The sequence below is a fragment of the Chenopodium quinoa genome, unplaced genomic scaffold, assembly GCF_001683475.1.
Source record: "Chenopodium quinoa cultivar QQ74 unplaced genomic scaffold, ASM168347v1, whole genome shotgun sequence".
Classification (NCBI taxonomy): domain Eukaryota; kingdom Viridiplantae; phylum Streptophyta; class Magnoliopsida; order Caryophyllales; family Amaranthaceae; genus Chenopodium; species Chenopodium quinoa.
In genome coordinates, this window is record NW_018742763.1 from 4,456,524 (window position 1) to 4,528,612 (window position 72,089).

Consider the following 72,089-nt stretch of genomic DNA (forward strand, 5'->3'; position numbering starts at 1 on the left):
ATGCTACGCGTAGGCTTGAGCTAGAGCTTCCGATTGTGAGCTGTGCAAAGCTGCGGTGGTGCGATAGCCCTAGGCATACGCACAGGCACACACACGCAAGTGCCTAGCATTGCAATGGTGCTGTGCTTGTGCGATGAGCTGCGATAGCACATGGTGCAGCTAGGCTTGCAATGAGCTAGCCTAGCACTTCATATGGCTAGGCCAATGTGATGCTACGGCTATGCTAGTACTTGTTCCTTGTGATTTTTCGACGCTCTGTCTCGACGCCCTAGGCTCGATATCCGACGTCTGTGTTCGTAAAACTCCGACGAATCATTAAATCCTTCGGATTGATTCGTCGTCTCGGATCAGTTGTTCGATTGGGTTCGACCCGAAGGCTTCAGTTAAGATTAAGCCATAATATTAATTATACCTTAATATTACTGATCGGAAGCGGCCTCCACCTAGGCATTCCGATCACTTGACCTTACTAAAGAATTATCTCTGTAATAATTCTGAACCCTCTATCAGAATAATACACATGTTGGAAGGACATGCGCTACAAACCGCGGCACTAACACTGAACCGCGCTCCGTCAAAAGCTGTTGAAAAGACTCCATATGAATTATGGACTAAGAAACCTCCTAGGTTGTCTTTTCTCAATATTTGGGGATGCAAAGCATATGTCAAGCGATTAATTTCGGAAAAACTTCACCCCAAATCGGACAAGTGTTTCTTATTGGGATATCCAAAAGAAACCAATAGGTATTACTTCTACAATAAATCCGAGAAGGAAGTGTTTGTTGCTCGTGATGGTGTCTTTTTGGAGAAGGAACACCTTTCCAAAATTACAAGTGGGAGGAAAATCGAAATCGATGAAATTCGAGAGGACGAGCAACAATGTCAACCTAATAAAACTGACAATCTAAGTGCTTTGGAAGAAGCTGGGAAGATTAGTCAGAATCAAATAGACAATGTAAATGCTCAACCTATTACCCTTCGTAGGTCGCAACGGCAAAGATCTCAACCACACTGATACCTTGGTATTGTTTTAACCGATGATCAAGACATCCTAGTTATGGATAGAGATGAGCCAGCGACATACAAGCAAGCTATGACAAGCCCTGACTCTGCTGAATGGATACTCGAGAAGGCTAGATGACAAATGTTTTTTGAATACGTACAGTTAAGAACAACATACCCTATCTACCTCTATCTTCCTATTATGGGCGTACGATTTCAATTTTTATTTTATCAATATCCTAAACAAATTTTTTTAATTAAATTTTGTATTTGATTAACTTTATTAATGTTTAGATGTTTTTTTTGTTTGGTAGGGATGTGACGCGTCAATCCTAATAGCCGGGTTTTCAAGTGAGATAAAAGCAGGTCCAAATCTTAGTGTAAGAGGATATGATTTGATAGATACTCTAAAAGATATTGCGAAAGCCGCATTTCCCGATGTTGTCTCTTGTCAGATAGAGTATGTTGTTCTTAACTATACGTATTCAAAGAACGTATGTCATCTAGCCTTCTCGAGTATCCATTTTAGCGAAAATTTGGCCCGCTCAACTTCTCCTTGTCGAGAATTGAGTGTTAAGAGAATTGGTTGTTGTTTGAGTTACTTGCAGACATTGTTCTACAATTGAAAGAATTTGAAATGAAAAACCATTCATATAACCAATAAGTTTGAAATTTAAAAGCTTTCATGCAAATTTTCAATCTTATTGAGCATTTTATCCACGCATTGATTAATTGTCCCTTTTAGACGAGAATAAAATAATTCCGAGATCCTAAAGATCAAGAAATGGTTAAGCATGCTTTGGATTGTCTTAACATTAAATATTTTAAGGTAAGCAATCCAATTGCTAATAGCTCCAAGCAACTCTCGGTTTGATAAAATGTCGCATCTAATGCACTCTTGACATTTTATCTCTTTTACCACGACATCTAAGGAATCCTTACTGATATCGTTGAGCTTAACCAAGACAACTTGTATACCTAGTATACCTTACGTTCCTAGGGAAGTAGTGATGCCTCTAACGCAGTCCGTATTTTCTATCCTACACTAGTAGAAAATAGTAAATGGGAAGCGGTTCAAAACCATAATTGGAAGCAGTTTTTGAACCTCTTCCCATTAGGGGGCTTCCCATTATTGCATTAAATGGGAAGCGGTTCAAACAACTTCCAATTTGAAGGGAATTGGAAGCAGTTTAATGCTGAACCGCTTCTAATTATGACTTTAAAAAATAAAAAATAAAAAAATTAATTTTTTATTTAACAAAAATTAATACACAAATAAAAACATAAGTATAAAAATTATATTTTCATTAATAATTAATTGTAACATTACATTATAAATATTCGACACCAAAAAAAAAATACAACGAATATAAAAAGCACCCTGATCCGCCACTACCGCTATCGAAGCCACCAGCCCGCCACCAGCTGACGCTAGCAGCCCACCCCCGAAATAGACGTCAGGATCCCACCACCGCAACCGACACCACCTCGCATCCAACCTTCAAAAAGAAAAATTAATTTGAAATACACATAAAATTTACGAACCCAAAACCGTAAAAATTAAAATACCCAAAAAAATAAAATAGCCATACATATTGAAATACCCATAAAATCAACATCTTTATCTATAATTAACAAAAAAAATAGCCTAGAAAAAATTTGAACCCAAAAAACATTAATAAGAAGAATACGAACCCAGAAAAAATTAATACGAACCCAGAAAAATTAATTAGTACGAAGATTACGAACCCAGCAAAAATTAAAAAAAACCCAAAAAAATTACGAACCCAGATCCAAATTAATACGAACATTACGAACCCAGAAAAAAATTAAAAAAAACCATAACAAATTTGAACCTAGAAAACATTAATACGAACTTAATTACGAACCTAGAAAACATTAATACCGAACCCAGAAAACCCCAAAAATTACGAACCTAGATCTGAATTAATACGGAAATTACGAACCCTGAAAAAAATTAAAAAAAACCATAACAAATTTGAACCTAGAAAAGATTAATTACGGACCCAGAAAAAATTAAAGAAAAAACCCAAAAAAATTAAAAAAACCAAATTTAAAAATATAAAAATATTAACTAGATTAAAAAAAACCCAGGAAACATTAAAAAAAATCTCAATAAAAATTTATACGAATCTAGAAAAAAACAAAAGATTTAGATCTAAATTCTTACCTAAAAAGCTCGGTGGTTGCTCGATGGTGTTGTGGGCTGCTCGGTGAAATCGGAGAGACCTGGGTAATGGGAGGATGAAGAAGAAGAAGATGAAGAAAGGAGAAGAGAGAGCAGACGTGAGAATGGAGGTGAGAGAGGAGAAAGAAATGAGGCATGAATGAGAAAGAAGATGGAGATAGAAAAATGAGAGGAGAGAGAAGAAGGCTGTGAGAAATGAGAGGAGAGAGAAGAAGAGCGTGAGAAATGAGGGGAGGGAGGAATTCAATAACTGCTTCCCATTTGTGGCTTCCCATATACTTTAATCTACTAGTGCTAGTCGGGTCCCACTAGTTGCCATTTTCTAAAATCATGTTTTGAAAACAATCTTTCATTCACCCATTCACTATTTGTGAATGGCCCATGCACATTTTGAGATACATAATTAAACACGCAAAACTAGTAACTAACTTAGGTGGTCAATCCGATTAACGCGCCTAATTAAAACTAGTCAAAGTTGTTTAATCCATTATTTCTAAGGTGCAAAATTGCTCACGAAATTAACTAAGCTACCACTAAATTTCGCATCCATACTTAATAAATCCGATTAATTAAGTCGGCTTAACCCATAATTTGTCAAAATTTTGGAAAAACCTCATTAATATAATTACATAAATATTTTAAAACCGGCAAAATTTTCGCAAAATACATAGATCAAAATTAAGCAAAAAGAGCCCACACAATTCCTAGTGGGTTGCGCACCATGGATGCTAGGCAGCCCATGGCCTGTGCTTTGGTGCGTGGTGCTAGCACGCAGCGCCTAGCATACCAAGCGTAGCATGCCACGCTACTAGCACTAGCAGCTTGCCTGGCATGCTGCGCATGCTGGCTAGCATGCTGGTGCCTGCCAGCAAGTGGGGCGCTGGGCTAGCGCTTGCTGCCATGCTGCCCAGCAGCATCCCCTCGCAAGCCAGCTCCCAGCCACTGCCCTACGCACATCAGCCCCAAGCTTCCCTCGCCGCACAACATCAGCCCCTGTGCGCACCATAGGCAGCCCGGCTTGCCTTGGTGACGCTTGGGGTTTTGCTTAGATTTACGTGCATTTTTCACGGGATTTTAATCCCGATTTACGTGCGACGTAAAATTAATCTAAATTTATTTTAGATTTAATTTAGGGAAAAATTGAGATGAAATAAGTCCAAATTAATTAAATTCAATTTTAATGGTGCACAAGCCTAAATCATCCAAAATTTTCTTTTGAAATAATTTAGGGCTTCCTTTATGCTTAAAACTGAAAAGAGCTATCTCTGTAATTAATTTAACCAATATGCAAATTAATAATGGATTTGGCAAATGGGAGTTGGAAAAATAAATTAATCATCTAATGATAAAATTTTCCAACTTTCATACTTGTGTAAAATAACAAGATTACATCTTCCAATATGAAGATTAATCAATTTTTACTCACAAGCATTTGAACTTCAAGGATTTTAATCAACCAAAAATGAAAAAATCCAAACTTAGTTCAATCATGGAATTTAGGGTTAACGTTCTAATCATTTAAAGATTTAAAGATTAGGTCTTTAACATACTTAGGAACTTGAAATTACACATTCACATCAAACATTCACACATTGATGCAATTTATTTGCATTATTGTGAAGAAACAAGTTTGTGTGAAAAGGAGCATATCAACTCAAGCACTAATTACAACTCCATAATTATGCTTAAGGATATTTAAAAAAAAAAAGAATGGCAGTAGATTAGGGATGCAATAATGCATTTAATCTATCCTTGAAATGCTTGCATTAATTAAGGCTTAAAAGATTTAAAACTTTTGTTGAAAACGAAAAAACCCCAAAAAAATGGGTTTTTGTTTCGAATTTGGCTTCTGGACAGTCCTTGAAAGGGTTGACTCTGATTCAGAATGTCAATTCTACCCAAAAAACACTATTTTTGAGCAAAATTCTAGGTTCGACAGCGACAACAAGAAAAATACGAGTTTTAAAATTAATTAAAACGAGCTTCTAATCAAATTAGAAAGGCAAAACCAGAAAATAAATCTTCTTTAAAACACCTTAATTAATAAATAACTGCAAAAAATTAAAAGGAGCATGGCTCCGATACCGCTGTAAGGTTTCGTAGTGACCCTCACTAAGCGGAATGACACCCCTCAAGACCTGCTCCCATAATTAAAGCAACTAATACAAGCAAAACATAATTAAAACACAATTAATAGTAAGGATCAGAAATATACCCTCGACGTGTGCTTCGCTCTTACAACGAGCTCTTACTTCAACCTCGACAATTCGAGGCCTCCAATCGGATCGTACCCTCGAACCCGACCTGATCGTCCTAAGCCTCAAAGGTTAGTTGTGGCCCAGACAAAATATAAACTCGGAGTTTTACGAATTTCAAGATATGCTCAACACACATGGTACGCCTAGGCTTGCGATGAGCTAGCCTAGGCTAGCACTTCACATGGCTAGGCCAATGTGATGCTACGGCTATGCTCGTACTTGTTGCTTGTGATTTTGCAATAGGCTCGATATCCGACGTCTGTTTTCGTAAAACTCCGACGACTCATTAAATCCTTCGGATTGATTCGTCGTCTCGGATCGGTTGTTTGATTGGGTTTGACCCGAAGGGTTCAGTTAAGATTAAGTCGTAATATTAATTATACCTTAATATTACTGATCGGAATCGGCCTCCACTTAGGCATTCCGATCACTTGACCTTACTGAAGAATTAGCTCTGTAATAATTCTGAACCCTCTATCAGAATAATACACTTGTTGAGAGGACACGATTCCTTTCAATTTCATTACCTTCACCGACGACTATAGTAGATATGGTTATTTCTAACTTATGTCGAACAAATTGGAATATATTGAAGTTGAAAATTAACTTGGCAAGAAAAGAAAAGCACTTCGATTGGATCGAGGTGGCGAGTTTTTGAGCCATGAATTCGACGATCACTTGAAAGAAAATGGTATTCTTTCAGAGTTGATACCTCCCGGAACTCCACAATGGAATGGAGTATCCAAACGGAGGAATCGAACCTTGTTAGACATGGTTTGATCAATGTGTAGGGTTTCTTAGTGACCCGACACTACGCGGAAGGAAACCCACCAAGACCTGCCCCTTAATTAAAACAATTAACAAGCATATTAAACTTAATCAAACAAGATTAAGAACAAGAATTATACCTTTGACGCGTGCTTCGCTCCTAAAGAGCTCTTACTTCAAAATCCCGAAAACACGAGATCTCCGACGGATCGTACCCTCGACCCGACCCGAGCGTCCTAAGTCTTGAACGTTAGTCAAGACCCGAAAAAAATAATGAGTTTTACGAATCAAAGGTTTACTCTTTCTTGGAGTTGCCTTTTTAATTCCACTCAAGGTTGTATTCTCAAAATCCCAACCAAGTGGGTATTTATAGAGAATGGGGACTTGAAACCCCTTTTCATGATCAATGTGGGATCATGTGCAATTGCAATAATATAATTAATTCTAAAATAAATAATTAGACAAAAGCAATCACAGGGAAACAAGTGGCAAGAGTAGAGAATGGGTTAGGTGAGGACCATATCCCATTTAGGGACCATTGCTTTGCTCCCCAATGGAAGCTTGGAGGCTTTGGTCCCCACCTCTCCTAAACCGCCACTCACAAGTCAGCTGGGCTGGCTGCCACCTGGTGCTGCCAGCACGCACAACCACCTAGCATGCCTGGCTGGCACAACACGCATCTCCCAGCCCAGCACTTGCGTGATGCTAGCGAGCCACGCCTTGTGCTGGGCGTTGTTGCCTTGCTAACGCAGACATACGCACATGCATGTGTGGTGCTGCTGCCTTGCTATCGCTGGCACACGCACATGCATGGCTCTCGCATAGCCAGCATCACACGCATCATTGCTGCACCCTTCGCATATGCTCGCACACCCAGCCAGCCAGCACCACTCGCCCATGCTCGCACATCTACGCGCATCCAGACCAACATGCACTAGCGCTAAGCTTGGTGCGTGGCCTGCGATGGTGCCTAGCACACACGCAAGGCCGGTGCTACCTGCCAGCTTGCTATGCTATGGTGCACACGCACACGCACACACGCAAGTGCCTAGCACTACGATGGTGATGTGCGTGGTGCTAGGGCGCTGCGATAGTGCCCACGCTTATGCACACACACATGGGTGTTGTGCTTGGTACGATAAGGCTGCGATGGTGCCTAGCATCATGTTAGGGCTGCGATAGCGCCTAGGCATGATGCTAGGGCTGCGATAGTGCCTAGCACACCATGGTGCGCCTAGGCTTGCGACGAGAGCTAGCCTAGCCTAGCTACGAATATGCTCATACTTGTTGCTTGTGATTTTTCAACGCTCGGTCTCGACGCCCTAGGCTCGATATCCGACGTCTGTATTCGTAAAACTCTGCTGACTCATTTAATCCTTTTGGATTAATTCGTCGTCTCGGATCAGTGATTCGATTGGGTTTGACCCGAAGGGTTCAGTTAAGATTAAGCTGTAACATCAATTATACATTGATATTACTGATCGGAAGCGGCCTCCACCTAGGCATTCCCATCTTTTGAACTTACTAAAGAATTAACTCCGTAATAATTCTGAACCCTCTATCGGAAGAATACACTTGTTGGAAGGACACCATTCCTTTCACAATGATGGGTCTTAGTGAACTTCCTATCTCTTTTTGGGGACATGCACTTCTAACTGCGGCTCTAACAATGAACCGTGCTCCGTCATAAGCTGTCAAAAAGACTCCATATGAATTATGGACGAAGAAACCTTCGAGGTTGTGTTTTCTTAAGATTTGGGGTTGCGAACCATATGTCAGGAAATTAATTTCTGACAAACTTCACCCAAAATGAAACAAGTGTTTCTCTGTGGGCTACCCAAAAGAAGCAGTTGTTGACATTGGTCAGAGTCAAACCGATAATACAAATGCTCAACCTATTACCCTGCGTAGGTCGCAACGGCCAAGATCTCAACAAACATATACCTTTGTATTGTCTTAACTAAAGATCAAGACATCCTAGTTATGGATGGAGATGAGCCAGCAACATATAAACAAGCTATGACAAGCCCCGACTCTGCTAAATGTCAAGAGGCCATGAAATTCGAGATGGACTCCATGTCTAAAAATCAAGTCTGGGACTTGGTTAATTTGCTCGAAGGTTATTCACCTATTAAGTGCAAATGGATTTTCAAATTGAAAACAGACAAAGATGGAAATGTATCTATATATACAAAGCTAGATTGGTAGCAAAAGGTTACAGCCAAATTCACGGAATTAATTATGATGAAACCTTTTCACGGAGTTGCAATGCTTAAGTCCATCCGGATCATCCTAGCGATTGCTGCGTATTACGATTATGAAATATAAGAAGGTCAATGGGAGTTACATCACATTCTTAGTCTTATATGTCGATGACATATTACTCATTAGAAATAGCACTAAACTGTTAGAGTCCGTAAAGGGCTGGTTGGGAAAGTGTTTTTCAATGAAAGACTTGGGAGAGGCACACTACATATTAGGAATCAAGATCTATAGGGTTAGATCTAAGAGGATGATTGGTACTGGCATGATTTAACATCAAAGGATCTAAGAGAGAGCACCTACCGATGTCCTATGGCATAACTCTCAGCAAAAAACAGTGTCCATAGCCACCTGATAAGTGAGAGAGAATGAGTCATATTTCATATGCTTCGCTTATTGGATGGATCATGTATGCCATGATATGTACTAGGCCGGATGTATCGTATGCCTTGAGTGCTACGAGCCGATACCAATCAGACCCAAGAGAGGCTCATTGGACTGCGCCCAAGAATATCCTAAAGTACCTGAAAAGGAACAAGGATAAATTCCAGGTTTATGGTGGCTGTAATGAGTTGGATGTTGAAGGTTATACTAACGCGAGCTTCTTGACTGAATGAGACGACTCTAAGTCGCTGTTCGGGTACAACTGAAGCCGAATACTTGGCAACTTCTGAAGCAGCTAAAGAGGCAGTTTGGATTCGTAAGTTCATTGGTGAACTTGGCGTTGTACCCTTAATTAAGGGTCCAATAGACCTCTATTGTGATAACAATGGAGCTATTGCTCAGGCTAGGGAGCCAAGGGAACACTAGAAGGTCAAACATGTCAAGCGGCGGTTTCATATGATAAGGGAATGTAAATCCGAGGGTGAAATCAGAATTTGTAAGATTGGAACGGACAACAATGTAGCCGATCCTCTGACTAAACCTTTGTCTCAAGTGAAGCACAACAAGCACGTTGAGGCAATGGGAATCTAGCATATTGGAGATTGGCTTTGATTTCCCTGTATTGTTGTTTTAATTAAACTGGATGTCTTAATGTAAAACACTATGTTGATCCATTCAAATTTGGTGCAATTAAATTTTCTGCAAATTTATGATTACTCCATATCTATTTAACTGTGGTTTAGAACTATATAATGAGCCCATTCGATTTTTGAGAATATTCAAAACAGGGTATCAAGACAATGTCTTGGATACAGAAACACCTATTAAGTGAAAAGTGAATATTTCAATCGAAAATTACCCCTAATAAAGGTTATTTACATGATGGATGATTAACTTCCACTTGAGATTAGTGTGTAGTATGATTTATACCACCGTTTCTTGTGCTACGAGGACATGATTGTCATAAAATTTACACAGGTCTTGGTTTAGAACTATATCGGATAGACCTATGAGAATACTTTAAGAGATATCAAATCGTCATAAGTATATTTCTCATTATAGCTATGGGAACCTTTTTCCTCGACCATGAGTATTGCAAGTTCTATTGTTTGAGTACTAGTCGTTTTGATGTTGTCAAACGTTTGCCGTAAATGGGGATTATAAGGGCAACATTGAGGCGACTAGTTCCTCTTAGTAAGGGAAACTTACAGTACAAGACTGGGAATGTCCCTCTATTAACAATAGGAAATATGTCTTTGTTGTTTACAATGCCTCTCAAAGAGCGAGACTGTGAAAATGCATGGCCATGCTCAGATGGATTTCAGAAATCATCTGTTTATTGACAGTCGAACTCGGGATTCGAGAAACACTTCTGGACGTAATAAGGATGGCGAAGAATCTTACCTTATAGTTCATGAAGAGTCATTAAGTGACATATGAAAAGGGTTATACACAAATTGCACACTTGTCCGGAAGGACAAGTGGGTGATTGAAAGGAATGATGTCCTTCTAACATGTGTATTATTCCGATAGAGGGTTCATAATTATTAGAAAGCTAGTTCTTCAGTAAGGTCAAGTGATCGGAAAGCCTAGGTGGAGGTCGCTTCCGGTCAGTAATATTAATGTACAATTAATATTACATCTTAATCTTGACTGAACCCTTCGGTTCGAACCCAATCGAAAACCGATCCGAGACAACGAATCAATCTGAAGGATTAGATGAGTCATCAGAGTTTTACAAACAAAGACGTCGGATATCGAGCTTAGAGCGTCGAGAACGAGCGTCGCAAGTCGAGTCGAATTTAGAATACGACAAGACGTAAAATCAATCAAGTTACAAGTTCGAGTTAGGTCGTAGCCTCGCATTGGCCTAGCCATGCGATGGCTAGGCTATCTCGAGCTAGCATGTCCATCGCAATGTCAGCCGCCAGCCTAGCATGCTAGGCGTGCTAGGCCTAAGCATGCTGGCTATCCACCGTAAGCATTGCAACCTTGCGTGTGTGCTAGCATACCATGCGCTCAACCATCGCAAATCTAGGCCTTGCTAGCATGCTAGGCGCTAGCGCAATGCATGGCCTAGCACTACTCGCAAGCATCGCAACCATTTCATGCTCGCTGGCGTGCTGGTCCCTAGCTACCGCAGTCACGCACCATGTGTGCTAGCTGTGTTTGGCATCGCTACGCACTATGCGTGCTGTGCCTCGCATAACAAAGCCCAGCACTACGCACCAAGTAGTAGTGAGGCATTGCGTACTGGCTGGCCTTGTGCTGGCTGGCTGCGCATGCATGTTGGTAGTGTGCGTGTGTGTGCATGTGCCTCGCATAGTAGTGCCCAGCAGTAAGCACCAAGCACCAAGCAGCAGCGAAGCATTGCGTGCTGGCTGGGCTTGTGCTTGCTGGCTGCGCATGCATGCGAGCTATGTGCGTGTGTGCTAGTTGGCTAGCCAAGCATCCTAGCCATGGTGCTAGGCACCAGCTAGCTGCCTTGGCAGCCAAGGCAGGTTGCCAGCCAGCCACTTTGATGGGTAGAGCCGGTTTTGCTTGTAGGGTCCAAGGGTTGAAGCTTTGCGTTGAGGAGCAAGGCTATGGTCCCCCCCCCCCCCCTGGAAATGGTCCTCACCTAATCTCTCATCCTCCTTGTGCCACTTGTAACTTATTGATTGAATTGCAATTTTAATTTTGTTTTAATTAAAAAAAAATGGGAAAATTGCAAATCTCCCACATTGATTGTGAATGGGAAATCAAGGTTCATTTCCCTAAAAATTCCAAGGTTTTGGGATTTGGGAAGAACACTTGAGTGGAACTAAAAAGGCATCTCAAAGTGAGAAAACCTTAAGTTCATAAAACTCTAGTTTTTATTGGTCGGGTCCCGACTAACCTTCGGGACTTGGACCGTTCAGGTTGGGTTCGTGGGTACGAGTCGTCGAAGACCTTCGCATTTGTGGGGTTCAAGTTTTGAAGTAAGAGCTTGAGATTCGAGTGAAGCATGCGCTAAGGGTATGAATGTCTTTTCCTTCTCTCTTTATTGTTGTTAAATTTGTGATTGCATGCTTAGTCGCTTTAATTAGTGTGCGAGTCTCGGGCGGGTTTCTCTTCCGTGTAGAGTCGGACTCTACGAAACCCAACATCTTCTTCATCTTTTCCCCCACCTATTACTTCACACCCATTAACCTCTTCAATGGGAACAATGCCACCTATGGGAGTAGAGGTTGGAGTCAGTTCGCCAACTATGGTTTTGGAAACATGCAAGAGCCATACACAAGTTGATGCATTTGCTTAATGGGCGCCCTTTAAGCCTATTAGTGTACATGGTCCTTAACCTTCCACACAACCAAGAAATTATAATAAACATTAATATGGATATCAAAACTCTATTCATTCCACACAAGGTTCTTCATGGAACCAGTGTCAGTCTAGTGGTTAATTTAGTGAGAGTTGTTCAACGATGTCTCAACTAAATCCTAATGGTTTGGAAGGAGTGATTGATGGATATTGAGGTTTCCATAATAGTCAAAGAAATCAAAAAAATCCCTTTCATGTGCATAAAGCATCATTTCAGCCCAATGGCTCAATGCATGGTCAACCTCTACAAACTGGACATGAACCATTGCTTAGACAAGTTGAAGAGGTGATCTAGCGAACCATTGTCAAGAATGGTGGATAGGCTAGGAGAGAACTTTTAGTCCATATCCAAAATGTATTAAAAGGATGTATCAATTTCCATGAGTATTTAAAGTTCTTGAATTTTCCCCTCTCTTCTCCGGCAATAACACTATGTCTGTTGAGGAACACTTAGTTAGATTTAATTGTCAGTGCAAAGAGGCTGCAACTAATGAATTCCTTAAGCTTAGATTTTTTTCCAATTCTCTTACTAGTACTGCATTCTCTTGGTTCACTCACTTACAACCTAATTCAATCCAGAATTGGCTGGATATGCAAACACAATTCCTTCGCCATTTTACCAGGGTTGAAATAGGGGTCACTATAGGTGATTTGGCTAAGATTGTGAACGAAAAGGGAGAGCTGGTAGGAGGTTACATTATTAGGTTCAAAAATGCTAAAATTAGATATCACTTAAACATACCTGAATCAGAGTTTGTGTTTGTCCTCCAAAAGGGTTTGTCCATTCTTTTTGTAAAGAAGTTTGAAGGGAAATTCTTTCCCAACTTTGTTGCATTGTATAGCACTATTATGGCATATGAAAGGTGTTTAGAAGAGGAACTAGGTGTTAACAAAATATTAAGCTAGTATAGCCGAGGAATGTGACAAGGAAGTTGATGTGTATGAAGCAGCGATAGCTGAGTTTCTACAAGGTTCTTCATTTATGTGTCCACCTTAAACTAACAAGAATTTTTCATACAAGAAATATTTGATGACATTTTTGACAGGTTGCTAAGTCACAAGAAAATTAAGTTAGAAAGGAGATACTGATTAGTGCCGCTTATGACACTCATAGGATAGTGTTTTAGGTTGTTTTTCCATTCTTTTTATAGCTTTCTTTCTTAATAATTGCTTAATTTTATACATTTTTTCTTTTGTTTCTTAATTCTTTCTTATTTTATGCTTTCTTGCATTTTAGGATTATTTTCGTCTTTTCTCCTTCACTCGCTTGCTTTCCTTGATGTAGGTCTCGTTCAGGGCTCAAGATTTATTTTAGAAGATTCTCTAATTCTTTTGAATTCTCGGGACACGACCTCACACCATTTGGATGCCTAAGGATCAAGTTGTGAAGCATACTCCTACTCAAGGCCTTGCGCCCTCGTGCACGCTCTCACCGCACATATTGGTCATTAACACGCTAAAATGAAGATTTGAAGGTTGCCGCCCTCGTGAGCATCATGTGAGAGCGTCGGTGATGGGCATGCATGTGCGCGCAAGGATCGAAGCATGCGAGAGGGAGCTTCTGCAGCCACAGGCCCGCCGCGCCATAGCAAACATCGCCGCACCATGGCAAAAATCGTCGTGCCATGTCAGGCAGCGCCGCACCACGATAATAATATTTGTGCTGAACGATTCGTGTTGCGCTTGTTTATGAGGGAGACATGCCTTGTGGTGTGTGTGTCTGATATTTATTCTTTTATAAATAAGCCGTGTCTTTTCTATTTTTTGACAATTAGGACGAAATTTAGAATAGAATATTATATCTCATTTTTTAGCTTAGTTAAGACCTTCTTTCTCTAGATTAGGTTCGCTTAGGAGTAGTTTTAGAGAGAGAAAGTGAGGGATTTCATTATTGATTTGAGAGATTGAATATTTAAGAGTGACTATTGTATTGAAGATCTTCTCTATTATCAATGAGCATTTCTTATTCTATCTCACCTTATTGCGTTCTTTATTTCATGTTTGTTGGATTTGGTTTCGTTGCTTGAATCTTGTTTAGTGTAGTTGTTCTTTATTTCATGTTTGTTGGATTTGGTTTCGTTGATTGATTCTTGATCTCATTTACTTACTTTGATTAGATAATGATTATTAGTGAGTAGTTACTCTGCTAGGGTTTGGGTAAAACTTGAATGATTGATTGATTAAGATCAATTTGGGAATTATGTTGATTAATTGTTGAGATTAAATTGATTAATGGAAGTTTGCATGTGCTTAGTTTGATTAGGCCTTGAGAACTATGCTAGATTGTATTGTTAATCCTAATGACATGACCACTTGATTTAGGATTTGCAATTGTTGATTGGTTTGAATTTGGATTCTCTTAGTTTGTTATTCATAGAGGCAACCTAGCATAACGATTAGGAGATAGCTTTTTTATTCCAATTAATAGCTCTTATCATTAGTATTCACAACCATTGATTAGCTTGACCTTCCCAAGTGGTTGTAATTGTCATGATTACTTTTTGATCCCCATACCCTAGTATTTCATTTGTTTGATTCCTTATATTGGTAGTTGAATAGTGTTACCTCTTCACCCTTCAATTTCGACCTATCTTAGGCATTAATTGAAAGCACATGAGCATAACCGTTCCTAGTGGTTCGACCCTTGACTTACCTGTATACTTGTATTTAGGTTTTGTTATTATAAATATTGATTGACCTTAGGGAGAATTAGGCAACCCGACCTAGTTTTCCCTACGACAGCCACAAAACTAGGAATCTTAAAGATATTAAAAAAAAAGAACTACTATAAATGGTGTAGACATCTAATTTTGGTCCCCTGTCCTGACCGGAAGTGCTATGACGATAAATAATTCCATCATTGTGCGAGATTGGAGTAAAGAATGCTTATGGACTACCGATTAAGACATAAACACATAAACTAACTAGCTTGACCAAAACGAAATGAACCAAAGCTCGTTAATACTAAGCTCGATAAGAAATTAGGCCTAATCCCGAGATTAAACCTAATTTTGTCGGATTTGAAAGCCCCTAGGCTAAAATCTAGGGTTGCCGCGGGAAAAACTGCGCGCAACTCAAGGAGTCGCGATGGTCTAGCGCGCGCAACTCACAAGGCTATGCGCGAAACTCAGCGTAACCCCCAGAGATGCACCTACAGAAGATTTAGAATTTCAAAAACATACTGAATCGAATCATACCATAAAGCCACGCGCAAGAACAGAGGTTGCGCTGCTGAATCACTTGTGCGAAGGAGCCGCGCGGAACCTCAAGAGTTGCGTATGCCACCTGCTGCGCCTGAATGTCCAAAATCATAAACTCAGTGATTCCCTATAAATAGAGGTTTAATACGAGTTTTGAACACACATAAATTAGCCTAAAAAAGTTTACAGTAACATCTTGTGAACTTATGCTATAATCAACCCTGTTGTCCTAAGTACTTACCCTTTAATTGTTTTATTCTTACGGTAGAGGTTCCCGAACAAGAAGGAGTCTACAAGTGTTCTAAACGAAGATCTAGCAAAGAAAAGTGGTAAATTCCCAAGCACTTAGATAAATCACATTACTTTTCTTATCCTAAATAGCCATAATCAATTAATTAGTGTTGTTCGATTACTTTAAATACACTTTGATTAATTAATTTCACATAGTATTTTTGTGTTATTCAAAGACTAGAATTTAGTAAATTAATTAATTGTTTTATCACCTACGCCAAGGCGAATCTTATTTATTTATTGTTCTTTTCATGAATTTGGAATAAATAAGAATAACGACAATCGTTGCAATGCAAAATCAACTAACTTAGCTTTTGATATCACGTTGCATACATTGTTTGTTGATGAAATTGTGAAAAAGGAAGAGCTAATAGAGGCCGCACTTGGGCTAGGATAGTGATTCCCCCTTAAAGGGAACGTTATTTTACTACCCTTGCCCCCGAACTCTTTTCTGGTACAAGTAGACCAATTTGGGCATGTAAACTTATGATCATGCTAAATGTCCCTTAAACTCTACTTGGGAAAAAGGCATGAACGAGGTTTATGAGTTTTCCTAAAACTCATTGGAGACTCCTTATTAGTTTCTTACAAAGCAGCGTAATGATAAAATCAATTCTAAATCAAGGTCCCCCAAACAGTCAGGAATTCAAATCATAACACACCTTAAAAAAGTGTAAAGTCCTAGTCTTTAAAGGGCCACGGGCATAGAGGAAAAAGATCCCCAACGATGGGCACACCCTCCTCACAATGGCGACTCCATTGGGGACTTAAAGGTTACAAGATTAGTTCTTAATTATGGTTCAAAGTTTCCAACTTAGGTTACCTATGAGTTGTAACGAGGGCTAACTTGGATAATCTCTAGTTAGAGTGCTAGACTTGAACGCATAACATTTTACTTTTTCACAAATGTAAAAGCCAAACAAGTAACCTTGCATCATGAATAATCATAAGCACCTTATAAACATTGAGGATTAGCTCATTGACTAGGGGTCGCCAACACCAGGCTTTTGTCCCAAAATCAATAACAATCATCCCACCCATATCGCTAGAAAAATATTGGGAAAGCTATGTCATGGGTCAAAACGTTGGGTGATTGATTCATGCATCGTTTCTTAAGATATGGTACCTTTTGACATCCAAGCCTTGACCTTAAGATGGCATTGTATGCTTTAACGGTTTTTCTCGTATGCTTATATGATTCGTGATTATTTGTGACGTGTCTATGATAGCTTTTCTTCCTTTTTTAGTCTAAACTTAGGTTCACAACTACAAAGTTATCCCTTCGTAGTTTTGAGTCACGCTCAAGGGATACCATGTGAAAAAAATGTAAATAAGCTTGGGGGTGTTGGTGTTTTTGTTTGGTAATAACTTGATTATGGTGTTCAAGATTGATCACCCTTTTCTTTACAAATTAGGTATACCACCAAATTTCAAAATTTAGCCTTTCTTTACCCTTTTTGCCCATACGTTACAATCCTTGAAAGACCTTTTGACCCTTGTGGTTGAGTCACAAGTCGGTGGTGGGAGATAGGAGCCAAGCTTATGGAGCAGTTTGCATAGTCAAGATGTCGAGTAGCCAAAAAATCTCTTCTTTTCCAGTTCCTTAGAGGAATCATTGAGATGCTCACTAGAGGTGGATTTGAAACTAGTAGGGAGAACGCGGTAAGATTGTTTGGGATGAAGGTGAATTGCATCTCACTAGCTATGTATGCTAAACGTATTTTATGTTTCAATCAATCTTGGATTTCTTAAAACTTGCATCCACTTTCTTGTTTAGAAAGACTTGTATACATTTGTGCTTGTTCATTTGCAAAAGTCCATACAAGAGCATTTGTTCTTCTTTTGATTTCTTTTTCATTCTTTTCCTTGTTTGTTTGGTTTGTGAGAGTTGTGGGTTAACCTCTTGGGAAACCCTCACGAGAGCATCACTCGTCCTGTAGGGCTATCTAGGGGTTTAAGTGGCTTGTCTTTAGTTGTTAAATTGATCGTGATTCCTAAGAAAAGTGAGTTAGTGTATATTCTCATCCTCTCTAGTCTTTTTGTTTATTTCTTTGTTTGAATATGTCATCATTTTCCCTTAGGTTTGATGTTGTTTTGCTCAAGGACGAGCAAAAGTTTAGCTTGGGGGAATTTGATGAGTGTCATTTATGACACTCATACATCCCTTGGCCTGCAACAAATCAAAGTTGCTGGTAACCATATATCAACAAGCAACACACAATCCTCTATCTCAGTCAACAATAAAACCAGAACAACATCAATAATCCAGCCCGCCAGCAACATATCACAATCGTAGAATAGGGAGTAAATCAACATGATCTCATCACAATATAATCCAGACAAAACATGATCTCATTGTAGTAATAAAAGTCACGTAAAACTCAAAAAATCAAGCAACAAGAGAACTCTAAAAATCAGAAGCAGAAATTAAATTAGGGTGAAGAAAATTATACACTGCCCATTCACTCAGAGGGGGTGATATTTTTTATTTATCATTGTATAACTAGCGACTTCTTACCTAAATACACAAGAAGAAGAGAAAATGAATTGAATCCAATAACAAGTCAAAAACAAATTACATTAAATTGAAACGTACTGGATTCTGTTTTTCATAAATTACATAAATCCTAAAATTTTATTTTTTATCTTCCAATTCTGTTAAATTCATACAAAATTTTGGCATGAATTGCATATAATATAAATTAAATTAACTTAATTAAACAATTCATCACTCAGTAAAGCAACTAATTCAACAATTCAACATAATCTAAGTATTCTAACAATCACTAAAGCAACTAATTCAACTATTGAAATTGAAAAATAAAAACTAATTCACTTATTCAACAAATTAACAAACCAAAATTATTAAACAAGTAAACAGAATAACATAAAAAATATTAAATTAGAAGTAGGATTGTAGGAAGCTTGGAACATTTAAAAATTAAAATGAAAACTGAAAAATCAAAAAACTGAAAGCACTTACGTGAGTTTGTTGCCGCAATGAAGTCGCCACTGACGAAGAAGTGGGTTAATAAACTAACCAAAAATCTTAATCCAAGCAGCACACACCCACCACAAATACAATCAAAATTTGAGTTCCGCATCACCTAGTAAGGCCTTGCTAAACGCATACCCACCCAAAAACAATGAATGAAACAATTAGAAATCCTAAACGGTAAACTATTTATTATAGATAAAAAAAAATCAAACTACACTTAGGTCAGCCTAAATTGCAAACACTCTCTGGTTAATTAGCAATAATAACTAAACTTTTACCCCAAAAACAATGCATGAAACAATTAGAAATACTCAACAGCAACCTAATTGTAAATCAAAATTGATAATTACAAATTCAAACTACAATTATCTCAGACTAAATTGCGAACACTTTGTGATTAATTACCAACAATAACTAATCATAAGCAAAACAAGAATACCCTAATCAAGCTACAATTAGACCATAGCAAACTGCAACCACTAACTCAAATTGCTTACCTCTGCTTATCCGAGTTTATAGTTGTTGTCAATTGAAAACCCACACCTCAAAACGCCATTGGAGCTATCAATTAACGCAAAGGTGCCGCTGAGCAATCGGAGGTGACGGATTGAGAGAGGAATTCTAGATCTCAACCAGAGGAAGAATATGAAAGGTTCAACAAAATCCCTATTTAATAAACTAACTAACCATAGATTTAGATCCAAAATCTTCTTAACATAACAAAATCGCAAACCCTAGACGATGAACAACAACAACAATAGCGAGGAACCACAAATCTCATTGAATTTCAAATATCAACACAACAAGTAAACTTGATTCACAACCATTAAAATCCCCAAAATCAGAAGCAAGAGAAGAACGAGAGATGAACGAGAGATCAGAAGGAAGAGAAGAACGAGAGATCAGAAGGAAGAGAGGAGAGATCTCAGAGATGAGAGAGAAGAGAAAAACAGAGAATCAGAGATGAGAGAGAAGGAGAGAGGAGAGCATGAAAGAAAGAGGCGGATGAGAGAAAGGAAGGGTTTATTATACGTATACCTCGATTTTTTTATTATTTGTCACCGGTTTGAACCGGTGCTAAAACAACATTTGCTACCAGTTTGGTTTAAACCGGTGCCAAAAGCCTTTTTTTCAATCCCGACCATTTCTTTTGCGACCGATTTTCAAGAACCGGTGCCAAAGGTACGGTGCCTAACTCATTTTTTCTACTAGTGTTCGCTCAACCTCAAGCTCGGACTTAAAAGCTTCAAGTTCCGCAAGTGTGAGAACCTCCGACGGCTCACACCCTCGCTACCATACCGCAACGGTCCTTACCCCGAAGCTTAGTCGAGGGTAGAACAAAAATAACTTAGAGTTATTAGAACAAAGGTTTTCTCTTCTTGGAGATCCCTTAAAGCTTACAAACTCAAGCGTCTTTCCCAATGCAAAATGATTGGTATTTATAGGAAATAGAGTCCTTAAAATCCCTTCATCTTTCAATGCAGGATAGTTAGTAAAAAGACATGTGTAATCACACAAATAGGGAGTAGGAGGGAGGACCACCTTGGCCTTGGAGAGCAAGGAAAGGCTTGCCCCCACCTACTCAGTCATCTCGCGCAGATGCCCGGTCTTGGGTAACAAGGCCAGCCTTGCCCCACAAGGCTAGGCATGCTAGCCTATGGCCGCAAGTTCACGGATGTCACCGCAAGCCCACGCACACATGCAGGCTAGCACCACCACCTACAAGCGAGCAGCAGTAGTATAGCAAGCCCAAGAGCGCACTCGCAAACACAGCTTGCTTGCTGGCTTTGCTGGGAAGCCCGGAATAGGGTCTTGTGACCCCTAGCCACGGCGCTCGGTTTTGACGCTCTAAGCTCGTATTCCGACGATTTTGTTCTTAAATCTCTATTAACTAATCTAATCCTTCTGATTAATTCGTTGCTTCGATTTGGTTACACGATTGGGTGTAACCCGAAGGGTTTAGTCAAGATTAAGCTGTAATATTAATTATTCATTAATATTATTGATCAGAAGCGGCCTCTTGCCAGGCATTCCGATCACTTTACCTAACTAAATAAATATCTTTTTAATTAGCTCTGAAGCCTTTATCGGAATAATACACTTGTTCGAAGGACACCATTCCTTTCAATCTCCCACTTATCCTTCCGGACAAGTGTGCTAATTGTGTATAGACTATTTCCTATGTAACTTAATGTCTTTTCATGAACTATAAGGTAAGATTCTTTGTCATTCTTGTTACGTCTAGAAGTGTTTCTCGATTTTAGAGTTCGAGTGTCAATAAGCAGATCATATCTAAAATCCATCTTAGCACAACCATGCATTTTCAAAGTCTTGCTATTCGAGAGGCCTTGTTAACAACAAAGACATGTTCCCTACTGTTAATAGGGGGACATTCCTAGTTTTGCATTACTAGCTTCCCTTACTAAGAGTCCCTAGCCGCCCAACTATTGCCTTTATAATCCCCTTATACGGCTAACATTTGTAACATCAAAGAGAACTAGTACTCAAACAAGAGAAATAACGATACTCATGGTCGAGGAAAGAGGTTCCGATAGCTATAACGAGTAATATACTTATGACGATTGTTAAATATCTTAAAATATCCTCATAGGAAGATCCGGTACAGTTTTAAACTAACACCTTAATATATAACGTCGATTGAATGTACAGAACAAGTACATCATATGTTGATGCGAGACTCTCAAACTATCAAGTAGTGCATTCAACCATTTCAAATTAGAAGTAATTGCCGACATTGAACAATACTCTGCCTTTGTAGAAGACTTAGAGACAATATGTTGTTTCCTTGACTTCCAAAAAAATCGGAGAACCACCAAACAACTAGTTAAAGGAATGGTGTCCTTTCAACAAGTGTATTATTCTGATAGAGGGTTCAGAATTATTAGAAAGCTAATTCTTCAGTAAGGTCAAGTGATCGGAATGCCTAGGAGGAGGCTGCTTCCGATCAGTAATATTAATGTATAATTAATATTACGGCTTAATCATTACTGAACCCTTCGGGTCGCACCCTAATCGATTAACCGATCCGAGATGACGAATTAATCTTAAGGATTAGATGAGTCATTAGCGTATTACGAACGAAGACGTTGGATGTTGAGATTAGAGCGTCAAAATTGAGCGTCGCAAGTCGAGTCAAATTTAGAATTTGATGAGACGTAGATTCAACAAGTGACAAGTACAAGCCAAGCCGTAGGCTCGCATTAGACTAGCCATGAGAGTAATAGGCTAGGAGAGGGCACAACCCGCATGCATGTTATACGTGCTTGCTAGCGTGCTAGGGCCTAGCGCCAGCTCTTCGTAGCCTCGCACCGAGCAGCACACTCACAAAGCACACTCGCACCGAGCAGCACACTCGCAAAGCACACTCGCAAAGTACACGCATCGCAGCACCAAGGAACAACATCGCGTAGCAGCACCAAGCAGCAGCAAAATCGCATTCGTGCTGGCTGGATGCGCATGTGTTGCATGCTAACTGGCTGCGCGTGTGATGCGTGCTGGCTGGTTGGTAGCTAAGGCAGGCTGCCAACCAGCCATGTGACACTTGGAACTTGTTGATTATCTTGCATTTTTATTTTGTTTTTTTATTATAATAAAATACAGGAAAATGCAACCCTCCCACATTGATGGGAGAAGGGAGATCAAGGCTCCTTTCAATACGAATACCCAAGTTTAGGGTTTGGGAAAAATCACCTAAGTTGAACTCAATAAGGCATCTCATCATTAGTGAGAAAACCTTTAAGTTCGTAATACTCTAGTTTTATTTGATCAACTCCCGACTAACCTTCGGGATTAAGACCGCTCGGGTTAGGTCAAGGGCGTAAGCCGTAGGAGGTCGTCGCACTTACTTGGCTCAAGCGTTGAAGTAAGAGCTCAAGAATCGAGCGAAGCATGCATCCAGACTAAGATAGTCTTTGCTCTTTCTCTTTCTTATGTGTTTAATTTTGTGATTGCATGTTTAGTTGCTTTAATTAGTTGGCGGGTATTGGCCAGGTTTCTTTTCCGCGTAGCGTTGGACGCTTCGAAACCCAACATCGGTATCGGAGCCGCGCTCATTTTAATTAATTTATGTGATTTAAAATGGATATAAATTCTGGTTTTGCTTTCTTATTAGAATATATGCTCGTATTAATTAGTTTTAATCTCGTATTTTACTAATTTTGGCCAATGAACCCAGAGTTCGACTTCAAAATAGTGATTTTTGGGTGGAATCGATGTTCTAAATCGTTTTTGACCCAATAACATGTTTTTCGAGGTGTTTTTCGCTTTTGACCAAAATTTTTAAATCTTTAAACTTTGATTAATTATGACATGTGAAAGGTAGATTAAATGTATGGTTGCATCGCTAATCTACTGCAATTATAAACCTTATTTGGCATGTTTATAAGGTTATAATTGGTGCTGAATTTGGTGAGTTCATTTTTCACATAAACAAGATATTTTCACATTTTTGCAAATAAATTGCTTCAAGTGTAAATGTTTATGGTGAACCTGTAATTTTTAAGTCCCTAATATGTTAAAGATACAATCTTTAATATTTTATTTGGTTAGACCTTTGATTGCTAAATTCCAAGTTGAACTAATTTTAGGATTTAATCATTTTAGAGTTGATTAAATTCCTAAAAGTTCAAAACTTGTTATTGAAATTTAATTATTGGAAGATGAAATTTTTTCAATTTTACACAAGTTAGTGTGGAAAATTTTTCATTGGATGAAAGGGTTTAATTTTCCATTATTAATTTATGTATGGTTAAATTAATAATGAGTATAGCCCTTCAATTTTGTAGCATCAAGATAGACCAAAATTGATTTAACGGATGGTTCTTGAATAATTTAGGCTTGTGAACTTCTTAAGTTGAATTGAAATAAGTTGGACTTGATTTATTTTCATTTTTGCTCTAATTTGGTTCTAAAATAAATTTAGAATTAATTTTTTGTCACAAATAAATCGGGAATAAAATTTCCAAGACTAGTGCACGCAATTCGAGGCAAGGACCATTCAAAATCACACCCTTGGGCTAGTCGGGCTGCTCACGCAGCCCACATAAGGCTGCCAAGGTGCGTGTGTGAGCTGCATAGCCTCGTTGATGCGCTAGTGTGTGGATGTGTGGTGCACTCTTGGTGCTACGATGTGTGTGCAAGGCTGCGTATGGTGCGACACTAGGGGCAACAAGCCAGCCATGCTAGCATGCCACCCGCAAGCTGCCAATCCCATGCAAGCATGCATATCATGCTGCGAGGCTGCTGGTGCCAACGCTAGTGGGGTGCGCTGCTGGCTCACCCTAGGCATGCCAGCCACGGCCCCAGGTGCCTAGCAAGCTTAGCCTCGTGGCTTTGATGCTAGGCACTTGGGCGTGTTGTGGGCTATCATTTTGCGTAATTGGGCTGTTTAAATTATTTATTTAATTATTTTAATGAGGCTAGGCCTCAGTTCCTCCTGCACTTGCTGAACAATTTGGCAAAATATGGGTTACCGGCTTAATTAATTGGATTAATTAAGTTAGATGCGGAATTTAGTGGGAGCTTCATTAATTACTTGAACTAATTGTGTCTTAATCACATAAAGTGTTAAACAACTTTTACTAGTTTTAATTAGGCATGTTAATTGGATTAGTTACTAGTTCGCGCGTGCTAATGCATTGTTACATGTTTATCGTTGTAAAATGCATAGGCCATTCACATAATGTGAATGGAAGAATGGAATGTATATTGTTTCATAGGTTTTGTGAAATTGGCAACTAGTAGGGCCCGACTAGGATAGTAAATACGAACTTTGATTCGTTATGTATTTTTGTAAATCTAATTATGGTCTGCGTACCGTTGCGTATTTTTGTACCTTAATATATATATTATTCCTAGTCGTAGTAGCTAGTAGTTGCATAGATAGGCGAAGATGTCACGAAGAAGACGTTTCTAAGAAGACAAGCCAAGAAGTTGCATCGAATACCCTTGAAGATTTGAAGACTCAAGGGGTCATGGTAGTTGCCAAATGCATCTTATACTTATGATTTATATATATTGTGTTTATATATGATTGAATTGTATGATATATGCATGTTTAGGATTTCAAATGTTGAGATGATTAATTAAGTTCACTTAAATCAACCAACATATAAACCCTAGGTCCCTATAATATTGAGCGAAACTTGCCATTCCAAGAACGACAATTACCGAAGTAATTAATGCGCGTGGTGATGGGCTAAGCTAAAGTGAGGCATCATCGCTTCCCTAAGAACGTAAGGTATACTTGGTATACAAGTTGTCTTGGTTAAGCTCAACGATATCAGTAAGGAGTCCTTGGATGTCGTGGCAATGGAGATAAAATGTCAAGCAAGCATAAGATGCGACATTTTATCAAACCAAGAGTAGCTTAGAGCTAATAGCAATTGGATTGCTTACCTTAAAATATTAAGAGTTAAGACAAGCTAAAGCATGCTTAATAATTTTCTAATTTTTGGGATCTTAGAATCATTTTAGTCTCGCCTAAAAAGGACAAATGTTAATGCGTGGATAAAATGCTCAATAAGATTGAAAATTTGCATGTATGCTTTAAATTTCAAACTTATTGGTTTATGAATGGTTTTTCATTTCAAATTCTTACAATTGTAGAAACATGTCCTCAAGTAACTCAAACAACAACTCTATGTGCTCGGAACTCCCCGACAAGTTGGCTTTTAGCCTTAACTTGGTTAACTTCAAGGAATGCGAAGAGGAACTCAGGAAAACTCTTCGGAATTGTTCCTTGGAGTACACTCTTAACACTCCAATTCCAAGCTTCTTCTCGAAGGGAATCATGAGTGATGAGGATCATGATAAATGGTCTTCCGATTGCAAACAAGTCTTCATTAACACTTGTGTATAAAGCTATTCATAGGTATTGGAGGGTGTAACTCACTTTATGATTCCTTTTCAGGAACCAAGTGAGAGGGCTTCACAAGTGGATGTGCAACTACATACGAGCGGACGACAAAGGTGGTCTTTCGATTGTGCTTGTAGGCACATTTATTTTCATATGGCTTGTAACTAACTAATCTTAGTTTCTCATGCTTTTGAACATACTTTTGATCTATGGTGTTGGATACCGGGTTACTTTGATCACAAGACTTAAACAATGGTTGTTTTTGAAATGTCTTGCTTATATGTTCTATAAAATTGCATGTTTTACATATGATTAAACAAATTGGAGATACCGCCAAAAGAGCTAAGACCATCGATTCGAATCAACCCTTCTTGTGGCATTGTCGTCTTGACAACATTAACAACAAACGCATCAAGAAACTTCTTCATGAAGGTATCCTTGACTCATTAGACTTAGAGTCGTTTGAAAATTGCGAAGGACGTTTATTAGGCAAGATGATAAAGCAGCCATTCTCCAAGTTGGAAGAAAGGGCTAGTGACTTATTAGGTCTAATACATACGGACGTATGTGGACCAATGAGTATACCTGCAAGGAATGGTTATCGATATTTCATTACCTTCACGGACGACTATAGTAGATATGGCTATGTTTACCTTATGTCAAAAAAATCTGAACCTTTTGATAAATTCAAAGAGTTTCAGAGTGAAGTTGAAAATCAGCTTGGTGAGAAAATGAAAGCAATTCGATCGGATCGAGGTGACGAGTATTTGAGCCACGAATTCGACGATCACTTGAAAGATAATGGTATTCTTTCAGAGTTGACACCTCCCGGAACACCACAATGGAACGGAGTGTCCGAATGGAGGAATCGAACCTTTTATGATGAGCCCCGACTCTATAAAATGGCAAGAGGCCATGAAATCCGAGATAGACTCCATGTCTGAAAATCAAGTCTGGGAATTGGTTGATTTGCCTGAAGGTTACAAACCTATCGGTTGCAAATAGATTTTCAAGTTGATAACGGACAAAGATGGAAATTTATCTATATACAAAGCTAGACTGGTGGCAAAAGGTTACAGGCAAATTCACGGCGTTGATTATGATGAAACCTTTTCGCCAGTCGCAATGCTTAAGTCCCTCTGGATTATCCTAGCGACTACTGCATATTACGATTATGAAATATGGCAAATGGATATTAAAACTACCTTCCTGAAGGGGATTTTGGATGAAAATGTGTATATGATACGACGGAAGGTTTTGTTGATCCAAGCAATGTTGGGAAGGTATGAAAGCTTAAGAAGTCCATTATGGACTAAAGAAGGCAAGCATAAGTTGGAATTTGCGATTCGATGAAGCCATTAGTAAGTTTGGTTTTATCAAGAATCCAAATGAGTCTTGTGTTTACAAGAAGGTCAGTGGGAGTGACATCGCATTCCTCGTCTTATATGTCGATGACATATTACTCATTGGAAATAACACTAAACTGTTAGTGCCCGTAAAGGGCTGGCTTGGTAAGTGCTTTTCAATGAAGGATTTGGGAGAGGCACAATACATATTAGGCATCAAGTTCCATAGGGATAGATCTAAAAGGATGATTAGATTGAGCCAAAGTACTTATATTGATAAGGTACTGGCAGGATTCAACATGGAAGGGGCTAAAAGAGGAAACCTACCCATGTCACATGGCATAACTCTTAGCAAGAAGTAGTGTCCACATACACCTTATGAGCGAGAGAGGATGAGACAGATTCCATATGCTTTACTTATTGGATCGGTTATGTATGCCATGATATGTACTTGGCCGGATGTATCGTATGCCTTGAGTGTTTCAAGCTGATACCAATCAAACCCAGTAGAGGCGCATTGGACTACGGCCAAGAATATCCTAAAGTACCTGAAAAGGAACAAGGATAAGTTCTTAGTCTATGGTGGTAGTAATGATTTGGTTGTTGAAGGTTATACTGATGCGAGCTTCAAGACTGACAGAGACGACTCCAAGTAGCATTCAGGGTACATATTCTGCCTAAATGGAGGAGCGTTTATTTTGAAGAGTGCTAAGCAAAGCACCACTTCAGATTCTACAACTTAAGCCGAATACTTGACAGCTTCGGAAGCAGCTAATGAGGTAGTTTGTATTCGTAAGTTCATTAGTGAACTTGGTGTTGTACCCTCCATCAAGGGTCCGATAGACCTCTATTATGATAACAATGGAGCTATTGCTCAGGCCAGGGAGCCAAAGGAACACCAGAAGGTCAAACACGTTAAGCGGCGATTTCACATTATAAAGGAATGGAAGTCCGAGGGTGATATCAGAATTTGTAAAATTGCAACGGACGACAATGTAGCCAATCCATTGACTAAACCTTTGCCTCAAGTGAAGCAAAACAAGCACGTTGAGGCAATGGGAATCAAGCATGTTGGAGAGTGGCTTTGATTTCCTTGTATATGTGTTTTAATTAAACCTGATGTCTTAATGTAAAACACTATGTTGAACCATTCGTTTTTGGAGCAATTAAATTTTCTAGAAATTTATTATCATTCCATTTCTATTAAATTGTTGTTTAGAATTCAGTAATGAGTCCATTCAATTTTTGAGAATATTCAAAACAGGGTATCAAGACAAGGTCTTGGATAAATAAACACCTATTAAGTGAACATTGAATATGTAAATCGAAAATTATCCCTAATCAAGGTCATTTTAATGATGGACGATTAATGACCGCCTTAGATTAGTGTGTAGTATGATTTACATCACCGTTTCTTGTGCTGCAAGGACATGATAGTCATAAATCATTTACACAGTTACTAGTTTGGAGCTGTATATATAGGATCGATCTATCAGAGTACTTTAAGAAATTTATAACCGTCATAAGTACATTTCTCATTATAGCTATCGAAACCTCTTTCCTCGAACATGAGTATTATTAGTTCTCTTGTTTGAGTACTAGTCGTTTTGATGTTGTCAAACGTCTACCGTAAAAGGGGATTATAACGGCAACACTCGGGTGGCTAGGTTTTCTTAGTAAGGGAAGCTTACAGTACAAGCCTGGGAATGTCCCCCTATTAAAAATAGGGAATATGTCTTTGTTGTTTACAAGGCCTCTCGAAGACTGTCGAACTTAGATGGATTTTAGAAATCATCTGCTTATTGACTGTCGAACTCAAAAATCGAGAAACACTTCTATACGTAATAAGGATGACGAAGAGTCTTACCTTATAGTTCATGAAGAGACATTAAGCGACATACGAAATGAGCTATACACTAACTACACACTTGTCTGGAAGGACAAGTGAGAGATTGAAAGGAACGGCTTCCTTCCAACAAGTGTATTATTCCTATAGAGAGTTCAGAATTATTAGAAAGCTAATTCTTGAATAAGGTCAAGTGATCAGAATGCCTAGGTGGAGGCTGCTTTCGATCAGTAATATTAAAGTATAATTAATATTACAGCTTAATCTTGACTGAACCCTTCGGGTCGCACCCTAATCGATTAACTGATCCAAGTAGACAAATTAATTTGAAGGATTAGAAAAGTCATTAGAGTAATACGAACGAAGATGTCGGATGTCGAGCTTAGAGCGTCGAAACCGAGCGTCGCAAATCAAGCCGAATTTAGAATTCGACGAGACGTAGATTCAACAAGCGACAAGTACGAGCCAAGCCGTAGCCTCGCATTGGCCTAGCCATGCAAGTGCTAGGTGAGGCAAGGGCACCAACTGCATGCATGTTAGCGTGGTAGGCCTCGCACCCAACCACACGCATAGCCACAGCTAGGCTGCGCTTAGCATGCAAGCATCGCAAACATGGTGCCTTGCGTATGCATGCTATGCGTGCTTGCTAGCATGGTAAGGCCTAGCACCAGCTCTTCGCAGCCTCGCACCAAGAAGCGCACTCGCACAACATATACATCGCAGCAGCGTGCTATGTGTGCGTGTGCGTAGCTGTGCTTGCTAACGAGCAGCACCAAGCAGCAGCAGCAGCATCGCAAGCGTGCTAGCTGGCTGCGCATGTGCTGCGTGCTGGCTGGCTGCGCGTGTGATGCAGGCTGGCTGGTTGGGCTGCCCAGCCTTGGTGCTAGGCGCCAGTTGGCAACCTTGGCAGCCAAGGCAAGCTGCCAGCCAGCCATATGGCATGGTCAGCCGGTCAAGGGAGTGGACCAAGGGGTTGGTGTTTGGCTTGGGGAGCAAGGTGATTTGTCCTTGCCTTTGGTGGTCCTCACCTACTCTCTCCCTCCATGTGACACTTGGAGCTTGTTGATTATCTTGCATTATTATTTTGTTTTTGATTAAATTAAAATAAAGGAAAATGCAAATCTCCCACATTGATGGGAAAAGGGAGATCAAAGCTCCCTTCCCTATATATACCCAAGTTTTGGGTTTGGGAAAAATTACGTGAGTTGAACTCATTAAGGCATCTCATGATTAGTGAGAAAACCTTTAAGTTCGTAATACTCTAATTTTATTTGGTCAAGTCCCGACTAACCCTTCGGGATTAAGACCACTCGGGTCAAGTCGAGGGTGCGAGCCGTAGAGGCCGTCCCACTTGCGTGGCTCAAGCTTTGAAGTAAGAGCTCGTGAATCTAGCGAAGCACGCATCGAGGGTAAGAATGTCTTTTCTTTTTCTCTCTCTGATGTTGTTAAATATGTGATTGCATGTTTAGTTTCTTTAATTAGTGGGCGGGTCTTGGGAAGGTTTCTCTTCCACGTAGCGTTGGACGCTACGAAACCCAATAACCATAAATTGACCGTCTCCTCAAAGGACAACTAGCCCAATCCGTGTCACACCAACTTGTCAAATGTAGATCGTAATCTGAACTAATAAGGATCCCTTGTCCTGAACAACATTTCAAGTAGCGTACCGTACGAAGTGCTGTCTCCCTATGATCCTTATGAGGTTGTTGCATAAATTGATACAAGATATGAACTGTATAAGGCAAGTCAAATCTAGTGAAAGACAAAAAAATCAAACAACCCACAAGACGACGATACATTTTGTGGTCATCAAAAGAGGTGTCTCCGATATCGCTAGAATATGATTTTGCTCAATCGCAGTACCAACCGGCCGTGCCCTCAACAAATCCGACTCTGTAATAATATCAAGGGTGTATTTCCGTTGACATAAAAATATGCCTTCCGGACTTCGTCCAACCTCAATACCAAGAAAATACATCAAAATACCCAAATCTTTCATATGAAAACAATCACTCAAGTATTATTCCCTGAAATAATCAAATCATCAACATACACAAGGACACTGAGATGAATAGCCCAATGATTCCGAGTGAATAGTGAATCATTAGAGTACGAATGTACGAAACCGTACCTTTTTAGAGAGCTAGACAATTCGGCAAACCAACAACGGGGTGCTTGTCGAAGGCTATACAAAGACTTTTGTAGGCGACATACCATGCCAAGTTGAGAACCATGGAAACTGGGAGGAGGCTTCATATAGACTTCCTCATTAAGATCACCATGAAGAAAGGAATTATGAACATCCGTTTGATGCAATTCCTAATTCTTCACAGCAACAACAGCTAAGAAAGCACGAACAGTGACCATTTTAGCTACGGGAGCAAATGTCTCATTATAATCAATACCCTCAACCTAATGGTTGCCAAATATAACAAGGCAAGCTTTCAATAATTCAATTGTGCCATCTGAATTACGTTTCACCTTGCAAACTCATCTGCACTCGAGAGCCTTTTTCCCCGGAGGTAATTCTCCCACTAACCAAGTTTCATGATCTTCCAAGGCAGAAACTTATTTATGTTAGCTTCTCTACACCTGTCATCTTTCATTGCCTCTTTGAAATTACATGCCTCAATTGTCGTATCTATAGCTACAATAAATATAAGGTGTCACATAGAAAATTTATCACAAACCACAAAGTGTGCTAAAGGGAAAGGAGTACTTGAGGAGCTTTGAGTAGATGGTGAACATGTATAGATAGACCGACTTGGAAAAAAAATGGTATGTGCGACATAATCATGATGCCAACCTGGAGGATGTCGTTGGCGTTGACCACAACCCATATTAAGAGAAGAGGAAGAAGAGAAGCTCAGATCAAGTACATGGCTGTTGTTTGAGGTGCTTGAAAAAGCAGATGACTTAGCAGTAGTAGAGGTAGATGCAGCTGCAGTAGTAGTAATAGGTGAAGAAGTGGCAACAGTAGTGGTAGCAGCAGTAGCAGGAATAGGTGAAACGAAGATACTGCCACCATGGTTATCCGGTGAACGGGGCTCAAGAGAGGCCTCACCAACCTCTAAAACAAGCTACAAATCATCCAAAAAATCAGTATCAACCCGATTATTATCAAGAGACACTTCGTCGTTACCCACAGAGAATTATCCTAACAACCATTAATCTCAAACGGAAATTCATTCTCATAAAACTGACATCACGTGAGACAAATATTTCACCCATTTATAAATCATAGAACTTCCAACCTTTCTTGCCATGAGGGTATCCCACAAACACACACTTCCTACTCCTAGGTGAAAACTTATCAACCTTATCCTTTTAATTATGACCAAAATAAAGACAACCAAAATCTCGCATTTTATCAAAAGTAAGATTTTTTCCAAATAAGACCTCAAACGGTGTTTTATCGTCTAGTAAACAAGAAGGGGTACGATTAATCAAATATGCCGCCCCAAGAACACATTCACCCCACAAATTTGGCAAATTGCCTTGAAACATTAATGCACAACTCACATTCAATATTGTTGGTGCTTACGCTCAACCCGGCCAATTTGTTGTGGAGTACCAACACAAGAAGTTTGAAATAAAATGCCATGTTCATTAAAGTAGGGAAGCATGTTTTTAGATTTCGTACAATTGTCACTCCGAATACATTTCACAGACACACCAAATTGAGTTTTAATCATAGAAAAGAATGAGCAAAAAGAAGAATAGACCTCTGTTTTTTCATTCAACAAATATACCCAAACAATCCTTGAAAAATCATCAATAAGAGCTGGAAAATAGTGTGCACCACATGTAGAAGGAGTTTTATACGAGCCCCACATATCACAATGTATCATTTCAAAAATGCGACTATCAGTTATAGGAAAGCTATCTCGGGTTTGTTTAGCTTAAGGACAAATTTGACATGCCTTATATAAATATTTACTACTAGAACTACCTCTAATAGCAGGGAGTAACTTGACAATTCTTTCCGACGGATGTCCCAAACGTTGATGCCACAAATTAAATGTAGAGACCTCCGGACATACTTTTGGGATAAGCCAGAAATAGTAGAGTCCATCTATTCATTCACCGCCTCCAACTAGGCTCCCTGAATTTTGATCGTGTATAGCACATAAAGAATTAGTGTATCATACATAACAATGAGAGTCGTCAATTAATTTAGACACCAATCTCAAATTGCAACATTCCCCAAGAAAATACGACCCTTTTTTTTAGCAATGGCTTGAGCACCATCGAGAAGACTAACATGGCATGGTAGAATGGATTGAATATCCAATAGAGAGGACTCATCGCTCGTTACATGATGAGAGGCACCTGTGTCGATTTCCGAGACAAAGTGATACCAGGAAGTAACATGTGTAATATCCGGTGTCTGTTTTGGTACTATGTTATTGATGATTATTATACCTGTGTGTCAAATATTTCAAAAATACTGACCCAAAAATAGCTAAGCATAACAATTTTTATTTGTGAAATAGAGGACTTGTAGTTTTGAAACTGCTTTGGCTAATTTAGCTGTAGGGACTGCTTAATCATCTTGTATTACTGCATGGTATATTAAAAATGAAGGAGACATATCTCTCCCACAATAATGTCTTTTACTATATTACAATATTTCCATGGTTAAACGGATCAAATACATCAGATCATATGACCGAAATACATACATATATATATATATATCCTTTTCTTTGAAACAGGATAATAAAAATCAAAATTGATGAGATATAATATGCTTCAACATTGTGCCATTTCATTTACAGAAATCCGATTAAGTACTACATAAATTAATTTACATACTTGCAAATGAAACAAAAGAATTGTCTATTAATTTTTAATATCACCTTCTTCCTTTTTTGAATTTTTTTTTTGGTTATTTATTTTCTCATTTTCACCTACCATATATTTGACCTTTTATCTATTACCAAAATAGTATAAAAAATTGAATGTATAGAAGATTCAATGGCCAAGAAAAGGAGGCATCCTTCCATAAGCTCCAACGTCGAGTCCATTGTAGGCGAGGGGGGCATACATCCATAAATCATCGGAGCTCAGCAGCTGCACAAATTAAGAAGTGTTAGTCGATCATTGTTTGACAAACTAGATACTTGTAACACGCTTGTATATATCAAGAAGTATATAATTAATAACAAATGTATTCACATACCCGGATTTGTAGCTGCAAAAACTTTATATAATGAAATGCCTCTTCTAGCATTGTACTAATATCCACCTGCCAACAATGTACATGAATAATATCATCAGCACTATCTCTTGAAAAATTTAGTTATTTAATCATGTTAGTGATATCAGATAGGTGCATTAACACAAACCTTGGTTCCATTAGGCACGAGGTTCTGCAAGATTCTTAATCTCTCGTTGATTCTAATTCTCCTTTTCTGTAACATTATATCAAGATTAACATTAGCGAAACAGGATGTTCAGAGAAAAAGATAATATTGTTTAAGGACGCCGGTTTTATGAAATTTACCCGTGCATAGAGGCTCTGTGGATCAGTTGCAGCACCCCTGCTGGCTCTCTTCTTACCAGTCGAGGTAGTAGACTCGGTTATATTGAAAGTTGAATCTTCTGTTTCATTGATCTCTTCTGACACACAGGGGTTAGAGTCAACTGAGTTTGAATCTGCTATTTCATTGTTCTTCCTTGTATTTACTGTTGGAGTCGGGTGCTCATCAGTTTTTTTGGTTGTTTTTCTCATGGCCTTCTGAGTCTGAACAATTAATAATCATAAGGAAACCGTCTCAATAACATTGCATAAACTATTATCAACAATACCATTTTCTAAACTTTATACGAGTAGTACTTACAGTTTTGGAAATTCGGGCGTTCTTTTTGGGTGTTTCCATTAAGCTCGACCTTTTATCTTTATCATCGTCTGGAGCCACTGGCACCTCACGCTTTCTCTTAAGGGTCAGCTCAGTGTTGGGTGATGACATATCAACAGAAGTATTAATATTGACAACGTTGTCAAACGTTGAGGTGTCAGTTAGAGTATCATTAGGAAACAATAAGCCTAACGAGGCATCAAATTCCCCGTTCAGCATTGAGAAATCAATGCAGGATAAAATGTCAACATGAGGAACAGCTTTTTTTTCAGCATGAGAAATACTTGATTGTACATCATAAGCCAGAGTATCAATGTCGTGCTTACTTTCAGGTGAAAAGTAATCAAGAAAATTAGCAGCGAGATCAGGGAACTCATCTACTGTAAAAAGTTTGCAAATCGATTCCCACTCTCCATCAAGGAACATCCCCATAGATTATAGATTTCACGCCTTTTCCTTATGCAGGAGAAAACGAAAAGGCCGAAGATCAAGGATAGAAAAGTTGAAAGAAAGCAAGGGAGAGAAGAGGAGAGGATTATTCAATTGGAGTAGAAGAATGTAAAGATTGAACTCATTGTATAACGACTAAAGATGACTTTATGGACATATTTATATTAAATGATGCATGTATAATAGAATGTTATAGAGATTGAGTTCATTACTTTAATTGATCTTGAAATTCCAATGATTGATCTGAACAGGGTCTTTGTTCTTTGTAACTAATCTCTTGTACTACAAATGTGGGGCCAAACAACTGGCATATTACAACTCAGATATCATGCAACATTTTACAGGCCAGTAAAGATAGACGACTAATTTAAGCCTTCTAAGGTTGTAGAATCATGAACCAAGTATAATTAATTAATTAATTAATCATGGATTAAACTACATAATATAATGTTATTGTTGTATAGTTTAGGTAGTCTTACTGTGATGAATTTAACGAAGTTAGTAATATAAAATTTTGTATTATTGTACAATTGAGGGAACGTGGGAAGTCTACTTGCATATATTTAAGATTCAGAAAATTCTGTTAACTGGATTAGAGCTAAACAAAGTAAAGGACAACCAAGTGAAGAGAACTAAATTAGGCAAAGTACCAATGGATTTAACTGATTTAAGACAAAACCGAATCATATAATTTGATCTGCTCTTTGGTTGGACAACATTCTAAATATATTTATATATTTTTCTCGTTACTCTTGAATTGTCTTATACTATTTACAACTTGGCTGACCTTTTTGTTCATGGGTGAGCAATTTGAGCATGGTCTTAACGTTACATGCGTTGATCCACTACCCAAATTGTACATTAGAAATATGAGAAGTTATTATTTAGAATATTGATTAGAAGTTGAGGATTAAGTATCGTATTGAAAAGAATTAAGCACATTTATTTTGGGATTCGATGTAAATTACATTCCACATTGATAATGTCTTGTTTTTCTTTTTCCTTTTGGAAAATTTGAAGTGAATAATACAACCTTTCAGTCATCTTCCATAAGTAGAACAACCTTTCATTTATTCCAAATAATACTACCTTTCACACGATTCTTCTATAAATGGAACGTGACCTGTTAGTAACCTCTTTAACAGGTTACCAATGACATGTGTCATAATATCATTTGCTATTTTATTTTTTTTAATAATTTTGATTTAAAAAATATAAATAATAATAATAATAATAATAATAATAATAATAATAATAATAATAATAATAATAATAATAAACCCTTAAAATTAAAAAACTAAACCCCTACAGAGCCACCACCTCCTTTTAACGAAAACCACCACCCGTCGTTTCCACCTGTAACACCCTCAAATCTCTTTCAAATGAAATAGTAGTATAATACGTATAATTTGAAAGGAATGGTGTCCTTCAAACTAGTGTATTATTCCGATAGAGGGTTCAGAATTAATTTAGAAAGCTAATTATTCAGTGAGATCAAGTGATTGGAATGCCTAGCTGGAGCCCGCTTCCTATTAGTAATATTAATGTATAGTTAATATTACAACTTAATCTTGACTTAATCCTTTGGGTCACACCCAAACGTTTAACCGAACCGAGGCGACGAATTAATCCGAATGATTAAATAAGTCGATAGGGATTTTACGAACTAAGACATAGGATTTCAAGCTTAGAGCATCGAAGCCGAACGTCAAGCGTCGAGTCGTTTGAATGAATCGACGAGATGGAAAAATCATCAAGAAACACGATTTAAAACCAAAACCCCACAGTCGTAGCATCGCATTGTCCTTGCCTCGTGCAAGTCATGTGTGGGCTAGGCCATGGGGTGCTAGCCGCAAAGTGCTAGCATGGTTGCTAGGTCGTGACAACACGAGCAGCATGGCAGCTAGCCAACAAAGCCATGCGCACTAGCGAGCCTAGCATGCCGGGGCTGTTAGCACACCAAGCCTGCATGGCTGCTGGGTGTGTGGTGGCTAGCAGCCACCCGTTGGCTAGCACATGGGCCGCGACAGCATGGTAGCCCAACCGCATGTAATGGTAGTCGTTTGGGCTTGTCATCGAGGCCCGTGTTTGGGGTCGGCCACATGGGAATAATTTTTGGGTTGTTAGCTCTTTGTTTCTTCTCCAAGGCATGGCAAATGGTCCTTACCTAACCTCCCTAATATTATGACAAGTATTGTTTGCTTATTACTTTTAATATTTATTTTAATTTGGAATTAAATTAAATCATTGTTTTTGCCTTTTTATCAACTATCCCAAATTGAAAGATGATGGGAATTCTTGGGGACATTTCCTTATAAATACCCATCATTGGGTATTGGGAATTTCACTTGAGTTGGTGAACTCTAAGGGATCTCTAAAAGCGAGAAAACTTTTGTTCGTAAACTCTAAATTATTTTTGGTCTATCCCCGTCTAAGCTACGGTGTAGGAACCGGTTACGATTCGGTAGCGAGGGTGAGAGCTGTCAAAAGTTCTCGCACTTGCGGAACTTCAAACTTTCAAGTTTGAGCTCATCGGTTGAGCGAAGCACGCTTCTAGGGTGAATATTCTTTCTCTCCCTTTCCCTTATGTTTGTGTTTATTTGCATGATTTTTTATGTTTAAATTATCATGCATGCGATCCGGTTCACGAGTTTTGTTTCCGCGCGGTGTCGGATACCACAAAACCCTACAACGGTATAAGAGCCTCTTGCATTTAATTTTTACAAATAAACATTAATTAAGGTGATTTAAATGGATTTAAATTTTTGGTTTAGCATCCTAATTAGATTAGGAGCTTGGTTTTAATTGGATTAAAATCATATTTATGTTGATTTTGGATTACGAACTCCGATTTTGACTCTAAAGAATTTTGGATGGAATTGACGTCCTAAATCGGACTTTATCCACTTTATATTTAAAAATGGCCTTCCAGAAGACAAAATCCACCCAGTAAGTGGTTTTTCGAGGGGGTTTTTGTTTTTGACGAAAAATTTTAAATCTTTAAATCTTAATTAATTATGACATGCAATTGTTAGATTATGTGTTTAATTATACCATTAATCTTCAACAATTTTAACTTTTATTAAGCATGTTTATGAAGTCACAATTGGTGTTTAATTTGGTTAGCTCTTATTTTAACATAAACTTGCAATTTCACATTTTTGCAAATTAATTGCTTGTAGTGTGAATGTTTATGATGAACATGTATTTTTTAAAGCCCCTGGAGTGGTAAAGATTCAATCTTTAATTATTTATTTGGTTGGATCTTAACTTTCTAAAGTAAATAGTGACCTAATTTTGGTTTTAATTATTTTAAGTTGATTAAAATCATAAATGTTCATACTCGTGCTTGAAACATTATGGTTATTCATTTTGGAAGATTACAATATTCAAATGTGCACAAGTGAGTGTTGGATAATTTTTTCCATTGGATTAATGATTATTTATTCAACAATTTTTGTCAAATCTCATTATTAATTTATGTTGGTTAAATTATTTGTGAGAATATCATTCAGTTTTTGTAGCATCAAGTTGAGCCAAATATAATTTAAAGAATGGTTCTTGAATTAATTTTGGTTTGTGCACTAAAATTGAATTTATTTAAGTTGGACTTGTTTAATTTTCATTATTACTCAATATTAGTTCTAAAATCAATTGAGAATTAGTTTTTTATGTCATACACAAAATCAAAATAAAATTCCGAGGCATAAGCACGTAAAACGAGGCACCAAGCCTCGAGCACCGCCCTCGGCTAGCTGGGTTGCTTGTGTAGCCTACATGTGGCTACCGAGGGAGTGCACCGTGTTGGTGCGTGAGTATGTGCGAGTAGCAGCACTTGGTGCGGCAATGCTTGCGTGTGGTGCAATGCTGTGACTACTAGGCAGCGCCTGCCCGCATAGCAAGGCTGCGTCCAGCACTTGCATGGGCGCTAGCATGCTGCTATGCCAGTGCGAGCAAAACCCACAGATGGCAGTAGGGCGTTGGTGCCTAGAAAGCCAAGCGTCATGGCTTGGATGTTAGAGACTCGGCCGATGAGGGGCTATTATTTTGCTTTTTTTTTAATTTTTTTTTTTTTTTTTTGCGATCTAGTTTTAATTAAACGAGGCTAGGACTCGGTTTTTCCCAGGACTTGCAAAATAATTTGGCAAATTTTGGGTTAACCGCCTTAATTAATTTTAATTTAGTTTGATGTGGAATTTAGTGGGAGCTTAATTAATCGTTTGAGCTATTATTATTGCATTAATTCACGTAATCAGATGAAAACTTTGACTAGTTTAATTAGGCGCGTTAATCTGATTAACTACCTAAGTTAGTTAATAGTTTGCGCGTGTTTTATATATATTATTTCTTGTTTTATTTTGTAAAATTCTTGGGCCATTCACTTTAGAAGGTAATGGATGAATGGAATAGTTATTCTAATGCAGGTTTTACAAAATGACAACTAGTAGGGCCCGACAAGAATAGTAAATACGGATTGCGTTCCCTTATGTATTTTTGTAAATTCAAATACGGACTGCATGCCGTTGACTATTTTTGTACTTTAATATTTAGATTAGTCCTACCTTTTCTAGTAGTTATATAATTGATGGTGATGTTTCGAAGACAACGTTTCTAAGAAGACAAAGCCAAGAAGATGCAATGAAGGCCCTTGAAGATTTAAAGATTCAAGTTTTAAGGGATCATGCAAGTTTGCCAAATGCATATTTTGAAAGGAATGGTGTCCTTCCATCAAGTATATTATTCAGATAGAGGGTTCAGATTTATTACAGAGCTAATTCTTTAGTAAGGTCAAGTAATCGGAATGCCTAAGTGGAGGCCGCTTCCGATCAGTAATATTAAGGTATAATTAATATTACGGCTTAATCTTAACTGAACCCTTTGATACGAACCCAATCGAACAACCGATCCGAGACGATGAATTAATTCGAAGGATTTAATGAGTCGTCGGAGTTTTACGAACACAGACGTCGGATATCGAGCCTAGGGCGTCGAGACCGAGCATCGCAAAATCATAAACAACAAGTACGAGCATAGCCGTAGCATCACATTGGCCTAGCCATGTGAAGTACTAGGCTAGGCTAGCTCATCGCAAGCCTAGGCGCACCATGTGTGTGCTAGACGCGCCCTAGGTGCTATCGCAGCCCATCACACAAGCACAGCACCATCGCAATGCTAGGCACTTGCGTGTGTGTGCCTGTTCGTATGCCTAGGGCTATCGCACCATCGCAGCCTTCGCACAGCTCACCATCGCAAGCTCTAGCTCAAGCCTACGCGTAGCACAACACTATCGCATGGCTGGGTCAGTGCGTGTGTGCGTGTGCGTGTAGGGAATCGCAGCAGCAGCACTAGCCTAGCCCAGTGCGTGTGCGTGTACATGTGCGTTGGCTAGGCAGCAGCAGCACTAGCAACGCCCAATGCCTAGCTGCCTAGCATCACGCAACACACATGTGCTGGTTGGGGGCTATGCGAGAGGGTAATGTGTGCTGGCCAGCAAACAGTAGCAGCGATGTGAGCCTCGTTCAGCAGCCCAGCAGCATGCGTGGCTCGCTAGCAGCACGCATGTGCTGGCTGGTGCGCATTGCGTGCTGGGCAGTGATGCGGTGTAGGCTAGCTGTGATGGATGGTGAACACTAGCATGCTAGCTGCCTGCCAGCCCAGCAGCCATTGCTTGAGGCCGGTTTTGTGAGGGGGTGGGGACTAACCCTTGGGAAAAGCCTTGGGGAGCAAGGCAATGGTCCCCCCACCTACTCTTGGTCCTCACTTAACTCTCTCTCTCCCCTTGACACTTGTTGCATTGTGATTGATTTGATTATTCATTTAATTTAAAATTAAAATAATTATCAATTTTATTCATTCTCCCACATTGGTTGGGAAATGAAAGTCAAGGGTTCATTTCCCTATAAATAACAAGGCTTGGGTATTTGGGAAAGAACACACTTAAGGAAACTCCAGTGTTGAGCGTACCTTGAAATTTGCAAAACTCCAAGTTTATATTTTTTCCGGGCCTCGACTAACCTTCGAGGCTTAGGACGATCGGTTTGGGTTCGAGGGTAAGATCCCGTTGGAGGCCTTGCATTATCGAGGCTGAAGTAAGAGCTTGCTGTAAGAGCGAAGCACGCGTCGAGGGTATATTTCTTATCCTTACTCTTAATTGTGTTTTAATTATGTTTTGCTTGTATTAGTTGGTTTAATTATGGGAGCGGGTGTTGGGGGGTTTCATTCCGCGTAGTGAGGGTCACTACGAAACCCTATAACGGTATCAGAGCCATGCTCCTTTTAATTTTTGCAATTATTTATTAATCAAGTTGTTTTAAAGAAGATTTATTTTCTGGTTTTCCTTTTCTAATTGGATTAGAAGCTCGTTTTAATTAATTTTAAAACTTGTATTTTTCTCGTTTTAGCTGTCGAACCCAGAATTTTGCTCAAAAATAGTGTTTTTTGGGTGGAATCGGCATTCTGAATTAGATTCATTCCTCTTTAAGATCTGTCCAGAAGCCAAATTCAAACCAGAAACCCAGTTTTTTATTAGGGTTTTTTCGTTTTCAAAGAAAGTTTTAAATCTTTTAAGCCTTGATTAATGCAAGCATTTCAAGGATAGATTAAATGCATTATTACATACCTAATCTACTTTAAATATGTATGTTAAAGATCTAATATTTAACTGTTTAAATGATTGGAACTTTAACCCTAATTCCATGATTGAACTAAGTTTGGATTTTTTCGTTTTTGGTTGATTAAAATCCTTGAAGTTCAAATGCTTGTGAGTAAAAATTGATTAATCTTCATATTAGATGATGTAATCTTCTTATTTTACACAAGTATGAAAGTTGGAAAATTTCATCATTAGATGATTAATTTATTTTTCCAACTCCCATTTGTCAAATCCATTATTAATTTCATATTGGTTAAATTAATTATGGACATAGCTCTTTTCAATTTTAAGCATAAAGGAAGACCTAAATTATTTCAAAAGAAAATTTTGGATGATTTAGGCTTGTGCACCATTAAAATTGAATTTATTTAAGTTGGACTTATTTCATCTCTCTCAATTTTACCCTAAATTAATTCTAAAATAAATTTAGATTAATTTTACGTCGCACGTAAATCGGGATTAAAATCCCTAGAAAAATGCACGCAAATCGAAGCAAAACCCCAAGCGTCACCAAGGCTAGCTGAGCTACCCAACAACCCGCATGTAGGCTTCCTATGGTGCGCATAGGGGCTAAGCATCGAAGCGTGCTTCTGTGCGATGATGTGTGCCGAGGGAAGCTTTAGGCTGATGTGCGTGGGTCAATGGCTGGGAGCTGGCTTGCGAGGGGATGTTGTTGGGCAGCATGGCAGCATGCTAGCCAGGCTGCTGGTGCTAGCAGCGTGGCATGCTACGCTTGGTATTGTAGGCGCTGCGTGCTAGCACCACGCACCAAAGCACAGGCCATGGGGTGCCAAGCAGCCATGGTGCGCAACCCACTAGGCATTGTGTGGGCTATTTTTGCTTAATTTTGAGCTATGTATTTTGCGAAAATTTTGCCGATTTTAAAATATTTATGTAATTATTTTAATGAGGTTAAACCTCAATTTTTTGGTTTTTTTCAAATATTTGACAAATTATGGGTTAAGCCGACTTAATTAATCGGATTGATTAAGTTTGGATGCGGAATTTAGTGGGAGCTTAGTTAATTTCGTGAGCAATTTTGCACCTTAGAAATAATGGATTAAACAACTTTGACTAGTTTTAATTAGGCACGTTAATCGGATTAACCACCTAAGTTAGTTTCTAGTTTTACGTGTTTGATTATGTATCTCGTAATGTGCATGGTCCATTCACAAATAGTGAATGGGTGAATGAAAGATTGTTTTCAAAACAAGATTTGAGAAAATGGCAACTAGTGGAACCCTACTAGGATAGAAAATATGGACTGCGTTCCGTTAAGTATTTTTGTACTTTAGATTAATCTTAGTTTTAGTAGCTAGTTATTTTATTTTGGCAAAGATGTCTGAAGACGGCGTTTCGATGAAGACGAGCCAAAATGAAGACCCTTGAAGATTTGAAGATTTCAAGGGGTCATGCTACTTGCCAAATGCATCAAATTTATGCTCTATATATAATATTGTTATATATGTATATGAATGTTTAGATGCATGTCTAGGATTTCATATGTTGCGACGATTAGTTAAGTTCACTTAAATCAACTAACATAGAAACCCTAGGTCCCTTATAATATTGAGCTAAAATTTGTCGTTCCAAGAACATCACTTACCGAACTAATGCACGTATGTGATTGGCTACGCCAAAGCGAGGCATCACTATTTCCCTAGGAACGTAAGGTATACTTGGTATACAAGTTATCTTGGTTAAGCTCAACGATATCAGTAAGGAGTCCTTAGATTTCGTGACAAAAGAGATAAAATGTCAAGAGTGCATTAGATGCGACATTTTATCAAACCGAGAGTAGCTTGGAGCTATTAGCAATTGGATTGCTTACCTTAAGATATTTAATGTTAAGACAAGCCAAAGAATGCTTAACCATTTCTTGATCTTTGGGATCTCGGAATCATTTTATTCTCGCCTAAAAGGGACAATTAATCAATGTGTGGATAAAATGCTCAATAAGACTGAAAATTTGCATGAACGCTTTTAAATTTCAAACTTATTGGTTATATGAATGGTTTTTCATTTCAAATTCTTTCAATTGTAGAACAATGTCTGCAAGTAACTCAAACAACAACCAATTCTCTTTACGCTCAATTTTCGACAAGGAGAAGTTGAGCGGGCCAAATTTTCTTGCTTGACAAAGAAATTTGCGCATTGTTCTCATGGAAGAGCAAAAGGAATACGTCCTTGATGAGGAAATTCCCGACGCTCCAAATGAGGAGGTCACTCAGGATGCCCTTAACCGATGGCAAAGTGCCAATCGGGATGTTGGCCACCATGTTGGCCACCATGTCTCTGTACCTTCAATAGACCTTCTTTGAAAAGGAGACGACTTTGGAGATCATTTATGAGCTTCAGAATATGTTTCAAGAGCAGGCCCGAACTGAAAGTTTCGAAACCCACAGGCAAATCCTTGAGATCAAGCTCAAGAAAGGAGAGCCGGTAAGCTCGCATGTTCTTAAAATGATTGTATTATTTGAGAACATGGAAAGGCTTGATGCTGGGTATTCAAACGAGATGGCGATTGACATCATTCTCCACTCGCTGTATAAAGGCTATGATTAGTTCAAAATGAACTATAATATGCACAGCATGGAGAAAACTCTCACCGAGCTTCATGGTATGTTGAAGCAAGTCGAGCAAACCCTGAAGGATGAGGGAAAGCATGATATGCTCATGGTGAGAAAGGGCAAGCCATTCAAGCGGCCGGGCAAGAAGAAGAGCTCTAAAGGGAAAAAGAAAAATTTCCCGCCTAAGTCAAACACTGCCAAGGGCAGCAAGGACAAAAAGGTAGCCTCTTCCAAATCCGACTCCGAATGTTTCTACTGTAAGAATAAGGGACATTGGAAGCGGGACTGCCTCAAATTCAAGGAAGATAAGAAGAACGGCATCGTTGCTTCTTCATCAGGTATATTTGTTATAAACTAAAACTTCGCTAGCAAAACATCATGGGTATTAGATACCGGATGTGGCTCACACCTTTGTTCCAATGCTCAGGGACTAAAGATAAATAGGAGGCTAGAGAAGGGAAGGTCGAGCTTTGGGTCGGCAATTGAGCAAAGATGTCTTCCATCTCCGTTGGAACTCTTAGTTTATTTTTGCCCTCGAGGCTTATTTTAGAACTTGACAATTGCTATCATGTTCCTAGAGTTACCAAAAACATTATTTCAATTTCGGCATTGGACGCCAAGGGTTTGGAATTTCGAATTAAGAACAATAGTTGTTCGTTTTATTTCGATAATGTTTTATATGGTAAAGCATATTCTGAAAATGGTCTTTATGTGCTTTCTCTTGACAAACAAGTGTATAACATTGATGATACCGCAAAAAGGTCTAAGACCATCGAGTCGAATAAAACCTACTTGTGGCATTGTCGTCTTGGCCATATTAACATCAAACGCATCAAGAAACTTCTACAAGAACGTGTTCTTGACTCATTCGACTTGGAGTCGTTTGAAAATTGCGAAGGATTTCTATTAGGCAAAATGATAAAACAGCCGTTCTCCAAATTGGGAGAAAGGGCTAGTGACTTATTTGGTCTAATACATACAGATGTATGTGGACCAATGAGTACACCTGCACGACAAGGTTACCGATATTTCATCACTTTCACCGACGATTTTAGTAGATATGGCTATGTCTACTTAATGTCGAATAAATCTAAATGCTTTGACAAATTCAATGAATTTCAGAAAGAAGTGGCGAATATTTGAGCCATAAATTCGACAATCACTTGAAAGAAAATGGTATTTTTTCAGAGCTGACACCTCCCGAAACTCCTCAATAGAACGAAGTGTCCAAACGGAGGAATCAAACCTTGTTAGATATGGTTCGATCAATGATGGGTCTTAGTGAACTTCCTATCTCTTTCTAGGGATATGCGCTACAAACCGCGGCACTAACACTGAACCGAGCTCCGTTAATAGCTGTTGAAAAGACTTTATATGAATTATGGACTAAGAAACCTCCTAGGTTGTCTTTTCTTAAGATTTGGGGATGCGAAGCATATGTCAAACGATTAACTTCCGACAAATTTCACCACAAATCGGATAAGTGTTTCTTTGTGGGATACCCAAAAGAAACCAAAGGGTATTACTTCTACAATAAATCCGTGAACAAAGTATTTGTTGCTCGTGATGATGTCTTTTTGGAGAAGGAACAGCTTTCCAAAATGACAAGTGGGAGGAAAATCGAACTCGATGAAGTTCGAGAGGACGAGAAACAATGTCAACCTGATAAAACTGACAACCTAAGTTCTTTGGAAGCAGCTGAGAAGATTGGTCAGAATCAAACAGACAATGCAAATGCTCAACCCATTACCCTTCGTAGTTCGCAACGGCCAAGATCGCAACCGAACAGATACCTAGGTATAGTCTTAACCGATGATTAGGACATCCTTGTCATGGATGGAGATGAGCCAGCGACATACAAACAAGCTATGACGAGCCCCGACTCTGCTAAATGGCAAAAGGCCATGAAATCCGAGATGGACTCCATGTCTGAAAATCAAGTCTGGGACTTGGTGAATTTGCCCGAGGGTTACACACCCATTGGTTGCAAATGGATCTTCAAATTGAAGACAGACTAGGATGGAAATGTATCGATTTACAAGGCTAGACTTTTGGCGAAAGGTTATAGACAAAGCCACGGGATCGACTATGATGAAACCTTTTCACCGGTTGCAATGCTAAAGTTTGTCCGGATCATCCTAGTGATTGCTGCATATTTTGATTATGAAATATGGAAAATGGATGTCAAAATCGCCTTCTTTAATGGGATTTTGGAAGAAACTGTGTACATGACACAACCAGAAGGTTTTGTTGATCCAAGCAACGCTGCAAAAGGTATGCAAGCTTAAGAAGTCCATTTATGGATTGAAGTAGGCAAGCAGAAGTTGGAATCTGCGATTTGATGAAGCTATCAGCAAGTTTGGTTTTATCAAGAATCCAGATGAGTCTTGTGTCTACAAGAAGGTCAGTGGGAGTGACTTCACATTCCTAGTCCTATATGTCGATGACATACTGCTCATTGGAAACAACACAAAATTACTAAAGTCCGTAAAGGGATTGTTGGGAAAGTGCTTTTCAATGAAGGACTTAGGAGAGGCACATTACATATTGGGCATCAAGATCTATAGGGATAGATCTAAAAGGATGATTGGATTAAGCCAGAGTACTTATATTGAGAGGGTACTGGCACGATTCCACATGGAGAATGCCAAGAGAGGGAATTTATCCATGTCCCATGGCTAAACTCTCAGCAAGAAACAGTGTCCACAGACACCTCTTGAGCGAGAGAGAATGAACCAGATCCCATATGCTTCACTAATTGGATCGATCTTGTATGCCATGATATGTACCAGGCTAGATGTATCGTATGCCCTGAGTGCTACGAGCCAAAACCAATCAAACCAAGGAGAGGCGCATTGGACTACGGCCAAGAATATCCTAATGTACCTGAAAAGAAACAAGGATAAATTCCTGGTCTATGGTGGCCACAAACAATTGGTTATTGAAGGTTACACTGACGCTAGCTTCCAGATCGACTTAGACGACTTCAAGTCACAGTAAGGGTACATATTCTTGTCTGAATGGAGGAGCATTTACTTGGAAGAGTGCCAAGCAGAGCACCACTGCAGATTCTACAACTGAAGCCGAATACTTGGCTGCTTCAGAAGCCGCTAAGGAGGCTGTTTGGATTCGCAAGTTCATCAGGGAGCTTGGTGTTGTACCCTCCATCAAGGGTCTGATATATCTCTCAGGCTAGATAGCCAAGAGTGCACTAGAAGGTCAAACATGTCCAAAGGCGATTTCACATGATTAGGGAATAGAAATCCGAAGGTGAAACAAGAATTTGCAATATCAGCACGGATGATGATGTGGCTGATCCTTTAACTAAACCTCTGCCTTAAGTGAAACACAACAAGCACATTGAGGCAATGGGAATCAAGCACGTTGGAGAATGGCTTTGAAACTCCCTGTACATGTGTTTTAATTAAACGTGATGTTTTAATGTAAGACACTGTATTGAAACCATTCAATAACGGAGTAATTAATATTTATGCAAAAATTGTGAAGTTTTCTTGTTTGAGTACTAGTCTCTTTAATGTTGCCTAACGTCTGCCGTACTTGGGGATCATAACGGGAACACTCAAGAGATTAGGTCCTCTTAGTAAGAGAAACTTACGATGCAAGACTGGGAATGTACCCCTATTAACAATAGGGAACATGTCTTTGTTGTTTACAAGGCCGCTCGAAGAGCGAGACTGTAAAAGTGCATGGTCGTGCTCAGATGGATTTCAGAAATCATCTGCTTATTGACAGTCGAACTCGGAGATCGAGAAACACTTCTAAAAAAAATGAGGATGACGATGAATCTTACCTCATAGTTCACGAAAAGACATTAATGGACATAGGAAATGGGCTATACACTGTATGCACACTTGTTCGAAAGGACAAGTGGGAGATTGAAAGGAATGGTGTCCTTCCAACAAGTGTATTATTCTGATAGAGGGTTCAGAATTATTACAGAGCTAAATCTTCAGTAAGGTCAAGTGATCGGAATGCCTAGGTGGAGGCCGCTTCCGATCAGTAATATTAAGGTATAATTAATATTACGGCTTAATCTTCACTGAACCCTTCGAGTCGAACCCAATTGAACAACCGATCCGAGACGACGAATAAATCCGAATGATTTAATGAGTCGTCGGAGTTTTACGAACACAGACGTTGGAGCCTAGGGCGTCGAGAACGAGCGTCCAAAAATCACAAGCAACAAGTACGAGCATAGCCGTAACATCACATTGGCCTAGCCACGTGAAATACTAGGCTAGGCTAGCTAATCACAAGCCTAGGCGCACCATTTGTGTGCTAGGCGAGCCCTAGGTGCTATCACAGCCTATCGCACAAGCACAACACCATCGCAATGCTAGGCACTTGCGTGTGTGTGCCTGTGTGAATGCTTAGGGCTATCGCACAATCGCAACCTTCGTACAGCTCACCATCGCAAGCACTAGCTCAAGCCTTGGGCAAAGCCTTGGGGAGCAAGGCAATGGTTCCCCCACATACTCTTGGTCCTCATTTAACTTTCTCTCTCCCCTTCACACTTATTGCATTGTGATTGACTTGATTAATTTTTTAATTCAGAATTAAATAAATTATCAATTTTATTCATTCTCCCGCATTAGTTGGGGAATGAAATCCAAGGGTTCATTTCCCTATAAATACCAAGGCTCAGGTATTTGGGAAAGAACACACTTGAGTTGAATAGTAAAGGAAACTCCATTGTTGAGCATACCTTGAAATTCGTAAAACTCCAAGTTTATATTTTGTCCGGGCCTCGACTAACCTTCGAGGCTTAGGACGATCGGTTTGGGTTCGAGGGTACGATCCCATCGGAGGCCTCGCATTATCTAGGTTGAAGTAAGAGCTCGTTGTAAGAGCGAAGCACGCGTTGAGGGTATATTTCTTATCGTTACTCTTAATTGTGTTTTAATTACGGGAATTTGGTGTAATATAGTAGAAGATTATCTTTGATTGGATTGAAAGGATAAAAATGGGTATTTGTTAAATATGAGCATAAAATATATTTCTCATATCTTTTTGGAAAGGAATTTTTTTTTTCTGTATGTGTTTTGACTGATGCGGACTTATGTTGTCTGAGAAACTTGGAAGACAATAGCTAAATAAATCCTGAAGCCATGTATCATTACTAATCAAATATTGTCACAAGTTTTAAGCTGATGGGGTGGTTTAATCTGAAAGATAAGAATTAGTTAATTCTTGTAAAGAAAATAATGTGTAAAGAAATTGTGAGGATTGTGGTTAGGCTATTTCCGTTGTAGGCTGACAATTTCAACTTTGTAAATGGGTGCTGAATGAGCAGTGCAAGGTGTCTTATGTTGACCCTTAGAAGTGAATAATTGGACTATGTTGGTTTAAATCTACTCTAACATACATTAAACAGGATCTAATAGTTTTGAGCGAACTAAGTTTTGGTAGCATAAAAGATGTTGTTCAATAATTGATCTATAATGTAAATGCACTATTATCTTAAACTTTTCTGTTAATTATTTTCTTTTACAATAAAAGTGATTTGTCACCTCAAACTAGGAGGATACATACACACACAGGAAGTATACACCCCAACATTACATTTTGTATAATTACTGTGATGTAACAGAATGCCTTTAGTAAAACAATTAAAATTATGTATTAGTGTATTACACATCATTATAGGGGTACTAACTTTTATTCAATTGTACTGAATATAATGAGTAAAAATGAGTGCAAGCTGCTTATCCTTCTTACTAAAATGCTTATAATCTTACTCTGTGTTTCAAAACTGAAAGGGTGGTTAAACTTATTGAAAAATGTGATATATGAAAATTGATAGTAGAATTATGAGTATTTATTATATCATCTTAGTTCCTAATTTATAATATTGTTTTATATATCAGTGAATCATGTCAAACCTTGTAAAACTCGAATTTGTTGTTCTTGATATTACTGGAAACAACTATCTGTCTTTTGTGTTAGATGCTGAAATACACTTAGATGCAAAGGGACTTGGTGATACTATTAAAGAAAATAATACTGCAACAAGCCAAGATAAGGCTAAAGCTATGATATTCCTTCGCCATCACCTTCATGAAGACCTTAAGACTGAGTACTTGACTGTTAAAGATCCACAAGTCCTTTGGAGTAATCTAAAGGAAAGGTATGACCACCAGAAAACTGTGATATTACCAAAAGCTCGTTATGACTGGTTACATTTAAGATTACAAGACTTTAAGTCTGTGAGTGAATATAACTCAGCCATGTTTAAAATTACATCACAATTGAAATTATGTGGAGAGAAAATCACGGATGCAGAAATGTTAGAAAAAACATACTCTACATTTCATGCAAATAATGTTGTCCTGCAGACACAATACCGTGAAAAGGGTTTTACAAAATATTCTGAATTGATATCTTGTCTCCTTGTGGCTGAGAAAAATAATGAACTATTAATGAAAAATCATGGATCACGCCCAACTGGCTCTACTCCATTCCCTGAAGCGAATGCGACATCCCATACTGGAAAAGAGCAAAAGGCTAGAGATCACGCTAGCAGTCGTGGTCGAGGTCTTGGTCGCGGCCGCGGACGTGGACATGATCGTGGTTGAGGTGGTCATTTTAGGAACTCATACTCTCACCAGAAGTGAGACAATAAAAATGGAAATAAGAATGAGAAGGTTAAAAATGAAAATATATGCTACCGTTGTGGAGGAAAAGGTCATTGATCTCGTGTGTGTCGCACACCAAAACATCTAGTAGACCTTTATCAACAATCAATCAAACAGAAAGGAAAGAAAGTGGAGACAAATTTGGTGTATGAGGATGGCGAAGGTGATTTTGATTACGGTGATACAACTCACCAGGAAGCGGCTGATTTCTTTCCTAATCCTGAAGAAAATAATTGAATAAATTATGTCCCATTGGCGAATAAACTCTGTTAATTAGCTTGCATTTATTATAGAATTTTATTGTAGTACTATGACTTTATGTTTTATGGAATATTTGTTTTTGGACAATTTTATGTTTTTGGACATTTTATGTTTCGCATATTTCATTATTTAATTTAAGTTATTTGATTTAGTGAATCTTATTTTAGTTCCTTTAATTCTATTAGAATATGTATCCCTTTAGAGCTCAATCATCAACCAATGGTGAAGATTTATGTCTAGTTGATAGTGCTACCACTCACACCATACTTAAAGATAAGAAATATTTTTCACAATTGGTGATGAAAGAGATGAGTGTGAGTACTATATCAGGTAGTACAAGAATTATAGAAGGCTCCAGAAGAGCAAATGTATTATTGCCAGGGGGAACAAAATTGGAAATTATTGATGCATTATACTCCCCTAAGTCTCAAAGAAATTTACTAAGTTTTAAAGATATTCTAAAAAATGGATATCATAATGAGACAATTAGTGAAGGAAATAATGAATTCCTTCAAATCACAAGTATAACTCAAGGCAAAAAACTTATTATGGAGAAATTACCTACATTCTCCACTGGTTTGTACTATACAAAAATCGATACAATTGAATCACATGCTATAGTAAACCAGAAGTTTACTGATGACTTCAAAGTTTGGCACGACCGGTTAGGCCATCCCGGTTCAATAATGATGCGAAAAATAATCGAAAATTCATGTGGACACTCATTGAAGAGCCAGTAGATTTTTCATAATAATTTTTCATGTGATGCTTGCTCAATAGGCAAGTTAATACTCCGGCCATCACCAGCTAAAATAAATTCCGAATCAATTACTTTTCTAGAACGTATACAAGGGGATATATGTGGACCAATTCATTCTCCGTGTGGGCCATTTAGAAATTTCATGGTTTTAATAGATGCATCAACTAGATGGTCACACGTATAATTGTTATCAACTCGCAACCTGGCGTTTGCGAGACTACTTGCTCAGTTGATCAGATTACGAGCACATTTTCCAGACTTTCCTATTAAAGCTATTCGTCTTGATAATGCTGGTGAATTCACATCCCAGGCCTTTGATGAATATTTCATGTCAATCGGGATTAGTGTTGCACATCCTGTAGCACATGGTCACACACAAAATGGTCTTGCGGAATCGTTAATTAAACGTTTACAATTGATTGCTAGACCATTACTTATGAAATCTAAGCTCCCAATATCTGCTTGGGGGCATGCTATATTACATGCAGCAACACTAATTCGCATCAGGCCAACAAGTCTTCATAAATTCTCCCCATCACAATTGGTTTTTGGTCAGGAACCAAATGTATCCCATTTGAGAATATTTGGATGTGCAGTATATGTTCCAATTGCTCCACCACAACGCACTAAAATGGGCCCTCAAAGAAGACTAGGGATATATGTTGGATATGAATCTCCATCGATAATTAAGTGCCTAGAGCCAACGACAGGAGATTTATTTACGGCTCGTTTTGCAGATTGCCGTTTTGATGAATCAGTTTTTCCAACATTAGGGGGAGAAAATAAACAGCTGCAAAAGGAAATCAGTTGGAATGAATTATCATTATCTCATCTAGATCCTCGTACTAAATAATGTGAATTGGAAGTCCAAAAGATAATTCATTTACAAAACTTAGCAAATCAATTGCCACACTCATTTACTGACCCAAAGAAAGTGACAAAGTCACATATACCAGCTGAAAATGCTCCGATTAATATTGATGTCCCAGAAGGACAAGCCCAAGTCGCAAACGATTTTAAAACACGCCTGAAGCGTGGTAGACCCATCGGTTCCAAAGATAAAAACCCTCGGAAGAGAAAAGGAGCAACCATTGACAATGGCCAGACCAAGGAAGCTATAAATTTTAAAGGATCTCCAAAAGAGACCTTAGACATGATGGAAAAGAATATTCAGGTACCTGACAATGAAGAAATTTCAACAAATTTTATCATGTCTGGAATTACATGGAACCGAAACCAAATCAACGTCGATGATGTTTTTGCATGCAATGTAGCATTTGATGTCATAAATGATGATGAGGATCATGAGCCAAAGTCCATTGATGAATGGAGACAAAGAAGTGATTGGCAAAAATGGAAAGAAGCAATTGAAACTGAATTGAAATCTCTTGAAAAAAGAATAGTATTTGGACCTGTAGTCCGTACACCTGAAGGTGTAATACCAGTGGGATATAAATGGGTCTTTGTACGAAAAAGAAATGAAAATGGTGATATTGTAAGATACAAGGCCCGATTAGTTGCACAAGGATTCTCACAAAGACCCGGTATTGATTATGAAGAGACATACTCTCCCGTGGTGGATGCAACTACTTTTAGATTTCTAATCAGTCTGGCAATAAGAGACGGACTTGATTTATGCTTGATGGATGTAGTCACGGCTTACTTATATGGCCCACTGGATAATGACATATACATGAAACTCCCAGAAGGATTTAAACTGCCAGAAGCAGCAAATGGAAGTTCTCGAGAACAGTACTCAATAAAATTGAATAGATCTCTATATGGATTGAAACAATCAGGGCGCATGTGGTATAATCGACTAAGTGAGTACTTGTTGAAAGAAGGGTATAAGAATGACCCTATATGCCCATGAATTTTGATAAAGAGATTTTTATCAGGATATGTCATAATTGCAGTATATATTGATGATTTAAATATTATTGGAACTCCTGAAGTGATTTCAATAACAATGGAGTGCTTAAATAAAGAATTTGAAATGAAAGATCTTGGAAAAACTAAATTTTGCTTAGGGTTACAAATTGAACATCTAAAGAATGGATCCTTGTGCACCAGTCAACATACATAGAAAAGATTCTTAAAAGATTCTCTATGGATACAGCACATCCACTGAGTAGCCATATGGTTGTTAGAGCACTTGATGTAGAAAAAGATCCCTTCCGACCTCGGGAGAATGATGAAGAAATTCTTGGTCCTGAAGTACCATATTTAAGTGCAATAGGGGCATTAATGTATCTTGCTAGTCATACACGGCCCGACATATCATTTTCAGTAAATTTGTTAGCAAGATTTAGCTCATGCCCCACCCGAAGTCATTGGAATGGGGTTAAGCATGTACTTCGTTACCTTCAAGGTATGAAATATATGGGTTAATTTTTTTCTAACATATCCAAAGAAGGTTTGATTGGTTTTGCAGATGCAGGGTATATTTCTGATCCTCATAATGCTAGATCACAAACTGGATATGTGTTTATGTGTGGAGGTACTTCTATTTCTTGGCGTTCTATGAAACAAACAATTACAGCTACTTCTTCTAACAATGCAGAAATTTTGGCAATCCATGAGGCTAGTCGTGAATGTGTATGGTTAAGGTCTGTAATTCAACATATACAGACAGATTGTGGCATAAACTCCGAGTAAGAAGTTCCAACAACTGTATATGAGGATAATGCAGCATGCATCGCCCAGCTTAAGGAAGGGTATATCAAAGGTGACCGAACAAAGCACATTTTACCAAAATTCTTCTACACTCATGCTCTACAGAAAAATGGTGACATAAAAGTCCTTAAGATTCGCTCGAGTGAGAACTTGGAAAATTTGTTTACTAAGGCGCTCCCAACCGCCACATTCAAAAAGTTAGCTTACGGCATTGGATTGCGTCGTCTTAAAGATCTCAAGTGATGTAGTCATGAGAGGGAGTTAATGCGCGCTGCACTCTTTTTTCCTTAACCATGGTTTTTCCCACTGGGTTTCCTGGTAAGGTTTTTAACGAGGCAGCATCTTATGCGCATTATAAATTATTTTGTACGGGTTTTTTTTTAGTAAATTTTAGTTATCGTTTTATAGTCATCCAAGGGGGAGTGTTATGAAATATTAAATGTGGATGACTATTATCCTATGTATTATCTAGAATATTCTAAAGTTGGGTATTTGATTTTATCCGATGATGGAACCCTAGATAATATACATGTATAAATATCCCGTATTAGATGGAATGAGAATACATATAAAATTTCCTCTGATATCTCTCATTATTTTCTTTGATATTTAACACGTTATCAGCACCAAGAGTAACAATGGTGGAACTTGTCTTCTACAATGATTGAAGTTTAATATTTCCAAGCTAATAATTAAAATCTAACTAATGATTCGAGATTTAATGTTCTAGGATTGTAAGACTAAGAGAAAGCTCTAAAAACATTGATGTTCCGTACAAATGAGCTCAAAGGGGGTATTTATAAGACCCCAAAATAAAGAGGACGGAGAAAATAAGAATCGGGCTCAACTACAGGTCGGCACGGACGTGCTGCCTTATGCACGGCCGTGCAGGGCATGGCAGTAGCTACTGTTTGGGCTGGAAATTATATATGGGCGTGCCAATTAAGACACGGACGTACAACCTCTTTTGCACGGACGTGCCAATAAAAGCACAATCTTGCAGGCCTTGATAGAAGGTTCTTACTTGCTGGAGCATTCCTGCATGGTCGTGCAGATATCTGCACGGACGTGCTTGGTATCTTGCACGGCGTGCATGGTAAGGTAGAAGCTCTTATGTTGCTGGAGCACTCCTGCACGGACATGCAAGACTTGGCATGGTCGTAAAGGCTCTTCTAAGCCCTTTTCTTAATCTTTTCTTTTATATTGCTCCTTTCCTTGGTTTCTTTCTACCATCTTCTTGCTTCTAACATCGGTTTAGTATCCATGGGCTTCATTTGGTCGTCTTTGGACCTAGAATCTCAACAAAAAATATTAACAACCCGTGAAGCATAGGATACAAAAAAATTGCATAATAATAGAGTAAAAGTGAACCAAAACAAAAATTTATCAAGTAAACTAGGTTCAAAAACACCATAAAATCATATCAAATAGCAAGTTATCAGCTTACGTGATGATTATTTCCTTTGCCACAACATCTAATGACTCCTTACTAATAACCTTGATTTTAACCAAAACTAACGTGTATATGATGCCTTGCATTACCAAGCCCACCTACATACCTTACATCCCTGGGAAAGTAGTAATGCGTTGCTTTGGCATAGCCCATTACTATTCTCATTAGTTCCGTAAGTGTCATTTTGGAATGGCATTTTAACTAAATATTCTTTGGGACCTAGGATTTCTATGTTGATTAATTAAGTGGACTAAATTAATCATTCAACATTCGAAAACCTAAACATGCATCTAATGTTGCAATTATATGTAAGCGAAATATATACGGCATAAATAATGATGCATTGACAAACTAGCATGAGCCGCTTGAAACTTGAAGCATCCAATCTTCAAAGGCCTTCATTAAATCTTCTTGGCTTCGTCTTCTCAGAAACACCATCTTTGAGACATCACCACCAATTATTTAAATACTAGAAACTAGGACTAATGTAAATAATTTAAGTACAAAAGTACTTAACGGCACACAGTCCGTATTTAGATTTACAAAAACACAATATGGAACGCAATCCGTATTTCCTATCCTAGTCGGGCAATACAAGTAGCCATTTTGTATAATCTACATTTAGAACATCTACAATATTTCATTCATCCATTCACTTCTAAAGTGAATGGCCTGTGCAATTTACCATAATTCAAGAAACAATACAAATCATTATATTAAACAAGCGCGTACTAGTTACTAACTTAGGTTGTTAATTTGATTAACACGCCTAATTAAAACTATTCAAGTGGTTATCCGATTATGTGAACTAATGCAATAGCAAAAGGACAATTAAGGAAAAATTACGCTCAAAACGATTAATGAAGCTCCCACTAAATTCAACATCCAACTTAATTAAAATTAATCTAATTAAAGTTAATTAAGCTGATCAAACAAAATTTTGTCAATGTTTTGCAAATACGTGAAAAACGGAGCCCTAGCCTCGTTTTAAACAAAAACGCAAAATCAAAACTAGGAAAAATAATAGCTAAACAAAAACCGGCCCTCTAGAAGTATGCTAAGGCCATGGGCTGGCCTCGCCTAGCAACCCTAGCGCTCGTACGTACGCAACCTTTTAGGAGTATGGGCTGCTGGTGGGCGCTGCTTGGCAGCCAGCTCGTACGTCACGCGCGTGCACACGTCTTCTGCTGCTGCCGCGCGATAATGCTTTCCTCGTCAACCCTCCCCCACCAAGCAGCCACATTACACGCACACACACACTCACCTTGCTCGGCAGCAACATGTTGGACTGCGAGCAGTCCATGCTAGTTGAGCTTGGTTCTCGAAGCTTAAAGCTTCGATTTTGTGCTTGTGCTTCGGGATTTTATTTTGAATTTTGTGTGACTCTAAAATTAATTCTAAGTTTGATTTTAGAACTAATATTTGAGAAATTTTGAAATTAAAGCAAGCCAAACTTAATTAAGTTCAATTTTAGTGCACAAAAAAAAATTAATTTAAGAACCATTCTATTAATTATTTTTGGCTCAACTTGTTGCAACAAAAATGTAGGGCTAGTCTCATAATTAATTTAACCAACAAAAATTAGTAATGATATTTGACAAAATTAGTTGAATAAACAATCAATCATCCAATGAAATGATTTATCCAACACTTACTTATGCAATTTTTGAATATTAAAACCTTCTAATATGAAGAATAATATTTCAAACTCAATATGAACATTTAAGATTTAATCAACTTCCAAAATGACTAAAACCAAAATTTGTTCAATATAGATTTTAGCAAGTTAAGATTCAACCATTTAAACCATTAAAGATTGAATCTTTAACTCTTCTAGGGCTTCAAAAATCATATTCACCATAAACTTTCACTCTTTTACAAGAATGAGAAATTCTAAGTTTATGTGAAATTAAGAGCTATCCAAATTAAGCAACTAATTTACAACACAAACATGCTCAATTTCTGGGCAATTGCATGCAATTATTAATCAAGGTTTAAAGATTTAAAATTTTTCGTTCCAAACAAAAAACCCATCGAAAAACCAATTTCTGGGCAGATTTTGGCCTCTAGAAGACAATTTTTAAATACTATGTGGATAAAGGTTGATTTAGAACATTGATTCCACCCAAATTTCACTACTCTTGAGTCGAAATCTGGGTTCGTAGTCATAAATTAACAATAATACAATTTTAATCCAATTAAAGTCGAGGTCCTAATCTAATTAGGTTGCTAATGTAGAAATTTAAATCCATTTTAAATTATATTAATTACTTTTAAGTTGTAAAAGTTAAATGCAAGAGGCTCTTATACTGCTTTTGGGTTTTGCGGTGTCCAACACCGTACTGAAACAAAACCTGAAAAATGGATCGCATGCATAATAATTACAACATAACGGAATAGCATGAAATTAAGGAAAGCATAAACACAAAAAGGGAAGAGAGAGAAAGAAAGGATAAGAGTAGCTCACCCTCGACGCGTGCTTTGCACGTATCACGAAATCGGACTTGGAAAACTTTGAGACATGCAAGTGCAAGCCCTCCAACATCTTACACCCTTGATCATCGAACCGGACCTTACCCCGTAGCTTAGATGGGGCTAGACAAAAAAATACTAGAGTTTTACAAACTGAACGCTTTCTCACTCTTTGAGTGATTCCTTTTGAGTTCTACTCAAGTGAGAAATCCCATCACCCTAGGTGGGTATATATAGGGAAATGTTCCCAACAGTTTCCATCAACTTTCCATGTAGGAGAGTTGTTGAAATGAAAAAGATATTATTTAATTTATTTCTAAAATAAATTAAATAGCTTAAAAAAATACTCAAGCAACAAGTGGCAATCACAATAAAAGTGGTTAGGTGAGGACCATAAGGGAGGACCACATGGCCTCCTTGTTCCCCAAGCCACCAAACCCACCAATCACAACAAGGCAAGACAGATCAATATCATAGGGAAACAAGGAAAGGCATATCTAAGCCTTGTTGCTTCAGCATGGGCCTACTAGCCACACCAAGCCTATGCGGGCATACGCTCGCTTATAGCTTGGTGGGTTGGGCCAGCGCGCAAACATGCTAGCTCTTGCAAGCTGATGCGCTGCAACTGTTCTCGCAAGCCCGCACTTTAGGGTTTCGTAGTGACCCGAAAATACGCGGAAGGAAACCCCCCAAGACCCGCCCCTTAATTAAAGCAATTAAAAATCATAATAAACTTAATCAAGCAAGACCAAGAACAAGAATTATACCTTTTTTGCGTGCTTTTCTCCCGAAGAGCTCTTACTTCAAAATCCCGAAACTACGAGATCTCCGACGGATCGTACCCTTGACCCGACCTGAGCGTCCCAAGTCTTGAAGGTTAGTCAAGACCCGGACAAACAAAACTATGAGTTTTACGAATCAAAGGTTTACTCTAATTACATGAGTTGCCTTTTTAATTCCACTCAAGGTTGTGTATTTCCCAATACCATGCCTTTGGTATTTATAGGGAAATGCACCCTTGAACATCATTTCCCAACCAATGTGGGAGAATGAATAATTATGATAATTAATTTATTTCCAAATAAATTATTAATTAATTCAATCACAATGCAATCAGTGTCAAAGGGAGAGAGAGGGTTAGGTGAGGACCATGAACCTTTGGGGGGACCATTGCCTTGCTCCTTAAGGCATGCTCCAAGCCCTTTGGTCCCCACTCCCTCAAACCGCCTCAAGCATATTGTGCTAACAGCTTCCCTTTCTGCCCAGCCAGCCTAGTGTGCCCAGCTAGCACGCATCACCAAGCCCAGCACTTGCGTGCTGCTAGCGAGCCACGCCTTGTGCTGGGCGCTGGGCGCTGCTGCCTAGCTATGGCACACACACGCACAGCCAGGCTAGCTGTTGCGTAGTGTTGCTGCCTAGCATCCCAGCATCCCCATCGCACGCACACACGCACCAGCCCCACGCATCATCGCTGCCGCTGCTTGCTAGCTAGCACGCACTAGCACACTTACACGCACACGCACAAGGCATTGCCTGGCATGCTGTGTGCGAGGCTGATGTGCGAGGCTTCGAGGCACAAATACAATCCCCTGGCATTGCGATGGTGCCTGGGCTGCGTGCTACAATTGTTCGATAGGCCTAGGCACAAGCACACGCACGCACGCAAGCCCTTGGCATTGCGATAGTGCTGTGCATGGTGCTAGGCCTGCGATGGTGCGAGGGGACTGGCATACGCCTAGCATGCTGTGATGCGAGGCAAGCACCCATGCTAGTACTTGGTGCTAGCGATGGTGCGCCTGGTGCTTGCGATCCTGCCAGGTCCTCCTGGTGCGCCTAGTGCTTGCGATGGTAAGCGATAGTGCCTAGGCATCATGCTAGGGCTGCGATGGTGCGCCTAGCCCACCTAGTGTGCTTAGTCTTGCTCCTAGCCATGCTAGGTGCATGCTAGCTCGAACTAGCCTAGCATCCACATGGCTAGGATAGTGTGGTGCTAGGGCTATGTTCATACATGTCGCTTTGTGATTTTGCGACGCTCGGTCTCGACCCCGTAGGCTCGATATCCGACATCTGTATTCGAAAAACTCTGTTGACTCATTAAATCCTTTCGGATTAATTCGTCGTCTCGGATCAGTGATTCGATTGGGTTCGACCCGAAGGGTTCAGTTAAGATTAAGCTGTAATATCAATTGTACCTTGATATTACTGATCGGAAGTGGCCTCCAGCTAGGCATTCCGATCACTTGATCTTACTGAAGAATTAACTCTGTAATAATTCTGAACCCTCTATCGGAAAAATACACTTGTTGGAAGGACACCATTCCTTTCAATCTCCCACTTATTCTTCCAGACAAGTGTGCATATAGTGTATATCCCATTTCCTATGTCTCTTAATGTTTCTTCGTTAACTACAAGGTAAGATTCATCGTCATCCTTATTATGTTCAGAAGTGTTTCTTGATCTCCGAGTTCAATTGTCAATAAGCAGATGATTTCTAAAATCCATCAGAGCACGACCATGCATTTTCACAGTCTCGCTCTTCGAGCGGCCTTGTAAACAACAAAACATTTTCCCTATTGTTAATAGGGGGACAATCCCAGTCTTGCATTGTAAGTTCTTCTTACTAAGAGTGTTCCCGTTATGATCCCTAGTTACGGCAGACGTTAGGAGACATCAAAGAGTCTTGTACTCAAACAAGAAAACTTCACAGTACTCATGGTCGGAGGAAACAGGTTCCGATAGTCATAATGAGAAATGTACTTCTGATAATTTTGAAATTTCTTAAAGTACTCTCATAGGTCTTATCTAGTACAGTTCCAAACTGTACCTGTGCAAATGATTTATGACTATCACGTCCTCGCAGCATAAGAAACGGTGTTGTCAATCATACTACACACTAATCTATGGCAGTCATCAATCGTCCATCTGTTAGATGACCTTGATTAAGGAAAATTTTTGATTTAAATATTCAACGTTCACTTAAAGGGTGTTTCTTTATCCAAGACATGGTCTTGATACCCTATTTTGAATATTTCCGTAAATCGAATGTACTCATTATTTAATTCTAAACCACAATTAAATAGTAATTGAGTGAATGATAATTTTGCACAAAATTAATTACTCCATAAATGAATGGTTTCATTACAGTGTCTTACATTAAACATCGTATTTAATTAAAACACATGTACAGGGAATTTCAAAGCCAGTCTCCAACATGCTTGATTCCCATTGCCTCAATGTGCTTGTTGTGTTTCACCTGAGGCAGCAGTTTAGTCAAAGGAACGGCCACATTATCATCTGTGCCAATCTTTTAAACTCTGATTTAACCTTCGGATTTCAATTCCCTTATCTTGTGAAATCGCCTTTGCACGTGTTTGACCTTCTGGTGTTCTCTCGGCTCCCTGGCCTGAGCGATAGCTCCATTGTTATCACAATAGAGGTCTATCGGTCCCTTGATTGAGGGTACAACACCAAGTTCGCTGATGAACTTGCGAATCCAAACAGCTTCCTTGGCAGCTTCTGAAGCGGTCAAGTACTCGGCTTTAGTTGTAGAGTCTGCAGTGGTGCTCTGCTTGGCACTCTTCCAGCTAAACGCTCCTTCATTTAGGCAAAATACGAACCCTGACTGTGACTTGAAGTCATCTCTGTCAGTCTGGAGGCTAGCGTCGGTGTAACCTTCAACAACCGGTTCTTTATGGCCTCCATAAAACAGGAATTTATCCTTGTTCCTTTTCAGGTACTTTAGGATATTCTTAGTCATAGTCCAATGCGCCTCTCCTAGGTTCGGTTTGTATCGGATCGTTGCACTCAGGGAATACGATACATCTGGCCTTGTACATATCATGGCATACATGATCAATTCGATCAGCAAAGCATATGGGATCTGATTCATTTTTTCTCGCTCAACAGGTGTCTGTGGACACTGTTTCTTGCTAAGAGTTATGCCATGGGACATAGGTAAATGCCCACTCTTGGAATTATTCTCCATGTTGAATCGAGCCAATACCTTATCAGTGTAAGTACTTTGGCTTAATCAAATCATCCTTTTAGATCTATCTCTGTAGATCTTGATGCCCAATATGTACTGTGCCTCTCCTAAGTCTTTCATTGAAAAACACTTTCCCAACCAGCCCTTTACAGACTCCAGTAATTTTGTGCTGTTTCCAATGTGAAGTATGTCATCAACATACAGGACTAGGAATGCAATATCACTCCCACTGACTTTCTTGTATACACAAGATTCATCTGGATTCTTGAAAAAACTAAACTTGCTAATGGCTTCATCAAATCGCAGATTCCAACTTCTGCTGGCTTGCTTCAATCCATAAATGGACTTCTTCAGCTTGCAAACCTTTCCAGCGTTGCCTGGATCGACAAAACCTTCTAGCTGTGTCATATACACTGTTTCTTCCAAAATTCCATTTAAGAACGCGGTTTTGACATCCATCTGCCATATTTCATAATCATAATATGCAGCAATCGCTAGGATGATCCGGACGGATTTTAGCATTGCAACTGGTGAAAAGTTTTCATCATAGTCAATCCCGTGGATTTGTCTATAACCTATTCCCACCAGTCTAGCTTTGTATATTGATACATTTCCATCCTTGTTTGTCTTCACTTTCAAGAACCATTTTCAACTAATAGGTGTATAACCTTCGGGCAAATTCACCAAGCTATGTCCCAGACTTGATTTTCTGACATGGAGTCCATCTCGGATCTCATGGCCAGTTGCCATTTTGCAGAGTCAGGGCTCACCATAGCTTGCTTGTATGTCGCTGGCTCATCACCATCCATGACTAGGATGTCCCAATCATCGGTTAAGACGATACCAAGGTATCACTCTAGTTCAGATCTTTGCCGTTGCGACCTACGAAGGGTAATCAGTTGAGCATTTTCATTGTCAGTTTGATTCTGACCAATCTTCTTAGATGTTTCTAAAGCTTCTAGATTGTCAGTTGTGTCAGGTTGACATTGTTGCACGTCCTCTTGAACTTCGTCGAGTTCGATTTTCCTCCCACTTGTCATTTTGGAAAGGTGATCCTTCTCCAAAAAGACACCATCACGAGCAACAAAGACTTTGTTCTCGGACTTATTGTAGAATTAATACCCTTTAGTTTCTTTCGAATATCCCACAAAGAAACATTTATCCGATTTGGGGTGAAGTTTGTCCGAAATTAATCGCTTGACATATGCTTTGCATCCCAAAATTTTGAGAAAAGATAGCCTAGGAGGCTTCTTAGTCCATAATTCATATGGAGTCTTTTCAACAGCTTTTGACGGAGCTCTGTTTAGTGTTAGTGCTGCATTTTGTAGCGCATGTCCCCAGAAAGAGATAGGGAGTTCACTAAGACCCATCATTGATCGAACCATCACTTGTACACCTAGTATACCTTACGTTCCTAGGGAAGTAGTGATGTCTCGCTTTGGCGTAGTACATCACGTACGCGCATTAGTTCGGGTAAGTGTTGTTCTTGGAACGACAAATTTTAGCTCAATATTATTAAGGGACCTAGGGTTTCTATGTTGGTTGATTTAAGTGAACTTAACTAATCATCGCAACATATAGAAATCCTAGACATGCATCTAACGTTCATATATAATAACAAAATATATAAAGCATAAAAATAGATGCACTTGGCAACTAGCATGACCCCTTGAAATCTTCAATTTCCATGGGTCTTCATCTTGGCTCGTCTTCATCGAAACGCCGTCTTGAGATATCTTGGCCAAAATAAAATAAACTAGCTAGAACGACTAAGATTAATCTAATAGTACAAAAATACTTAACGGTTCGCAGGCCGCGTTTAGATTTACAAAAACACATAACAGAACGCAGTCCGTATTTTCTATCCTAGTCGGGCCCCAATAGTTGCCATTACAAAGACCTGCTTTAAATAACAATCTTCCATTCATCCATTCACTATATGTGAATGGCCTATGCAATTTTACGAAATACATAATTAAACACGCAAAACTAGTAACTAACTTAGGTGGTTAATCCGATTAACGCGCCTAATTAAAACTAGTTAAAGTTGTTTAATCCATTATTTTTAAAAGCAAAATGCTCAAGCAATTAATTAAGCTCCCACTAAATTCCGCATCCATACTTAATTAATCTGATTGATTAAGTCGGCATTACCCATAATTTTTCAAAATAAATTTTTTTTTTGCAAAAGCCGGAAAAACTGAGGTCTAACCTCGTTAAAATAATTACATAAACAATTAAAGAACGGCAAAATTTTCGCAAAATTGTATAGCTCAAAATCAAGCGAAAATCCCACACAAGTGCTTAATGGGTGCGCACCATGGCTGCTAAGCAGCCTATGCCTTGTGCTGTGGTGCGTGATGCTAGCATGCTACGCCCAGCACAGCAAGCCACGCTGCTAGCACCAGTAGCTTGCCAGGCATGCTACGCATGCTGGCTAGCAAGCTGACGCCTGCCAGCAAGTGGTCCGTTGGGCTGGTGCTTGCTGCCATGCTGCCCAGCGGCATCCCCTCGCAAGCCAGCCCCTTGCCACTACTCCACGCACATCAGCCCCAAGCCTTCCCGCCACAAAGCAGTGCACATCATCACCATGGCACACCCATGTGCGCACCTTAGGCAGCCTTAGTGGCGCTTGGGTGTTTTTGCCTTGATTTGCGTGCCATTTCTCGAAATTTAATTCCGATTTGTGTGTGACAAAAATAATTCTAAATTACATTTTAGAATTAATTTGAGGAAAAATAAAATAAAATAAGACTTAAATAAACTTATTTTTATTGGTGCACAAACCTAAATTATCCAAAAAATTGTATTTTGAACAAAATTAGGTCTTTTTTTATGCTTAAAATAAAATGAGCTATGTCCATAATTAATCTTGCCAATATGCAAATTAATAATGGATTTGACAAATGGGAGTTGGAAAAATAAACTAATCATCTAATGAAAATTTTTCCAACTTTCATACTTGTGTAAAATACCAAGATTACATCTTCCAATATGAAGATTAATCAAATTTTACTCACAAGTATTTGAACTTGATGGATTTTAATCAACCAAACATGAAAAATCAAAACTTTGTTCAATATGGAATTTAGGGTTAGGGTTCCAATCATTTAAACCTTTAAAGATTTGAACTTTAACATTATAGGAACTTAAAATTACAATTTCACAACAAGCTTTCACATTTTATTGCAATTTATTTGCAAAATTTGTGAAAAACAAGTTTTTGTGAAAAATGGTATATCAACTTACGCACTAATAAAAACTCCATTATTATGCTTAAGGATATTTTTAAAACCAGTAGATTAGTGATGCAAATGTGAATTTCATCTAACCTTGTAATGCTTGCATTAATTAAGGCTTAAGAAGAATTAAAATTTTCGTTGAAAAACAAAAAACCCCAGAAAAATGGGTTTTTGGTTCGAATTTGGCTTCTGGACAGGTCTCAAAGAGGACTGAACCTGTTCCAGAATGTCGATTCCACCCAAAAATCACTATTTTTGAGCAAAAATTTGGGTTCGACAACCCAATCGAGAATAAAACCGAGTTTTAAAATTGATTAAAACGAGTTTCTAATCTAATTAGAAAAACATGAACCAGAAAAATAAACTGATATAAAACACCTTATATAATAACTAATTGCAAAATTTAAAAGGAGCATGGCTCCGATACCGCTGTAGGGTTTCGTAGTGACCCGACACTTCAAGGAAGTAAACCCCCCAAGACCCGCCCCTTAATTAAAGCAATTAACAAGCATAATAAACTTAATCAAGCAAGACAAAGAACAAGAATTATACCTTTGTTGCGTGCTTCTCTCCCGAAGAGATCTTACTTCAAAATCCCGAAACTACGAGATCTCCGACGGATCGTACCCTTGACCCGACCCGAGCGTCCCAAGTCTTGAAGGTTAGTCAAGATCCGGACAAACAAAACTATGAGTTAGGTTTAATCTAATTACAGGAGTTACCTTTTTAATTCCACTCAAGGTTGTGTATTTCCCAAAATAAATTAATAATTAATTCAATCACAATGCAACAAGTGTCAAAGGGAAAGAGAGGGTTAGGTGAGGACCATGACCCTTGGGGGGACCATTTCCTTGCTCCCCAAGGCATGCTCCAAGCCCTTTGGTCGTCACTCCCTCAAACCGCCACAAGCATGTTGTGCTTGCAGCTTCCCTTGCTGGCCAGCCAGCTTCGTCTTCCCAGCTAGCACGTATCACCTAGCCCAACACTTGCGTGCTGCTAGCGAGCCACGCCTTGTGCTGGGCACTAAGCGCTGCTGCCTGGCTATCGCACACACACGCACAGCAAGGCTAGCTGTTGCGTAGTGCTGCTGCCTAGCATCCCCATCGCACGCACACACGCACCAGCCCCACGCACCAGTCAAGATCTGGACAAACAAAACTATAAGTTTTACGAATTAAAGGTTTAATCTAATTACACGACCACACACGCAAGCCCCTAGCATTGCGATGGTGCTGTGCGTGGTGCCATGCCTGCGATGGTGCCTGGGCTGCGTGCTGCGATTGTTCGATAGGCCTAGGCACAAGCACACGCACCCACACAAGCCCTTGCCATTGCGATGGTGCTGTGTGTGGTGCTTGGTCTACGATGGTGCGAGGGCACACGCACACGCCCAACGTGCTTTGATGCAAGGCAAGCACCCATGCTAGTACTTGGTGCTAGCGATGGTGCGCCTGGTGCTTGCGATTTGCCGCCAGGTGCTCCTGGTGCGTCTAGTGCTTGCGATAGTCAGCGATAGTGCCTAGGCATCATGCTAGGGCTGCGATAGCGCCTAGGCATGATGCTAGGGCTGCGATGGTGCGCCTAGCACACCTAGTGTGGTTAGGCTTACGCCTAGCCATGCTAGGTCCATGCTAGCTCGAACTAGCCTATCATCCACATGGCTAGGCCAGTGTGGTGCTAGGGCTATGTTCATACTTGTCGCTTTATGATTTTGCGACGTTCGGTCTCGACGCCCTAGGCTCGATATCTGACGTCTGTATTCATAAAACTCTGTTGACTCATTAAATCCTTTCGGATTAATTCGTCGTCTCGGATCGGTGATTCGATTGGGTTCAACCCGAAAGGTTCAGTTAAGATTAAGCTGTAATATCAATTGTACCTCGATATTATTGATCGGAAGCGGCCTCCGCCTAGGAATTTCGATCACTTGATCTTATTGAAGAATTAACTCTGTAATAATTCTGAACCCTTTAGCGGAAGATTGCACTTGTTGGAAGGACACCATTCCTTTCACGCACGCCCTTGCGGGCTGCTAGTGCTTGCTAAACACGGCGCATGCTAGCAAGACGTAGCTAGCCATTCTAGTTGCTGGCCCTTGCTAGCGATGTTTGCACGCCATGCACTCGGCTAGCATGCCCCTGCCTGCCCACGTGCATGGCTTTCTTAGCTTGCCGCAGCATGTACTAGCCCAACCCTCGTATGGCTAGGCCGATACGAGGCTAGGGCTATGTATTTATTGTTATTTGACTTATTTGTACGTCTCGTTAATCCTAGAATTTAACTCGACATTCGACGCTCGGTTTCGACGCTTTAAGCTCGAAATTTGACATCTTAGTTCGTGAAATTTCTATCGACTTATTTAATCCTTCGGATTAATTCGTCGCCTTGGTTTAGTTACACGATTGAGTGTGACCTGACGGGTTCAGTCAAGAGCAAGCTTTAATATTAATTATACATTAATATTACTAATCAGAAGCGGCCTTCAGCTAGGCATTCCGATCACTTGGCCTCATTGAATAATTAGCTTTCCTAATTAGTTTCGAACCCTCTATCGAAATAATACACTTGTTCGAAGGACAACATTCCTTTCAGATAATGCTTTGTTTAAGCTTGGTGGAGCATTCTTACACTTTTATGTGTTCAGGTTTGGTGTGTTTATTGAATAAGCTTGGGGGACATGCCATTTTTCTTTGACAATTAGTGACTTTTTTGTAAGTTTGGTTTTGAGAGATGGTCACTCTTCCTCTTCACTAAGGAAATACCACCAAATTTTCAATTTTTTTCACACCCTATACCATAAGCCATGACATTAAAACCCAACAAACTCCTTTAAACCCTAAAGGGTTAAGTCTACATCAGTGGAGGAAATGGTTTTTAAGCTTATAGAGAGGGATGTGCATAGCTAAGACATCGGGATTACATTCTCATGTTTTTCATTTCTTTACATTTTTCCGGTTCCTTCGAGGAATAACGAGGAGCTAAATCGAGGCTTGATTTGAAGCTAGTGTAGAGAACGTTGTAAGACTACTGGGGACGAGGGTGGATTGAGTCTCCTAGAGTTCTCTATGCTTAGCATGTTCTATGTTTCAATCAACCATTGACATCATATTGATCGATGGACAATAGGTCGTTAGTCTACTATCCTAGATCAAAATTACAATTTATGTCTCCTATCCTAACTGTATCAATTTTACTTTAGATAGCGGTAAGGTAGGGTCGATTCCCAAGGAAACGGGGGTTTAGCACAATTAACACGAAATCTAGGATAAATTGCTAGTAACAAAAAAGGGGTATTGAGATGTGTGTTTGAAGTATCCTAAGGAAAAACCAACTACTATTGAGCCTAGAATAAACTAAAAACAATGGAAATAGATTAAACACTCTTAAATGCAAATAAATGGACAAGATTAGAGAGATAAGAATGACAAAAGTGTAGGGTTTCGTAGTGACCCGACACTATGCGGAAGGAAACCCACCAAGACCCGCCCCTTAATTAAAACAATTAACAAGCATATTAAACTTACTCAAACAAGATTAAGAACAAGAATTATACCTTTGACGCGTGCTTCGCTCCCAAAGAGCTCTTACTTCAAAATCCCAAAAACACGAGATCTCCGATGGATCGTACCCTCGACCCGACTCAAGCATCCTAAGTCTTGAAGGTTAGTCAAGACCCAGACAAAATAACTATGAGTTTTACGAATCAAAGTTTTACTCTTTCTTAGAGTTGCCTTTTTAATTCCACTCAAGGTTGTATTCTCAAAATCCCAACCAAGTGGGTATTTATAGAGAATGGGGACTTGAAACCCCTTTTCATGATCAATGTGGGATCATGTGCAATTGCAATAATTTATTTAATTCTAAAATAAATAATTAGGCAAAAGCAATCACAAGGCAACAAGTGGCAAGAGGAGAGAATGGGTTAGGTGAGGACCATTGCCTTGCTCCCCAAGGGAAGCTTGAGGCTTTGGTCCCCACCTCTCCTAAACCACCACTCACAAGGCAGCTAGGCTGGCTGCCAGCTGGTGCAGCTAGCACGCATAGCCACCTAGCATGCCTGGCTGGCACAACACGCATCTCCCAGCCTAGCACTTGCGTGCTGCTAGCGAGCCACGCCTTGTGTTGGGCGCTGGGCGTTGCTGCCTTGTTATCGCAGGCATACGCACTTGCATGCGTGGTGCTGCTGCCTTGCTATCGCAGGCACACACACATGCATGGCTCTCGCATAGCCAGCATCACATGCATCATTGCTGCACCCTTCGCATATGCTCGCACACCCAGCCAGCTAGCATCACTCGCCCATGCTCGCACATCTACGCGCATCCAGGCCAGCACGCACTGACATTGTGCTTGGTGCGTGGCCTGCGATGGTGCCTAGCACACACGCAAGGCCAGTGCTGCCTGCCAGCTAGCTGTGCTTGGTGCGTGGCCTGCGATGGTTCCTAGCACACACGTAAGGCCGGTGCTACCTGCCATCTTGTTGTGCTATGGTGCACACTCACACGCACACACGCATGTGCCTAGCACTGCGATGGTGCTGTGCGTGGTGCTAGGGGGCTACAATAGTGCCCACGCTTATGCACACACATATGGATTCTGTGCTTGGTGCGGTAAGGCTGCGATGGTGCCTAGCATCATGCTACGGCTGCGATAGCGCCTAGGCATGATGCTAGGGCTGCGATAGTGCCTAGCACACCATGGTGCGCCTAGCACACACATGGTGCGCTTAGGCTTGCGATGAGCTAGCCTAGCCTAGCTACGACTACGCTCATACTTGTTGCTTGTGATTTTGCGACGCTCGGTCTCGACGCCCTAGGCTCGATATCCGGCGTCTGCGTTCATAAAACTCTGCTGACTTATTAAATCCTTTCGGATTAATTCGTTGTCTCGGATCGGTGATTCGATTGGGTTCGACCTGAAGGGTTCAGTTAAGATTAAGTTGTAACATCAATATTACTAATCGGAAGCGGCCTCCACCTAGGCATTTTGATCACTTGACCTTACTGAAGAATTAGCTCCGTAATAATTCTGAACTCTCTATCGGAAGAATACAATTGTTGGAAGGACACCATTCCTTTCAAAAAGCACTAGGGAGAAGGGGATTCAATCATGAACAAGGAATACTAATGAAAACCGATAAGGAACCGATTCTAGGAATATAAACACTACCTAAGATAGTTCATTCTCATGCAACTACTCAAGCAAGTGGATGAAATCATTCACACCTAGATTAAATCATTCTCATGCATTCAATCAAGGGCTAGACTCTTGGGATTAGAGGTGCACACACTAACTCCAAGCATATTTTAGCTCAAATCATCATCTCAAGAATAGATCCCAATCAATAATCAATAGATAATCAAATACACATGATTTTCACCCCTTTCCCTAGCTAAAAACCTAAGCTAGAAGGAAGGGCATAGCCATAGCAACTAACACAAGCATATATTTAATATCAACACAACCTAACATGATTCTAACTTGAAAGGAAATCAAAGAAACTAATAAAGCTTGAATATTTATGAATGAAAACTCAAGTAGAACAATAAAACAAAGAGAACCAAAAACTAGAGAAACAAAAGTAAAGCTTGATATTATAAAGATGAAAGATTACCAAATCATCAAAGTAGTAGCAACAATCTAGGACAAATCTTGAATATCTGATTACAAAGATTGATTCTTGAAGAATAGTGTTTTCTCTCTCTAGAAGACATGGATATTCCCTCTCTACAAATGATTTCAACCCAATGGAATAGTGAATGAATGAAAAACTCAAGCTAAAGACTATTTATAGTCTTCTACTAACAGGAAGAAAAAGGGCAAGGGAGAGGGCTCTCCGAACAGGCTGCCGCGCCCTCTCCAAGCTGGGTAATAAGCCTCGTCAAACCCAGATTGCCGTGCCCGCGGGGGAAAATGCCACGCCCGCGGGTCTTCTCTGCCGCGCTCGCGGCTCGCCATCTCTAGTTTCTGTTGCTGGCTTAAGGGCTTTCCTATCCGCGCCCACGGCTATGCTCATCAGCGCGCCCTCTCCACTTTGGCATCTCCACTTTCGTGGCAAGCTCCCCTAGCATCTTTACTCGAACTAGTAACTCATGATTCGCCCACGAGTGCTATGAGCCATCAAAACACACGAAAAGGAGGTAAAAACTAAAAGAAAAGACAAAAGGGAAGGGAAAACACGAGAGGGAGCTAAAGTGACTAAAATCGAGATAAAAGGGGTGAAAAGAGGCATAAAAAAGTGACAAATCTGGGGGAAATCTCTAGT

General features: G+C 39.3%; 2 protein-coding genes across 2 annotated transcripts; one reads left to right on the forward strand and one right to left on the reverse strand.

Annotated features, from left to right (window-relative positions):
• Window positions 1-33,504: 33,504 nt before the first annotated feature.
• On the reverse strand, window positions 33,505-35,204 carry LOC110724364 (transcription factor bHLH54-like). Its single transcript, XM_021903786.1, has 5 exons — window positions 34,630-35,204; window positions 34,293-34,532; window positions 34,135-34,200; window positions 33,969-34,034; window positions 33,505-33,859 (listed from the first exon to the last, which is right to left on the reverse strand). Exons 1-5 carry the CDS (start codon window positions 35,077-35,079, stop codon window positions 33,761-33,763), a joined length of 921 nt encoding a protein of 306 aa, XP_021759478.1. The 5' UTR covers window positions 35,080-35,204; the 3' UTR covers window positions 33,505-33,760.
• A 15,009-nt stretch (window positions 35,205-50,213) lies between these two features.
• Window positions 50,214-50,915, forward strand: LOC110724335. The gene has a single exon (XM_021903758.1). The coding sequence runs from the start codon at window positions 50,214-50,216 to the stop codon at window positions 50,913-50,915; it is 702 nt and encodes a 233-aa protein (XP_021759450.1).
• The last annotated feature ends 21,174 nt before the right edge of the window (window positions 50,916-72,089 follow it).

Coding starts and splice junctions, on each gene's coding strand:
- LOC110724364 (XM_021903786.1), bottom strand. CDS start 35,079: ATGGGGATGTTCCTTGATGGAGAGTGGGAATCGATTTGCAAACTTTTT. Junction 34,201..34,292: donor CACAGAGCCTCTATGCACGG/GTAAATTTCATA, acceptor ATAATGTTACAG/AAAAGGAGAATTAGAATCAA. Junction 34,035..34,134: donor TCGTGCCTAATGGAACCAAG/GTTTGTGTTAAT, acceptor CATTGTTGGCAG/GTGGATATTAGTACAATGCT.
- LOC110724335 (XM_021903758.1), top strand. CDS start 50,214: ATGTCAAACCTTGTAAAACTCGAATTTGTTGTTCTTGATATTACTGGA.